Below are 72,089 nucleotides of genomic sequence, written 5' to 3'. Positions count from 1 at the left end.
TACACATGTACAATGTATAGGCCCCTAAGAAAATACTTTAAAGATATAGTGATGAGCATTATTTACTGCATGTCTAGGATAAGTGTGTAGATTAGTTAGCCAGAACCAGCCGCCTCTCTGGACCTGAGCCAACCTTCACCTCACAGGTACCAGCCCAGCTGAACCACGTGATGTCCAACCTGCCACCAGGTCTTCAGCCAATCTAGTGGAGCTTGCCCTTACAGCGCTATACTCGCACCCCGTCCCTAACCAATCAAAATAAAACTTGTAGACTGTATAGAAATCGTCACTGATGACTCTGTAACCCTTTAAAATGGATTGTTTCTGAATGAGGGGTAGTGTGCTCCATTCCAGGAGTATGCCCACTAAGAGCAATGCTAATGATCAGTACAATGACGAATGAAATAGCAGTAAGGGGAGTGCCCACCTATGTTAATATGTTCATTTATGTAATACAGGTACTAGCTAGAGTGGTGCCTGAGATAACACGAAAGAAATGGAGAGTACCATCCTATTTTCTTTTCCGCTCAGTGGTAAGCCCAGAAATTTTGTATGGCACAATCATCTCAATTGACCTGGAGGGGGTGCAAGTGTCAGCAAAACATATTGTGGCAATTGGACTGGACACGCATGGATGTGAGTGGAGAACAGTGTTGTGCATTGACCCAAACCTAGTGCTACATGATCTCACTCTTTAAGAACTGTTCACTGACAGTGACACTGATGGGTAAAAAATAATGGAAATGTGTGTACCCTGTGATATAATGATTCCGCATAGTGAAGTAACTAACCCCCTCATAACAATGTCAGTGTACCGCCTTCGATTTTTGACGAGGATATTAACCATGTACTACCAAACTTATGGACAACAGGGCCCCATGAAGTAGGGTTCTTACAAGAAGTAACGACCATAAAAATAAAACTGAAACCAGGTGCAGTACCAAACATAGTAAATCAGCACCCGCTATCCAGAGAGGCAGAAGAAGAAATAAAGGAAACAATAAATGCACTACTACAACAGGGCATAATTATACCATCAAATTCACCATGCAACACTGCGATTTATCCTATAAAAAAGGCAAAGGGTGGGGCTTGAGGATGATCCAGGATCTCCGCCCACTTAATGATGTCATACAGAAGGAGCTCCCCTTAGTGTCAAACCCCGCATCCATTTTGTGCATCGTCCCAAAAGAAGCCACATGCTTCACGGTTGTGGATCTGAAGAATGCCTTCTTCTCACTCAACCTCATTTGCCAATACCTAACTGAATTCACCCTGTGGAAAAAGGTATGAGCATTGCAGATTATCCCAAGACCTAGTCAAAATCGATGTAAAAAGCACCATAATTCAATATGTAGATGAACTTCTAATTTGCAGTGAAAGTAAAGAGCAGTGTAGAGCAGACTCAATAACAGTATTGAACGTATTAGCCACAAATGGGAACAAAGTGGATAAGGGAAAACTGCAATACTGCTCACCTGAAGTGCTGTATCTTGGGCAGCTAATATAAAAGGATGGTAAGAGAATTGTACCAGAAAGAGCAACAGCAATACAACACACTCCAATGCCCAAAACTATCAAAGACATGCATAAATTCGTCAGCATATGCAATTACTGCTGTGTATGGATACTAGACTATGCTGCATATACACAACCCCTTCTCCAGGAGCTAAAAGAAGCCCAAAGGATAGCACCCCCGTAAAATGGACACAGAAATGATTGCACAATTCCTTAAATTACAAGATCTCATCACAACAACACCCATCCTAGCGACACCAGATTATGATCGGGAGTTTTATTTATTCTCCCATTTCAATGTCACACTAATGACAGCAGTACAACAAAACATCATTAGGCCACAAGCCATTGGCCTATTACAGCAGCACATTGTACTCAGTAATGCAAGGGCACTTCGTGTGCAAACAAGCCCTCGTTTCAGCAGCCTTCACAATAGAGAAAAGCACCACCATAGAAATGGGATGTTCCATGACCTTATTTGTTGAACAATCTTTATTTGCCATACTTGAAAGGTCAAAATCTACCCTCACCACCCAGAGAGCAACTGCATACGAAATAATCATCTCAAGCCCAAACATACATGTTGTACGCTGCAAAACTGTAAACCCAGCCACGTTCATCACAGAACCCTGCACAGTAGACGACATGCATGCGCACGACTGTGCCACGTATGAGGGGGAAGGTGATGACAATCCCAGAGCCAGTGAAAATGCCCTAGAGGGAGGTGAGGTGTACATTGTAGATGGATCAGCGTCCATTAACTGCAAGACAGGAGAAAAACACGTAGCGGCAGCAGTGGGAAGAACAGAAGGGGAGGAATGGACACCTCCCTTCACACTTTTCTGCACAAGCAGCAGAACTCAGAGCCTTAATTGAAGCATTGCATACAGCCAAAGAATACACAGTGACAATTTACTCTGACTCAGCATACGTTATAATGTCGTTGCATTCTGGCTTGTCAAGATGGCGATGAAGAGGGTTCAGGAGAGCAGACGACTCTCCTTTACAACACGCACAACATGCACAATCGTTGAATCATCTCATTGAAGCAATAGCAGAACCATCAGTAGTGGCTTTAGTGAAGTGCCAGGCCCACACAAATAATACAGATGCTATCTCACTCGGCAGCGCAGCAGTGAACGCCGCTGCAAAAGAAGCTGCATACTTCGACGTTCCCCCAGCAGTCGATTGTGTAGTAAAGACAACCGCACAAGACGACAAGGAAGAAGGGTACAGTTCCACGCCTATAGTTAAAATAATAGAATTGCAGGAATGCGCACCAGCAGAAGAACAGGAAATGTTGACTAAGAGAGGGTGCAAACAGTTACCCACAGACCTCCTCTGGCGTCAGGAAATGACAGGAAAAGTGGTAATGTCGGTAGAACTATTACAAATTGCCTTCCAGCAGCTTCACCTCCGCACACATGTAACAAAACAACACATAGCAGCATATATAAAAGAAGACTGGTTTGTTCCTAACTTGCAGGAACACCTCGTAAAAAAATGATAATAGAATGAATAACATGCCAGACATACAGTTCAGACATGACCCTTAAGATGCTATGAGGTATACTGCGACGCCCCTCAGGACCATTCCGAGAATTACACATTTACTATGCCGATATGGGAGAAAAGTGCAACAGAGCCAGCTACCTCATTGTGGTGGTGTGTCCCATTTCACGCTGGGTAGAGGCAGGACCTTGTGCACACCCAGACCCAAAATACACAGCAAAATTCCTAGTGAGGGAAGTGTTCCCTAGGTGGGGGATTTTTGATGTGATCCGTTCAGATAACGTCACACACTTTGTAAATGACATCTTCAAAGAAGTAAGAAATTGCTGGCTGTGAAACACAGACTGTGCTCGATTTATCACCAGCAAGCAAACAGGATGGTAGAGAAGATAAACAGCCTCCTCAAGAGTAGACTGTCCAAATTGCGTCATTCCCTAAAAAAGAATTGTGTATATTGCTTGCTTCTAGCATTGTTCCAGCTGAGAACACAGCCAAGTAAGGACCATCATTTGTCCTTAACAAAATAGTGACAGGGAGGTGCATTCAAATGGCACTATCTCCAGTGAGAAGAGCATAAGATGCTCACATAGCTGCGACAGTGCTAGGGGATGAATTTAAGGAATATCTCACCAAACTGACATGAGCTGTGTGAATTATAGCAAAACAAATAGCACCCCCATTTGCACGAGAAAATGAAACTGTCACAAACACTCCAGCGGCATACAGCCCTGCATTTCAGTTAATGCCTGGTGAAAGCATATATATGTGCAGTTTCATGCAGAGATAGAACTCTCCACGTTTCCACATCCCCTATGAAGTAATTTATTGTAAACCCTCAGCCTTAAAAGTCAAGGGTACTGGATACATCTCACAGACGTAAGAAAAGCCCACGATAGCACAGCACCCGATGAGGAGCAGCCACAAGGGCAGGAAAGTGATGTGCCGTAAAAAATGGGTACTAGTATACTGTTGGATAAAGGAAATGAAAAATAGAAACTTGACTGTAGAAATTTCATAACAGTGTACAGTAGTAGTGAAAAATATGTTTATAAGTGCAACTTTCTATCTCTCTGTCTCAATCTCTGTATTGCTGTCTCTGTCTTATTCCTCAATGTCTGTTGTTCCCACTGTCTATTTCACTCTATTTCACTCTCAGGAACATCTCTCCATGTATGCTCTATTTTTGAGGGGATTACTCTCTCACTGTCATGTTTTTGAAATACAAATAGACAAAACTGCCTATTGAAGTGTAAGAAGATAATGTTTGATTTACTTGTGTGTACTTAACCCATTTGTATCACCACTTCAAGTGGAAATGTAGCGGAAAGGAGGGCCCTCACTAACACACCACAAATGTAGATAGCAGTAGGGAAGAAATTAGTGCTACTAGAGCTTATAATTATGACTGTGGTTGTATTTTGTAGCGATTGTTTTTTTTACAATATTATTTTGCCTGGAGCTGTACTGAAGTATAACGTTTATATTGTGGTATGGGGTCCACTTAATACAAGAAGTGTCAAGGGTCTGTTATGCCCCCCAGACCATTATGCAGCTTTTTCCCTTTTTGGTATCGTACAGGAAAACACTCGGTCCATGTTTCATTATTTTGTTCATTACCACTCTGCCAAGACTGTGAGACTGGATGCGTTTGTGTGGTTGGGGCTTAGGGCTTAAAGTGCATATTATCGCCATCTGAGGTAGGTTCTTCGGATGTCTATGTATATACATATGGCGAGTCGTCAACATCAAACACAGGAGAGTCAACATTATATTCGTGGGATACATTATCAACATCATAACCCATAACAGCATATGTAGAAATAGTGGTTTTAACAGTTTTGCTTTTGTGCAGAGTGGTATCGTTAACATTTACAGAGGCATTCTGGGCCCATATTACTTTGAATCCTTTCCAAATGAGGCTGAAGCCATTTCTTCAATATTGGTTTCACATATTTCGCACATTTCACCAACGCTTTGGTGTAAAGTGCTATATAAATAAATAAATACAAATATATGGATGAATTATTTGTTGGAATGATGGTAGTGTGCTAACCATCGATTTAACTTTATCTGCAGTGTTCTTGTAATGCAGACTGTGTGGAGCAAATAACTGAATGGGAACTTTGTTCAGCATTGATCCGATCGAGGGCATGTTCAAAGATTCCATTGTCACAGTATCTGCGGGTAGGGTCTCCTCGCGTTGGAGAATCTGCATTATGAGTAATGTTTGGTGGTTAATTTTAGCATCTAATGTTTCAAATAAACTCAAATAACAGACTCAACTTTAACTCTAGGGGTCTCTGCGAATGATGTACCAGCAGTAGAAATAACCCAAGAATACTAAAGAGTCTTTCAAGATCTTTGATTCCAATTAGATTAGAAGTACGCCCCTCAAACAGCCATTAAACATTAAAAAAACTAAAAATATGAAACAAGAATGCCCACAATCTAGCTCTAGCTACAAACACTTCATGTGTTCCCTTCCCCTTCCCAACAAACAAAGCGGTATTTAAGAAATATGCAAAAATTACCAAAAATAAGAAACTGAATCAAGCACTGCAAGTGCCTCAAATCTAGTCTATGAAACGCTAGATGACCTTGTTTCGGCCTTTGCGGACCAACAGAAAATGGAACGTAATCCTAATAATCCTTGTCATTCTCTCGAGAATTCAGGTTCTAGCTCACAATCCTGTAAGCCTTTTCGAAGCCATAGATAAAGAGTTCCTTACATTAGAACAAAGGAGAGATGAAATTCAAAAATCTATGGATCTCTATTTTGCATCCAATCAAACAATTGGCAATAGTATAAATCCATCAAGTTGATGCCTACGAGAGGGCCTTATGGACCACACATTTTCTACTTCCACCTGTCCAAACTCGCAATCACAGACATATGTGAGCCCACAAGAAGGACAAAGCTTGTCGTCTTGTATTACTCAAGCAGCTATCAAAAATAAAGGGAACTCTCAGCTAAGCCATCAATTGAAACCCAGATAATCTTATCACTATAACTTAAAACTAAAATGTTGATCTGCCCTCTATGAGGTCTATGATCTTACCATATCTAGCATCCTCAACATATTTAATGACATCCCAAGCTTAGAGGATGTCACTTCCGCAGACATACAAGAGGTGGAGTTTTTTGACCAAAAAGATCTTTCTGGCCAAACTGTGGTTTCATTCAGGAGTCATTTTAAATGCAATCTGGAAAGCCAGAATGGATCCATATGCCTTAGGATATATAATTACGCAAGATTCAATTTAAGAGCCCTCAAATAATAATTTCAGAAAAAATGATAATCCATTAGGTCTCGCAAATCAAGTATCGTCCCTCAAAGTGACATACTCTTCTAAATCATGACAGATTACCCAATACACAAACCTAGATTTTGATAACCACAAGCAACAAAACAACTGGGCCCCAATGCACAACTAACAATGCAAAACCCAGGACTCACATGTCGTTCAGCTGGCTAGCTGAAATACCCAGGGGTTTACACACTTTATGGATGCTAGTAATTATCAATTGAATGACTATGATATAGTGGCCCTACAAGAAACATGTTTTACTGTCCCTCCAATGTGGGACGGCCAAGATGTCATCCTACATGCGGCCAAATCAACTTCTAAAGGAAGACCTATACATCTGGCCTTCTTATTGCAACTAAAATGACCTCGGGTTTCACAGTGCGGACATTGGCGACTCCCAACCAGTATATCCAATTAGCAAAGATCCTGTCAACTGGTAGAGATATCACACTAGTCAACATTTATTGGAATCACGCAAGCATTGACTCCACCAAATTCTTCCCAGACCTTGAAGGAATGTTAGACCTTATTGTTCAAGATCCTTCCATTGCCCATACCATCCTCCCGGGGGACTTAAAGCTCCACTGCTTCTCAAAGTCAATCATATATGAAGCGGCCTTGCGAAGAAGATGGTGCTCCCTAATGGAAGAGAGGCAGTTAATTATGACTAATGGAACACTTTCAGGTGACATCCCTCTGTTAAGCACGTGCAAAAGGTACCCCCAAGAAGCAATTATTGATTAAATCTATTTAGACAAAGATCTATTTGCTCAAGTGACACACTTTAAAATAAAATTGCAAAAGCACAGTGATTATGAAATGCTATTACTGAGATGGTCATGGCCACCTGTAGTGACTGAGATTGCTGACCTCAAATATGGAGGTCTTCTAACAATAACAAGCGGGAAAAACCATTTCTGATGGTCTGACCAATCTCTACAGAGAGGGATGAAGAGGAAGATGAGGGTGAGGTAGTGGAAGTCCCCACAAATGACGGCCAGCGAGAGTCTTGGGTGTGAAGGCTCTCTACCACCGTTGGAAGGGTACCCAATGCACATGCAGACAAGGTGCACTGCACTGAGTGTGAAATGGTGCTCAGTCATGACAAACCGTTTATGCTATGGGACCAATTCCATGCAGTGACACCTAAGGTCATTTCACAAGGAGGCAGATCGGAGGGTTGTCCCCTTTGAACAAAGTAGTTGGTTGAGTTCCTCTACAACATCTTCTGTATCTGCTCCTACCACTACAAGAGACACTCCTGTGGGGCAGTGCATTCCTGAACCAGCCCTGCAGGCCTTACAGGATGCAAATGATCCTTACCTTTCGAGGGTCACTGTATTGTGCATGCAATGCAAAGCAGTACTCTGCAGGGGGAACAATTTGTTACAACTGTCCACTTGAACTCTGCTACCTTTCTTCGCCGGGTTGCATTTCCCGATTTCCGGCTCAGGATCGGAACTCCCAACATGGAGGTACCCGAGACTGCGAGCAACGCACCAGTTGTTTGCGTTCACCGGACTTTACGGGTAGCCCCGCCCCCGACTTCCGGGATGGGATATCCGGCAGCTGGAGCTTCAGTCCTACGCGTTGCTTCTCTCCTTAGAGTCGCGCTGCGCATCGTGAGTTCGTCTTTTTTCCACCTTCTAGAATCAGCTATCATGTTAGCCTGAATATTAGTCTTATTTTCACTTACCTTTTCTTGTTCTGGCTCCAGAAATCTCCGTTGCTATTCTCATCCGGTAGACGATACCTTCCTGTTGTCACAGCCACGTCCACCGGTAGTTATTCGCCATTTCCTTTGGCCCGATTTTCCCGCAGAGATTTCTCTCTTTTAATCTGTTTCTTTGTATTTACGTCCCACAGGACGCGACCTCAGACCTTACATTTTGCTTCCAGTATCTGCTTGTCATAGCCTCATTATTCAGTTTTCACCCATATCACCTTGGGGCTTGTATCTGTGGGTAAGATTCTTTCCCTTTCTTACGAGTTCATTTCCGAGCTGAATTTGAAACTTTGTCTAACTGTCGTGCTTGACTATAGGCTCCAGGTCTGCATTTTCCTTCGGAGTTTAATACCGAAATCTAATTAAGATCAGGTCTGTTAGGGTAAGCCTTTCTCTTACTTTTCTCTTTCGATATTGGAGCTCAGGAACCATACTTATCTATCTCTATTCTTTTCATCCAGAATTCTACCAGACAAGACTTAAAAGAATACCTTTCTACAGGCGTGAACCTTCAACAGCCGTTGCAGGAATCCACGCTCTCCAGCAGCTCATCGCGGGGTTTTTTCCCTTCGGGGTTTCCCCTGGGGGCTCCACTTCACCCTACCCTCTTGGCCGGGGTTGAGAGGAGTTTCCAGGTGATTCCCTCTACCTTCTATCCCGAGAAGGCTGACTGAAGAGAAGGTAGGTGTCATTCACATTTGCCAAAGGATTATCTGCTTTTTAGAAGCATTATTTTAACAAAGTGCTTTCGAGGCTTCAGTCTGGGAGCATGAGAAAGAGGTCCACCTACCCAAGTGAGGCCCACTGAACATCTTCCCCCTACCCTCCTGTCCCTTCCTTTCCTTATGTGTCATGTCTAAACAACAACAAAAAAATACAAAATAACAAAAACAAACAAAAACAGCTATTTTCAGAGACCCTTTCACAGTTTAAAAATAGATGTGCCAATTAAATGGTGCTGCTCCCTGAGCATTCTGAGAAGTCCGCGGACAGTGCGCAGACTTTCCAAAAAAATGTGGGGGTGGCGCCATCAAACACATTGCAGTCTTTTCTTTTTGTTGTGTTTATTTTTGGAAAAGTTGAAGTGGCCAACACCTACTGGAAAAATGCTTGCTATACTTTCAAAAAGGACTGGAATGCATTTTAAATATTTTGCAGAAAAAGCTGATTGCCAGCATCAGTAAGATGGACTCAATTTCTGCGAAAAATGATAGTGCTATGAAATATAATATTTTCAATGTGGGAAGAGGACATGCCAAAATCTCTCAAAAAGGCAAAACAGCCTTATTGACATTGCCCCTCACTTTCTCCATTTGAAGACCAATTGAAGAACAGTGCTGCAATATTTGTCTCTGCGCAATATGAGAACAAATTACTCAGGATTTTGGAAACATGTCCTAGACTGTTCCCTCCACAATGAATAATAATAATGTCTGGATGACGGTGTGTCACCAAAGTGGCCCAAAGAGGAACCAAATCCAGCCACTTCATTCCGCGCCCTCCATACCAGTGCACATCCACATGATGGAAACCAAGATCTGCAGACACTCCATATTTCTGTGCATCCACCTCAAACCAATGTATCCAAGAGTCTCCCAAAATCCAGACACTCTGCCTCCTGAAAGACATAGCCATAGTCAGAGCCATCTGCTCTCCTCTCAGTAAACAGATCTTCTGTCACAATCTCTCCTTACACACCACACCCAGGAAACCTTATTGACCAATTGACCAATCCCCTGGTCTGCAGAGTACCATTTCCATGCCAGGCATGCTGAGAAGCCCCGGATGTGGCACGCCCTGTACGCAGCTACTGCAGTGTCGGCGGACCCGTAACACAGGGACAGACCTTTTTGCCTTTCCACTTTACTCTCTGCACCACTCCCTCATTGGCTATTGTTAAGCAATCCACCAATCACATTCAAGAACTGTACATCTAACTCTGTCATCACAGTTCACCACTTTAGATGTACTGTTGAACACTCTGAGTACAAGTCTCCTGTGATTAGAAACCACCTACAGCAAAAAGTACTGTACAAGTCTCAAAGTTTTCTACTCACAGATTCACCCAAATCTGCATGCATCAACATAAAGTACAGGTAAGAATATTTTGAGTACAGTTTATTTGCAACTCTTTTATAAATGCATTTGAACAGGGTACCTGCCATTTGCCCGGTATAACCTGCAGAAAAAGCATACTGTCATTTGTCCCATCTGCTATGAACAAGGGTCACTTACAATGCTGTATGCTTTCCAAGTTTGCATTCATCCATATCACTCATTGTAATATGCAAACTGTTATTTTCTTTTTTTCCTTCTGTCATTTTTACAACCACTTCCCCCAAAACACACCTGTTATGAAATTCCTAAAACACAGAACAGGAAACCAGCATATATTTTACCAACGCATTGCAAGTACATACATTACATACATTTGAACATGGTTCCTGCCACTTACTTTCCATACTATAGTAAATAATCATAATGTCATTTGTCCCATCTCCTAACATCAAATTGCACTTACTTACAAAGATGTGTACTTGCACACTTTTCTTTTAATGCCCACTTGTATAATTGTTTCAAACATCATATTTCCAATTCATAACCACTCTCTCTGATGTATTTGGACATGGAAAAAGAAAACCATATTGGAATCATTTCTAAAGCAATTTTAAGTGGCAGGTTCTATGTAAAATGCCCAGAATGCACACATGAAAGTGGCCCCTAGGGGACCCTGACGTCTATGGAAACAAGGCGAGTCACCACACACGATAGAGACGGCAGACACAAGGTTGTATTCCCAAAGCTAGGGTTTTATTGCAAAGCAAATGTCTCAGTTGGCTAACTCGGTCTCACGCCCCGCTACGTGTATCTCTAGACCTTGAGGGACGCAAGAGAGTGAATTATGTACATCAGTTACATATATACAAAATGCATATCAAATAATCAGCTATGACATGTTTAACACCCCCCTTTATTGGGTTTCTTTGAACTTGGTGTGATGATGGACATCTCCGACCACTATGACACCTTCAAACATCTATTCTAGTAACAATTTGAAATTTGTGAGTGCGAAGGCATCTTTCGGTTATTGAATAGAACACAGCGCTTCTGTTCTTGGAAGCGAACTACATACGGGGGGGAGTTGCATTCCGGACCTTGCTATCTATCAGGTGCTATTCGCGTGCTGGGAGCCGACATGCTCTAGCGGACTCAGCAAAAAGTGTGCCGTAAGAAAAGCATAATTCAAGTCTTTAGCGGTATTATTCTAACATATTCTACCATATAACGAGACTGGCTGGCAGCTGTGAAATGATTAAATGCCCTGCAGCTCTGCTTCAAGGCTACATTTGGGAGGGAGCCGGGCATTCTTCCTGGTCGCTGCCTATGTTTGTGTTTCAGTGAACTCTTTTTATCCTCAGGGCCCTGCGGCCTTGTCCTTTTCACATACAGACAACAATGTTTCACAGTCGAGCAGTGTAAGCGGAAAATATACTGCAAAACAATAGGAACAGAAAGCAATGAGCAATGGTTAGAAAACAAAATGGCGATTCTTGTTACATCCAAATGGCCGTTCATTGGCAACCTCGAAAACCTATATTTTGTCATATCGTGCATGAGACGGTTGGCCCACGGCCACCAAAATGCGTTTGCAATCTCAAAGTAAAGGTATCCGTATTTCTAGACTGCCAAACCCTCCTTTGGTCGTATGCCAAACATCTCATCTATTTATTGAAACCTCCTCTAGTGATGATGAATATGTGCTAATGTCTGAGTCTTGCATGCTATTGTGGACATCATTGTCTTCATCAATATTTATTGCCATCAACTCTTTTACTGCTCTCATCTCATTTGGGTCTGGGCTAGTTCGATCATGAGGTTGTTTTTTCTTTTTTATCATATGCATGCATGCCTTCCGTACATCCCTCAGTTACCTCTGCGCAAACTATGGGTAAACAATGTATACAACAACAGCACGTTAGGAATAGTCCGAACACCACTACTAATATTGAGATCAACTTCCATCCCCAAGACCGTAGTATTCCCCAAAACCAAGATCCTATTCCCCAGCTCACTTCTCCCTTCTCCAGTGGGGAATTCAGAACTTAGAACGTGCATTTTCTTTATTGCTTCAAAGATCGTGGGGTAATAGTCATCGACATAAACGCAACATGCTGATCCCACTATTTTGCAAATTCCCCCACGATCAACCAGGATCACATCGAGAGCCATTCTATTTTGCAGCGTCATTAACCTGATTCCTCTTTCTTCCAACGTCATGTTAAATAATATATCTGTTGTTTTGTTTATTGTATTCTTTAGGATTCTGGACAGTTGCCTTATATTATAGGAGTTCACTATCTGTCCTAAGAATGGAATGAATGATTTCGCTACATCAGTTGCTATTAAAACACCATTGTCAGTCTTTTTGACTCTAGTTTTGGATAATCTGACCATGGCTGCTGTTTCTAAGAGCAATACTCCTGGGAACAGTAGCCCTAGGTAACATGCACCTCCCCAGTTTCTGGGCAACCAAGGGTATGCTTTCTCTCCACATATAAAGTAAACTGGATCACCTACGTATACTGGTTCTATTTCCCATTTTAGTACCACTGTGTTCATACAACCAGTATATGTTCCGACTGAAAAAGAACCTTTCTTTTTTAGACAAAAAGGGACAGTTCTTGGGCTATAATTCACCGTGTAATATGGGGGAATTGCATCTTTGTCCCCTTCTGTTCTTACACGAAACTTCATTAGAGATGTTTTTTCTGGCGGGGACAATCTGTCTCGTCTATTTTGTCGTGTCATCTTCCGTGTACTTTTCCTCGTGGGCTCTGGGGCTATTACTTGTGCTTCATGGAAAATGGAACAACCCACAGGCTTCATTATTATCTCCTCAAACTCATTCATGTTGGTTCTGTCTAATTGACCCGTATTACTCTCATTCCATTTCCCATAGAACATTGCACCTAAAGATGCACTACATGCAGAACTTAATGGTAATGGCTGCACATACCACCCTATTCCTTTCCCGGCATGCTGTGGTAAAAGGGGGCATACCATGCAGTTTGTTTTCTTCAGTTTGTTTCTTTCCAAAACCTTCCCTGTGTTTTTCTTCCATTGGGGGTAGGGTATAAGTGATCGCCATAACCGGGCTTTCAGTAGTGGATATATTAATTATTGGTAAAAACATTTCTAGTGGGTGTATTGTTTCTACCCACCATAATATTAGGGCTGTCGATATTGGTGCTACCACGCTCATAAAGCACATTATTATCGTTAGTATCAGCATACAATTTGTTTTACCATGCTTTTTCTTAAACTTATAGTCATTATAACTGACTCATTCTCAGCGGTGGTGGTGCAGGAGGAGGCTGGAACCGGTCCTGGCATGTTTCTCGTCATCCTTCTTCTTCCTTATCACAGTTCGTTGTGGATATCTCTCTTCGTCGCGCTTGCTCTGATGTTTATAAGTTCAATGGAATTCTTTGTCACAGTTCAGTTCTGCCTGTCCTTTTTAGCCTGGATTCGATTATTCGTTTTTAGGTGAGATCACTTGTCCCTTCTTATACTGCTCAGAGGACCTTTGATCAGTTATCTTATCGCCTTAGTATCATGTTCGCCATGCTTGTCAGCTCTAGTTCCAGACACATGTACTGTTAATCAGTTATCTCACTTGCCATAGTACCATGTGCGCCCAGCTTGTCCGCTCTGGTTCCGGACACATGTACTTTTTATGATCGCTCTGAGGAGTTGCGAGTCTTGAATTGTCCGATTTGCACAAATCTCACGCTTCTCTCCTCTACACCTCTGGTTCCTTCTCCGTCCATGAGCTGAACCAGAGGTTGACATAAACACCAAAAAGAACTGCGGATCACTTTGTCTTCCGAGGCCGCAGGTTGTATCGTCTTGCTCCTGGTATCGTATGATCCGTGAACAGTGCCGGTGCACTTCCAGATTCAGGCTCGAAGTCAGCCTGTGGCGCTACTGTAGGTGCTGGTGTGCACCGCGCCAATGATGCAGATCTGTTTTTTTGGCGTGTTGGCAAGTGCTGGGCAACGTTGGGGCACTCTTTGCCCTTCCCCCTCTTTGGCAATCGTCTCAAGCTTTGTTTCGAGTTTCACTTCTCGTTTTGGCAGATTAGGTGGCTACTTACTGGCAACAGTTTCTTTCGTTTCTGGGACCACTGTCTCTTTCCGGTCATCAGTGTCAGACAAGTCTTTCAGTGCAGTTGGAATCTTCTTGGCATGGGTGGCATGGATCCACTACTTCCTTCCATCCACTCGTATTGCCGTCTGCGTCGCCAAAAGTACTTGATGGGGCCCGCGCCACCTGGGTGCTAATGATGACTTTCTTTCAAAGTTTTTTAGCAGCACCCAGTCTCCTGGCTCCAGCGCGTGCCCCGACCGGTGTATCTCAATGCAATTTCTGCATTAAAAGGCCACAATAAGTACTAAGCACAGGATGTTCTATTTCACTAAGTCGTTTTGGCTTAGGTGCGCACCAAGCATTTGCCGGCCTCCCCATTACGATTTCGTACGGGGAGAGCCCAGTTTTAGCCTGTACAGACGTACACATGCATAATAGTGCTATTGGTAATGCATCCACCCAACTCAACTTGCTTCCCGCACAAATCTTACTAATCTTTGATTTAAGAATCCCGTTGTGCCTCTCCACAAGACTGGCAGAACTCAGATGCCTTGAACTATGGAATCTCTTATCAATCTGGAGACCAGCACATATCTGTAATACCACTGCATCCACAAAATGCGGTCCATTATCAGACCATAGGACCCGGGTAAGCCAAATCTGGAAAAGTACTCCTTCAACATTACTTTTGCCGTACTCATTGCTGTGCAATCTTTCAAAGGATATGCCTCCCCCCACTTACTGAATGCACAGATCACCACCACGACGTATTTTAAGTTTTGGCACCGCTCCATCTCTTTGAAATCAAAATGAACTACCTCAAACGGCATGGAGGGCGGGCCAAAACCGCCTGTTGGAGTCACTGTTCCCTTTCCTACATTGTGCTGTAAGCACGTGATACAGTTCTGCACCAACCTCTCTGCATTCTTTTTTATGTTTACATTCTGCCATACTGTAGAAAGGTGCTGTATCATTTTCTTGGCACAGATGTGCGTAGGGCTGTGGGCCATTGTGACCATTGCAGTCACATACGAATTTGAAAACATCCACTTTCTAGTTCCCTTGTCCACCCAACAACCCTCCAGATCCAACTCAGCAGATCCCTCTGCCCATCCCTCTATTTCATCAGCCGTAGCCCCGGCCTGCATTTCTTTGACAGTCGCAACTCCATCTTCTATCATACAGGGCACTTCATCTGTCTGAACCGTCATCATCTTGGTATTCAAATCAGTGGCAGTTTGTTTCGCAATTCTGTCTGCAAACGCGTTTCCCTCTCCTACTTTGCATGTTATTTTTTTATGTGCCTCGCATTTCACTATTGCAAGGCGCTTTGGAAACGTGAGTGCAGACAGAATTCGTACAATCAAAGGGCCATGTTGAATTCTGGTACCATGTGATGACAGAAACCCTCTCTCAGCCCAGAGTCGACCAAAATTATGAACCACTCCAAAAGCATACAGACTATCAGTATATATATTCACATTCAAATTTTCAGAAATCTCGCAGGCTCTGGTCAATGCTATTATTTCCGCGGCTTGTGCTGAATTATAGGCGATTCTTTTACTTTCTACAACGCTCTCTAGGGTAGTGATAGCGTATGCAGCAGTTGTTGTGCCATCTGGTAATTTAAAATATGAGCCATCACAAAATAACTCTCCATCCGGCTCTTTCCGTGGAATATCACTTACATCAACTCTTACCTTGGTTTCTTCCTCAGTAGCCATTAAGCAATCGTGGGGGGGTGATTCATTCTTCCCAATTTCTTTTAAGGTCAGTGGCATTAATTCTGCAGGATTCAAAGCGCTACACCTCATAATTTGGATATGGGGCGCGAACAAGATAATCTCATATCTTGTCAATCTAGCAGAGGTGAGGTGTTGCATCTGTGTCCTATTTAATAGAACGTCTATGGCATGTGGCACCATCAGAATTAAAGAGTGCCCCAATACCATCCCTTCTGTTTGTTTCACTGACGCAGCAGCCGCCGCGACAGATCGCAAACATTGTGGTAGTGCGCGCGCTACAGGGTCCAGCGCAGAAGAAAAATAGCCGCCCGGCCTATTTCTTCCACCTTGTCCCTGTGTCAAAACCGCCAATGCACATCCTTCACTTTCACACACAAATAGTCTAAAAATGTTCTCATAGTTCGGCGTACCCAAAACTGGAGCCGAGCGTAATGCAGTTTTCAATCCATCAAATGCTCTCTGACATTCCTCATCCCACTGCAAAGGCATAACCGCATCCTTTCTAGTTAAATTCACTAATGGTTTCACGATTAACGCAAAATTACCAATCCATTGTCGGCAATATGAAGCCATGCCTATTATGGCTCTGACTCCTTTTTGTGTCTTTGGAATAGGCATACAAGAAATACTTTCTATGTATTCTGGCGTTAGTCTTATCCCTCCTTTCGAAAGTAGGTAGCCCAAATAAGCCAACTCCTTTCGATTATACTGAAATTTCTTCAAACTAGATTTATGGCCATGTGCCGCTAGGTGTGACAGTAGTAATACAGTGCTTTCTTTACAAATCTCCTCTGTGTCTGCAACTAGCAATAGATCGTCTATGTATTGCAAAAGTACAGAACCCATGGGTAATTCCAGCATATCTAGATGTTCTTTTAATGCTCTACTGTAAATACTTGGACTTTCTGTGTAACCCTGCGGAATCCGCGTGAATGTAAATGATCATCCTCCTAATGTGAACGCGAACAAATATCTACTGTCCTTGTCCACTGGAATACTAAAGAATGCGTTTTTCAAATCTATTACACTAAATTATTCTGCTGAAACAGGTATCATTGTCAATATTGTAGTGACGTCTGACACTAGAGGAAATTGCAGATCTACTACCTAATTCAATGCGCGTAGATCAATTTTGAAACGGTATGGTACCTCATTACCTCCTTTTTTATAAACCGGAAGAATCGGGCTGTTACATGTACTGCCTGTGATTTCCTCGATTACCCCTAATTACACCAAATCAGTAACAATACTCTTCAATCCTTTCTCACCTTCAACTGAAATTTTGTATTGGGGTATTTGTGTTAGGGTAACACCTTCTTTCAAAATAATCTTTACTGGCTTTATCTTTAAACATCCCACATCGTTGTCATGCATTGCCCATATACAGGTTGGTACTTTACTTAGCTCCCCTGGTAACACTTCAGACATGAATTCTGACACAGGGGCATTGTGTGGCCATATCGTTAGAAACACTCTGTCTGCCGTGCAATGTATAACAGAAAATAGTTTTTTCAACAAATTTAATCCCAACAAATTTTCTCCACAATCTTCTGTTAGAAGGAAAGGACAATGTTCAGTAAATGGTCCTATGGTAACTGGGACTGGTTTGGACACTGGGTTTATGACTGGTGTACCTGCGAACACTACGGGAATATTCTTTTGCCCTGACAGTGGTATATCCGGAACCAAGTGATGGTCTATTGAACACTTCTGTGCTCCTGTATCTACAAGAAAGCGGTGCTCCTCATTCCCGACTCTCATTTCTACGTAGTGTCCTCTCTGATTTACGGGAATAGACACTGGTTCCGACCCCTGTTCTGGGCTGTCCTATTGGGGAAATAACACATCGTCCGATGTGTAATCATTACTATTACTGTAATACGTGTTTGGATGTGTATCGAAAACATTTCTACTCTTCCCTCTATTCCCCCCACTCTGATTTCCATATTGTTGATTTTGCTGTCCCTGACTCTGGTTTGGGGCATTTTGGTTTTGGCCTTGGTTTTGATTACCTCCGTTATTATGATGCTGCAGCATACTATTCCTATTTGGTCCTGGGTGCCCTCTATGCTGTCTCCTCTGACCAGACCCATTTCTATTCTGTAGATGCGTGCATTGCGCTCGCCAATGTCCTTCCTCTTTACAATATGCACACTGATCCGGTCCCACTGTTCCCCCATGCATATTCAAATTACTCCTTCCTTGTGCGTTCTTCGCCCTCTATTATGTCCTACTACTTGCTGCATTAATACTCGTGTCTTTAGATTTACCCTATCCCTCTCTTCTTTTTCTTTTCCTGCAGTCACTCTGCGCTCATAATATTGGGCCATATGCAGTACTTCGCCCAACGTTTTTGCTTGCCATGTACTCTCTGATGTCATTATTAGATCCTGAATTGGAAGTTTTAACCCCCTCACATATTTGTCAACAAATAACCTCTTTCCTGCTTCTGAACCCACATCCTGCCCACTGAAGTCTGTGAATACTTCCTCTAATCTATTAAAATAATCTGTAGCCAACTCATCTTTGCCTTGTACACATGCAGTCAATTTGTCCCATTGGATTCTTTTCTCTGGGACAATTGTTTTTAACTTCTGTACTATACGTGCTGGTAACGCCGTCAGGTTCACTCCTGGTGTCCCTCCAACCGCTTTATTTCTATCTTCTATTATCAAGTCCGCCCATGTGGCGACAAAGGCCGTTGTGTCATCTACCTTCCTTATTTGTTTGCATATGTCTGCTGGCAGGATCACCGGGAATATTAGGTCTATATCACCCATGGTAAGCACGGATGATTGTAGGCAGGACTCTACTTCCTTGTAAAACCCTGCAGGATTCTTTCTTATATCAGGAATCGTCTGCTTTATGTTGTTCACCTCCTGTCTGGAAAAAGGGACATGCACATATTGGGCGGTGTAATGGGTTGGTGTTACCTGCGCCGCTGCACTGCCCACTGCGGGAACCTCTACTTTGGGCACAAAGGTAGGTGGGACCTCTCTCATAGGAAATGCCCCACTTACCGTCCCCCCTCCTTCTCTTAGATGTAACAACATTCCCAGATCCAACGATAGGGCTGTTTCTCCTGTCCCTCGCTCTAGTACTCTTCTATATACTGCCATTATTTTGGGTGGGCTGGTCGTATCGTTTTTATATCTTTGTCTAATAGATGTTCAACCATCAACTGTAGCGCTTTTATTTTCATGGGCATGGAATATTCATCAAATATCTTGTGTATCTCCATTGTGGGAATACTAGGATCTGACATCCATCTAAACGCTTCTCGCATACATACTTTTAACTTGTCGCCCCTTTGTACTTACGACATCGAATGTCGTCGTTGTATATATGGCTCTACAGTTTCCTTCCTATTTCTCCCGATATCTCTACTCCTGTACCCAGGTGCAGTAAACATTTCAGCATAATCATTATCTAATTCATCTTTAAGCTCAAAAAGTCTATACACATGTTCTCTCACTTCTTCATCCCTCTCCCTACAGTGTGCTAATGCATTCAAATCTAACAATCGCTGCGGTGGTAATTTTCCAATTAGCTGTTTCCATTTTTCCACCAAATATTCACCCATGCATTCGATCACTACCTGTCTTTCGTTGCTTCTACGGAAGTCATATATCGAAGCCAATGTTGCCGTCCCATCATTCCCGTCTATATATATCTCTGCCTGTTGCTGCAATTCCACCTTCCTTTCTTTGCTGATTGTGCTGCGAGTTACCCTGTGCACCCCCGTTGGTCAGTCCCGCCTCTTGCCCCCGCGGTTTCAACTTCAACCCCGGGAGGAACAGACAGTACTGAGTCTTTGTCTAAGGCGGGAGGTGCAGATGGGACAATGGGAACAGGGAGTGTCTGTTGTGGACCTGGATGGCTACTAGGAAGTGTTACGTCTGTGGTCTGTGGCTGTGGGAGGGCTTGAGCTACCGGAGGAGGAGCTTGAGCTACGGGCGGGGTCTGGGCAATAGCTACTGACGTTTCTGGTCTTACTTCTGATCTTGGGCCTTGTTTTGTATGGGTCAATATATTTTCTATCAATTCATCTGCTATGTGTAATTCTCGTTGTGGGTATATCTTTTCTATATTCAACTGGTCACGCCTGCCTGCCCTTCTTAGACTCTCAGTCCACTCCTCCTCTTCTTTTTCTTCCGCTACCTCACCTTTTGATTTATGCCTGCACACATGCTTTGCTCTGCTTTTAAATCGGAGCATTGCTTCCTTTCTCCAGTCTTTAATATTCTCAAATGCTGCAGGACGTGCTTTCTTTCCTATCAAAACCCTTTCCAAGTTATCTATCCTCGCCATCTCAAAACTACCATTAATCGGCCACTGATGGTCTTGCTGCTTTCTGGTTTGCCTATGCCAAGTCTCACAGAATATTATCGCAACCAATCCATACTTCACATACATCTCATACGCCGGCGTTCCCCCAGGTGGTACAATTTGGCCATCTTCCAAAGAATGTCTACCACAGCGGAAAAACCCTGCTAGGGTGGACAATACCCCAGGCATGTTTCAACCTTCCCCCTGGTTAATCAACCTTACCTAGGGCGTTTGATTTTGAAAAGTCAACTCTCAACCAATATCAGGATGCTTTGAATTGGGGAGTGACTCACCTGATAAATCAAGTTGTCTGTATACTGACGCACCAAAGGACGTTGTGTCTGCGTTTCTTGGCTTCCGCCTCGTTTGGGGACCCTCGCCTTCTTGTTCTCTAGCCAGGCACGTCGATCAGGGATCAGATGTGTGCAGATCTGCAAAGGAGTCTCTCATCACTTTTACAGGGCGCCCCAAACACCTCTTGATCCCGGCTCGATCGTCCCGTCCTCGCCGTTCTCTGCATTTCTCAATTACAACGTTACACGATGGAACAAGTGGGGGAGGGTCCCTATTCGGGCGCCATCTTGAAAGGGGCCCCCAGGGGACCCTGATGTCTATGGAAACAAGGCGAGTCACCACACACGATAGAGACGCCAGACACGAGGTTGTATTCCCAAAGCTAGGGTTTTATTGCAAAGCAAAAGTCTCAGTTGGCCAACTCGGTCACACGCCCCGCGACGTGTATCTCTAGACCTCGAGGGATGCAAGAGAGTGCATTACGTACATCAGTTACATATATACAAAATGCATATCAAATAATCAGCTATGACATGTTTAACACCACCCTTTATTGGGTTTCTTTGAACTTGGTGTGATGATGGACATCGCCGACCACTATGACACCTACAAACATCTATTCTAGAAACAATTTGAAATTTGTGAGTGTGAAGGCATCATTCGGTTATTGAATAGAACACAGCGCTTCTGTTCTTGTGTTCTTGGAAGCGAACTACATACGGGGGGGAGTTGCATTCTAGCGGGCTCAGCAAAAGGGGGGCTGTAAGAAAAGCATAATTCAAGCCTTTAGCGGTATTATTCTAACATATTCTACCATATAACGAGTCTGGCTGGCAGCTGTGAAATGATTAAATGCTCTGCAGCTCTGCTTCAAGGCTACATTCGGGAGGGAGCCGGGCATTCTTCCTGGCGCTGCCTACGTTTGTGTTTCACTGAACTCTTGTTATCCTCACGGCCATGCGGCCTTGTCTTTTTCACATACAGGCAACAATGTTCCACAGTCGAGCAGTGTAAGCAGAAAATATACTGCAAAGCAATAGGAACAGAAAGCAATGAGCAATGGTTAGAAAACAAAATGGGATTCTTGTTACATAAAAATGGCCGTTCATTGGCAAACTCGAAAACCTATATTTTGTCATAACGTGCATGAGACGGTTGTCCCACGGCCACCAAAATGCGTTTGCGTTCTCAAAGTAGAGGTATCCATATTTCTAGACTGACACACAGAGAAAGGAAACTGCATGTATGTTGGCAAACCATGACAAGTACATCCATCGCACAATTAACAGAACACACTATTGCTGCAAAAACAAATGCATATGTACATTGAGAACAGTTCCATTTGAAATGTGCATCAATACATACACAAACTGAAAGACTTCCTCCACTCATGTAGCAAGCATCTATGCGCAGAAAAAATAATGGAATTCCACACACATAAACATTCTCCTTTCCAATCTGTGCATCTTTGTAAGCCTTTTTCTCACCCTACTAAAACTTCCACTAATCCATTTCCACACTAAATAGTGCAATGGCTACACATATACTTCCAAAAGTGCACCTCATAAAACATGCTTATAAATACAACACTAACCCCCGTAGCAATGATGCTGATGATCCCAAGTCCCCATTCATATACAGAGATGTGAAATTTAACACATATAGTACCTCTTCCTGGCAAGGAATCCTTCTACAAATTGAACTGATCTGTTCTTCAAGTGCAATTACTGTGGCATTAACACACATATGTCCTAACATCCTTCTTTCAGAATTGCAGTGAGGACCACACTCCTCAAAGCCAGTGGCGTCTGAAGTGCAAAACAGAATATAGAAGAAACCCACATCCAACAAAGTGCAACACTGTTGCAGTTTTCTGTGTGTTACTCAGACAGTGTAGTGTTCTTCTATTGTATACTACACAATTGTTTCAACCCTACAGGATAACCCAACAGGATAGCATCTCAGCAGGTGCACACTTTGTATTGTCATCTCAACATCACTATATTAACACACACATATATGAGTACAGCCTTCACAACCTGAAGTAACAGCCCATTCCACAATGTCTACTCCCCTACTCAGACACTCATGCACAGTGCACAAATAAACATTGCACAACCCCCAACCCACACTTGTTTTTCCCCATCAGACACCAAAAATGCCAACCAAAAAGAATTAAGCAACACCGAAATAGAGCAGATCAATCTAAAAGCATACAAACCAGACGTCCACCTCTAGCAGAATAAAAAAAAAACAAACAAAACAGCTCATACAGTCACTAAGCCAAACTGAAGCAGCTAACAGGAACGAAACTGTGACTCTTCTTTCCAAATGTAAAAATAAAAAGAACATTTTTAAGAAGCTTTCAACAACCACTAGTGCTAACACTGGACATGCCAATGTGTATGCAGCCACAAGGAAGCATTCCAAAAAAATAATTTTACAAAAAATGTTCCACAACAGAGTCCTTCAGAACCTTTTAAAAAAAGGCGAGAAGTCACACTCAACCCTTAAAACTTACCACAGAAAATGAATCCTGGTAGCTCTTGTACACAGTGCAATGCTCCTCAAAAGGAAAATCTTTATATTAACTTTAAACAGAAAAAAAACACTAACAAAATGAATTAGGAAACTACAACAATGACTTTGCAACAAACGCAATATCAGCAGAAATACCTTTGGAAACATCTTTGCAGGTTAGTCGAGTCACACCACCAGCACGGAAACATACTTCAATGAAGAAGCATACAAACAAAATCAAACAAACCAAATTGCCATACATATCAGTGGGCGAGGGTATGAAAAGGTAGACAATATCATTATGGAAGAAGAAACACTGTTTTCAAGAATAACCCCAACAAACTTAGAATAAACCTACCAATCCACCAAACCAATATGCCCCATATAAAAATGGCTGTGCAAATCAATGTGTAAAGTGCACAAACAAACTTTCAAATCTTTACAGCAGTTCCTCAATCAATACGTAAAGCCAAAGACAAAATAAAAATGAAAATATTGCAAACTATGGACTCCTGTCCAGTGAGCAAATACAAAGGACTACGAGGACATTCATTAGCCTGCATTTCTGGGCCTGCTTTCAAAAGCACCTTCCACCATATCAAATTGTCAGCAACGCACCATTCTGCTGTAAGAAATCTCGTTCACAGACTGTACTATGCAAAAAGTCCTGCTGTAGCACTGGACCATTTAAAAACATTCTCCTACAGGGTACAGCCAAAGAACGGCTCAAAGAAATAAACCACACCCAAAGCAGATATTTTGGAGCTGAATTGCCTTTCAAAAATCCAGTAACTTTAGAAAAGAATAGCAACACATTGCCAATTTCAACCTTCTATTACACACATCCCAAAAACAAATAGCAAAGCTTAACCGCGCATCTGCTGAAGTACCAAACCAAGTATATGAGGTTTGCCACATAACTTTTTATAAAAAGTGCACCAACACTGTAGATATAATAACCAAGAAGGTAGGGCTTGGCCACACCCACCGCAACATAATGCAGCCATGCATGCAAACACTGTGATACTGGTATATGGATTCCATAAATATCGAAGATAGAGGCCCTACAGTAGCGCTTCTCTGTTTCAAAAAAGACAAAGAAAGTATTATTGGTTTAAAGTGATGTAGAAGTTTAATTCTTGGAAAGTTGTGATAGGAACAGATGGAGGCAGATTTAAACACAAAATGTAGTTAATGCACTAGGCAAGAAAAAGAGAAACAGAGGTGGTACAACCTCATCTGATTGTTTCTCAATGTTCCGATGTTTGTGATTTCAAATAAAACAAAAGTTGTTTGAGTCACAATTTGTAGTTGACTTGGTTCCAAATGTTCAAAAGTTATTGATTCTGTTTATAACCTAAATGTCACCTCAACACCTGGGTCACCCCTCACCTGAAAAGTTTAAGGTTAGACACATGAGTAAATGTGAAACTGCATGGAGACTTCTCCCATCTGCAGAAAACAAAACAAACCTAATTAATATTTCAACCCAATTCAAGAAAGACATCCTTTTGGCAAAACAGGAAACTTACAATAACAGAATCCTGGAAGCCAACTCTAGTGTGAAAGAGCTATTCACAATACTAAAGGAATTAGAAACTCCCATCCTACCACAAGACAACTGTCAAAGACAAAACATGGTGTGCTGATGTTCAGCACACTTTAGTCGACAAAGTCAACAAAGTTTCTAATCTTCAGATCACAATTCAGATCAAGACAGCTCAAAAGAAAGCCTCACTAAGCCTCACTAATACCCTTGAACTCTTCCTATACAATACTTCTGCCACCTATCAAACAGTCAATCCGCTTTAGCTTTTCTAAAGTCTCTACTATTGAGGTTGAGATGATCATACTCACACTCAAACCCTCAAACTGCAAGGGCGACCAATGTCCAGCACACTTATCAAGGACACAGTCAGAGATCTAGCACTTTTTATTTCAAAATGAATTAACACTTCGTTTGCATCAGGCACCATCCAAAATTCTAGATAAGGTGGCATACATCCAAATTCAGAACTTCTTGGAACTTAACCAACTTCTAGGAGCCCGTCAATCCAGTTTCCAGCCACAACATGGCACAGAAACAGCATTAATTGATCTCAGGGCCCAAATAGACGAACTCAGAGACAATGGGAAACTAGCACTACTCCTCCTCCTTGATGTCTCCACTGCATTTCACTTGGTGGACCACAAGTTCTTATGCAGCTACCTGGACTCAGAAGCCCATTTCTCTAAGGAGGCTATAGTAAGGATACAGTCCTTCTTCAGTAAGAGGACTATGTGAGTCTTCTCTCCACCTGCAGCAGCGGACACTATCCCCATTACTTGTGGGGTGCCCCAGGGATCATGTGTCTCTCCGACCTTGTACAATATATTCACCAAGCACCTTTTTTGATTACCTGGACCATCTGGGTATCATCTACACTAACTATGCAGATGATACTCAGATCCTCTTACCACTTACTGGGGATTATCATAAGGATTTGTCCTTGGTGAATGGAATCTACAGCATCGTTCAGGCATGGATGGCCACTCATGGACTCTGCCTGAACAATGACAAAACACAGCTCATCATCCCTGGCACTACCGCCCACCTCACTAGACTAAGGCTTGATTATTCATCCTTCACCATCAATGGGAATTCCATTAAAGTTGCCAAAGAAGTAAAAACTCTAGGTTTTTACTTAGATTCCACTCTAAAGTTCACCAAACAGGAAAATACTCTGGTTTCATCTACTGCATACACATGCAAATTAATCAGAGCTGGCAAACAATTCCTTTCTCCTAACAGTTGCATAGTCCTAGCCAGAGCTCTCATTCTGTCAAATTGGACTACTGTAACTCCTTTTACATTGGTGCCAATAAATACATTATTAAAAGTATACAGATACTCCAGAACAATGCCCTGAGAGCTGCACTAAGCATAACAAGGAAAGAACATATTTCTGACACTAGGAGGCATCACAAGTAGTTATCCACACACAATACAATTCGACTTAAAAACAGCTTCACTTATCCATACATGTTTAAATAATAAGGCACCTTGTTATTTGTCAGAAAGAATCATCAGAAAAACCTCAAGCAGACCCATCAGATCAGTCAACTCCAACTGCCTCCTCGTGCCATAATATAAACTCTCGACTATCAGGAGCACTAGCTTCCCAGTCAAATCTGCACAACTGTGTAACTCCCTGTCACCTTCACTGAGGGTGGACCAAACATTCACCAAATTCAGACAGAATCTTACCAATTGGTTCAAAGAGAACGATAAGTAACTTCTCTAGCCTAGCTTCATGATTGTAAATAATGCTATCTGCCTTGTAAATTGTAAATTGTAAATTATATCAACTGGTACTCTAAATTTTTCTCTATCGTCCTCGGCCTGTACATTCTTATCTTATGTCTGTATATTCTGTTCTGTACTGATACCATATGTAACCAAGCTGAATGCCTTCTTACCTTTTGCGCCCTGATACCGCCGGGTCCGGTGCTCACTACAAATAAATAAACAAATGAACAAACTAAATTTTTGGACTTACATTTAGCCTGTTTTAAAGAAAACTACTGGACAGATTTACACCAAACTTACCAAAGCACGCTTTTGAGACAAAGTACTTTTTTTTAAAACAGCTAAAATATATACCTCAAAAAAATAGTGACATCTGTACTGCGGGCTCATTTCCCTGTTTGCTCCGCGGTCAAAAGTCAGATTGGCCTGGAGTGTGGTGTGATGTCAGAGAACATTGGACATGCCTGGTGGTTGGCTGAAGGGAATCGTAATGTGTGTCAAATTTTGGGTAATGCTGCCATGTTGTATCAGAGGATAGTGAGGCGCCGAAAGTGGCTGGAAAACAAGCTTTGCAGCATCTGGTGGTGGGAAGAGGGGATGGAAAGGGTGGGGGTGTGAAAAGTGGTTCACATGATATATTTGTTTAGGGGGCAATTTGCAGGTAGCTCATCAGGCGACTAGCTTCTGTGGTGACTGCAGGGAGGCTGAATTGGGGATGGGGAGTGCATTGCAGATGAAATCAGGATATTTCCATTGCGCAGTATACTGTATTGAGTGTGGTTAGCACCTAGCGCCTTGGGTACATGGCCAGAGGCCTTGCACTGAAGAGTATGACCATTGGTTACAAGTATGTTTTACATTGTCTACTTGTTTGTGTCATTTGTGAGCAGTGTACACATTGCTGGTTGCATGGCTGTGGTGATTGTTAGCACATCCTACCATTTTAGGTCCATGCCTGGAGGTGATTGAGTCAATAGTCCTGAAGTGTGTCCACTGGGTGTAGTGTTGCAATTCCGTGTGTATAGAAGTGGGTAGGGTTCCAGTGGATGGATTATATGTTTGGGTTGTGTCCATTGGCCAGATGACTGAGTACTTTACTGTATTGTGATATATTGGTTACCAGTACTTAATACAGTCTGGGGTGCAGGGGCAATGATCAAAAGATTTTGTGGTTTGGTTGGAAGTAGAATAATAGTGTGTGATGATAAGTGGGTAGGGGTGCTAGATGTTTTTCTATGTTAGTGGGTTCTGGTAAGTGGCTACATGTTTGCATAAATGGCTTTGTTATGTTGCAGGGTTGAGTAGGCGTGCCGGTGGCTGTGTTAAATTTGAGGGTTGTGGTAAGTGACCACATGTTCCCATGCATGGCTGCATTGCATTGCGGTGGTTGTGGCCAAGGCCCAGCCTCTTGGGTACATGGCCTTAGACTGTCGGCCTCTGCATGCCCCCAAGAAGCTAGGCCTTGGCCACAACCACTGCAAAGCAATGCAGCCATGCATGCAAACAGTGTGATACTGGTATATGGGTTTCAGAAATATGAAAACAGAGTGCATTTTCTTTTCACTCGCTCATTTGGGTAAGTTGTTATAACCATACATTGCTCCATTGTACACACTTTTAAATATGCATCTCTCCTAGGGTAGTCACCTTTACAGGATGGTTGTGGAGGACATTTTAGACTTGGTAGAGCACCAGAGGTGAGCTGAAATGTGTTCACTTCCATATGCTTTACTTCATTGCACTTGTCCATTATGGAGTGACATGCCACCATTTGCGTTTCCAATGGTTTGTGCTGATCACACACTTTCCATAGCAAGTGCAGTAAGTTATTGCGACATGAAAGAATTTCCTTAGCATCACACATTCACAATATGGACAATGTATGCAGCTACCCACATATAATTGATTCTCGGGTAGCTCCACAGGTGACTAGCTTCTGTGGTGAGTGCTGGCAGACTGCATTCGGGATGGGGAGTGGGTTGCAGATGATATGAGGATAGTTGCATTGGGTGTAATATGCTGTGTTGTCTGTTCCAAGCCCCTAGTGCCTTGGGTGCATGGCTGGAGGCCTTGCACCGAAGATTCTTCCCACTGGTTGCAAGTAGGTTTCACACTGTTGCTTTGTGTGTGTGGTTTGTGCGCAGTGTACACATTGTTGGTTGCATGGATGTGGTGATTGTTAGCACATCCACCAGTTTTCGATCTATGCCTGGAGGCAATAGTCCTGCAATGTGTACACTGGGTGAAGTGTTGAAATACTTTGTGTATAGCAGTGGCTAGGGTTCCAGTGGATGGTTTATGTGTTTGGGTTGTGCCCGTTGACCAGATGATTGAGTACTTTACTGTATTGTGATGTATTGGTTGTCAGTATTAATACATGCTTGGGTGCAGTGGCAATGCTCTGAAGATTCTATGCTTTGGTAGGAAGAAGTACAATAGTATGTGAACATAAGTTAGGGATGCTGGTGGCTGTGTTATGTTTGTGGGTTCTGGTTACTGGCTAGATGTTTGTATGCATGTGTGTATTATGTTGCAGAGGTTTGGTTGTGGTGCCGGTGGCTGTGTTATGTTTGTGGGTCGTGGCCAGATGTTCGCATTCATGGCTGCATTACATTGTGCTGGCTGTGGCCAAGGCCTAGCCTCTTGGCTGATTGGCCGGAAGCCTTAGGCCTCTGCATGCACTCAAGAGGCTAGGCCTTGGCCACACCCACCACAATATAATGCAGCCATGCATGCAAACACTGTGATACTGGTTTATGGATTCCACAAATATGTTTATGGAGTGCATTTAATTTTTCCTTTTCTCGTTTGGGTAAGTTGTTATAACCATACGTTGCCCCATCGTACACACTTTAAAATATGTATCTCTCCTATGGGAGGTCACCATTAGAGAATGGTTGTGGAGGACATTTTAGACTTGGTAGAGCACTAGAGGTGACTTGAAATGCGCGGACTTGCATATGATGTACTTCATTAATCTTGTTGGCCTTTACGGAGTGACATGCCACCATTTGCGTTTTTTATGGTTTGCCCCTGATCAGACCCTTTGCTTTGGGAGTGAAGTGAGATATTGCGACATGAAACAACTTCCTTAGCATCACATATTTAAAATATGGATAATATTTGTTTGTTTGTTTGTTTATTTATTTATTGTGCGCGCCGGACCTTGAGGTAGCAGGGCGCATGTGGCAAGAGTAGGCAGCTACCCACATATAATTTAAGGTCTACTTCACATACGTATGTATGACATGTTTTCCTTTGAAATGCTTCGGAAAGAAAACATATCCCATTACAAGAAAAGGAGCATTCACAATGACATAAGCTTGCGCTATATAATTGGTCACTTAACTATGTTCAGCAAAATCAGTATGCTGTTATTCTTTTCTCTCCCTTGCAGCATGGAAGGTACAGCAGTGCTAGTTACACTACTGTGGGAGAAAGAATTTGCACTTCACTCTGAAAATTAAAGTCGTACTTGCCAGACAACATGCTGCACTACCGCTTGTAATCACTCTGAGTGCACATTTCTTAAGGAAGACCAGTCCTTGCTAATGTCCCCCTCTGGCCCCTATTGATGTTTATATGCTGCCATTGCAGAGCTCTGTTCACACAGAGCAACATCTTCAAATGCTGCACATTCTGGGGAGCGCCCTACCCCCTTTCTGCCTTGGCATTTAATTATCACACAGAAGTTTGAGCTCAGGGCACAAAACGGTTTTACTCAGGCAGGGGGTTAAGGCACACTCGCTATGTTCAGAGGTCCGCAGAGAATGCCAGCAAATCACTGGACAAAACGATCACTGCAGGTAAGTCCCGCACAAAACAGGACGGTTGGCCATCTCACTATTAGCTTTGTTTTGTGTACTTTTTGAGATGGGCAAAGACCGCGGTGAGTGTTGCCATTCTCTGCTATTGTTATGTGTGCATCGGTTGCACTAACTTTACCTGAGGGTGCTGCACAGCATCACACCACTCGCTTCCATAGCTGACATTATTTGTTGTTAGGCAGAATCCTGTGCAGTGCCCTTAGGGAGCACTACACACAATTAAGACTACACGTGGTAATACAAGTTCACCTTTGGTACAAGCCTGTACTACACTGTTAAAGTGGTAACAGTAGCGGAGCAGCCAGACTTATCTCGAGAGCAAATAAGCAGTAGTAGAGATTACACTTCTCGGTGCCCACCTGACTCCAGCGAGTGATTTCATTGGCCAGCCCTTGGCTATCTAGGCCAATCACACGCCGGCAGGCGAGCCGGCTCCCCCACCTAAGGATCCTCACACAAGGATCCATACCTGCCTGGAGCCTGCCCTGCAGTAAGCACAGGTCCCTGGAGGTGCAGGAGCACCCACCACTGCTGGAGCAGTGGAGCAGCAGTCCTGATGTCTTCACCCTGACAGAGGTAGGCACTCTGCCTCACCTCCCACGACCTGAAAGTTTTTTCTGCCGAATTTCGGAGTGTGCTTGATTGCACTCCATAATTACTGATCTGCAAGGACAAATTCCTCCCAGGCTCCAAATCGAGCCCTAAAGCCTCTTTGCAGCCACTATCTCGGCCTCCATTGGAACCCACGAGGGGCTCCCTATCCAAAATGGACGCCGGCACCTTCTCGGTGCCAACCTGACTCCAGCGAGCGATTTCATTGGCCAGCCCTTGGCTATCTAGGCCAATCACACGCCGGCAGGCGAGCCGGCTCCCCCACCTAAGGATCCTCACACAAGGATCCATACCTGCCTGGAGCCTGCCCGGAGCACACCGGAGCCCGAGCCACAAACCCTGTGCCTTGCTGCTAAGACTTCCTTGACACTGTAAGCACCTGTTCCTGATAAAGACTGCACACTCCCCTTGTGTTACCAGACACAGTGACTCACTTCGATCATATAAGATTGTTAGTAGCATAGCTACCTCATGTAAACTAACTTCTGATTAAGATCGCCTTGATTGTAATGCCCTTTCTGTGCCCACACATATGACACGCAGATACTTACCACTAATTCTCTGCTCTACCCTCCAGTCACAGCTCACCCAGCACTATTGTACTGCCATTGCTGCCACTACTGTGATAACTGTGCATATTTATCTGTCACTTTACCACGTATAGTACTAAACAGCTTATGTTGACGCTGCCCTGACAATATTTGGCTTGCCTAAGCATCTTGTACTCTGGGCTTACTCTGACGCTCAACTATAAATCCAATCTTCCCACTATGTGCTGTGATAAGAGCGCCTGTGTACTTACATACTGTGTTTTAGTCATTCCCTGCTAAAATCAAATCTGCCTACTGTGCACCACTGGGCTATTGTGTTGTGCCTTATGGTCGCTTAGAGACCACTGTGATATTGTGGTGTGCCTTTTGGTCGCTTAAAGACTACTGTGCAATTGTGTTGTGCCTAATGGTCGCTTAGAGACCACTGTGATATTGTGCCTTATGGTCGCTTAGAGACCACTGTGATATTGTGCCCTATGGTCGCTTTGAGACCACTGTGATATTGTGCCTTATGGTCGCTTAGAGACCACTGTGATATTGTGCCTTATGGTCGCTTAGAGACCACTGTGATATTGTGCCTTATGGTCGCTTTGAGACCACTGTGATATTGTGCCTTATGGTCGCTTAGAGACCACTGTGATATTGTGCCTTATGGTTGCTTAGAGACCACTGTGATATTGTGCCTTATGGTCACTTAGAGACCACTGTGATATTGTGTCGTGCCTTATGGTCGCTCAGAGACCACTGTTATATTGTGCCTTATGGTCGCTTAGAGACCACTATGATATTGTGCCTTATGGTCGCTTAGAGACCACTGTGATATTGTGGTGTGCCTTTTGGTCGCTTAAAGACTACTATGCAATTGTGTTGTGCCTAATGGTCGCTTAGAGACCACTGTGATATTGTGCCTTATGGTCGCTTAGAGACCACTGTGATATTGTGGTGTGCCTTTTGGTCGCTTAAAGACTACTATGCAATTGTGTTGTGCCTAATGGTCGCTTAGAGACCACTGTGATATTGTGTCTTATGGTCGCTTAGAGACCACTGTGATATTGTGCCCTATGGTCGCTTTGAGACCACTGTGATATTGTGCCTTATGGTCGCTTAGAGACCACTGTGATATTGTGCCTTATGGTCGCTTAGAGACCACTGTGATATTGTGGTGTGCCTTTTGGTCACTTAAAGACTACTATGCAATTGTGTTGTGCCTAATGGTCGCTTAGAGACCACTGTGATATTGTGCCTTATGGTCGCTTAGAGACCACTGTGATATTGTGCCTTATGGTCGCTTTGAGACCACTGTGATATTGTGCCTTATGGTCGCTTAGAGACCACTGTGATATTGTGCCTTATGGTCGCTTTGAGACCACTGTGATATTGTGCCTTATGGTCGCTCAGAGACCACTGTTATATTGTGCCTTATGGTCGCTTAGAGACCACTATGATATTGTGCCTTATGGTCGCTTAGAGACCACTGTGATATTGTGGTGTGCCTTTTGGTCGCTTAAAGACTACTATGCAATTGTGTTGTGCCTAATGGTCGCTTAGAGACCACTGTGCTATTGTTTCGTGCCTTATGGTCGCTCAGAGACACCCTTGTACTGACACTACCTGACCTCTAGGTAGCCCTCCCACTTTACCTAGCTCGCAACAGATTTCTCGGTGAGCTACACCGTCAGGCACCTGCCTCACCTAACACATTAGCATCCCAGCTCTCGCTGTGCTATCTCAACATGCACACCACCCACACACTGCACATCCTCATAGGTTTAGTTTACATCTTACTTACTAGTAGTTTTGTCTACCTCGTGCCCAAAGGGCAACCCAACAGCCATATCATGGAATTAAGGCACACCACCACACTCACTACTCCCCCCAAAATGCCCGAGATCATACTCAGGCAGCACAGACTCAGAACACGCACACTCCCTTTAGCATTCTTCTCCACACCCATGCAGGTAACACTTAGGAACTCACGCCTAGGTTCACGCACTCACGCTAAGACTTGCCGCCCGCCACACACTATTACCTACATGCGCCAAAAAAGGGCTCTGACGCTCGCTCCTCCCAGAGATCACATGACCAATAAGCCTACTCACAATACCAAAAAGATCATCCCAATTACCGACCTCAAGCCACCTCGAATAAAAAAGCTCCAACACCTCAAATGTGCTCTATTAAATGTTCGCTCACTCAACGCCCACGCTTTAGAAGTCAATGATATCATTACCAGCCAAGACCTAGACATGTTAGCCATAACAGAAACATGGTTGCATTCTGCCTCTGGCCCTACCATCAGCCTAGCTGTACCGTCAGGTTACTCGGCCTTAAAACAGGACAGATTAGCTAAAACGGGAGGTGGGGTCGCACTCATTTTTAAAGACACCCTAGCCTTAAGACAGACTCCCACCACCGGAGAAGACACCACTGACATCCTCTCAGCCAAACTTACCCTCTCCCCTAAAGACACAGTAAACATTCATGTCATATATAGACCTCCAGGCCCTGTCAATAATTTCACAGGCATAGTCAACCACCTCCTTGGAAAAAAAACATCAAACTAACTTCCAAAACACTGCTTCTAGGAGACCTAAACCTTGGATACAATGACAAATTTGACAAAGCAGCTACCACTCTCGCCAGAAACCTCACAGATCTAGGATTCACACAGATAGTTAGTGCCCCGACCCATAATAAAGGCTGTATCTTAGATTGGGTGGCAGATCACAACTGTGGCTCCACCTTCAACTCTAACACAGCCCTTCCATGGTCTGATCACAACTGCCTTCAATTCTGCATCCCCATATCCTTATACTCCAAACCACTAATACCCGCACCGGCCAAGCTAGCCAGAAGTGCCAAAAAACTTACAGCAGACAATATACGTCCCTTTCTCAACAACCCCTGCTTAGCACCTACCTTCTCCTCTGACCCCAACATTCTAGCAGAGATCTTCAAAGACACCCTCACCCATGCCATCAACGCCGCAGCTCCTCTTGAAAACAAAAAAGAAAAAAAATCGTTTCACTCCAACTCATGGTTCACGGAGGACCTATTAAAGCTACGCCAATGCAAGCGGCAAGCCTTCAAAATATGGCAGGCCAATCCCTGTGATGCCACCAAAGTAGACTATCTCTGTATTTCTAAAAAATACAAAAGTGCCATATTTAAGGCGAAGTCAGAAACCTACAATAAACGTATCATGGAAGCCAACTCCCACTCAAAAGAGCTTTTTACCATCTTTAAAGAGCTCACCGTCCCCCCAATCTGCACAGATGAGATTGTTAAGGATGAAGCCAGGTGCAATAGCATCCAAACAGCGATATTACATAAAATAGACCTTCTTCAAAACAAGATAGCAGAACACTTCAAGGCTCTGCACCCCCAAAAGACCCTCTCCGTCAATACCTCTAAAGACAAGCACACCTCCAAATTTAATTTCTCTCCAATCACCGAATCAGATGCTCTCCACATCCTCAAACAGCTCAAACCATCTCAATGCAAAGGCGATATCTGCCCCCCCAACATCATTAAAGAGTGTGCGGCACCCCTCACACCGATCATCACAGCATTCATTAACGCCTCTTTCAAGACGGGCAAAGTCCCTGACAACCTTAATGAGGCGTGGGTGCGCCCGCTCTTAAAGAAACCAACCCTGGACCCTGCCCAACCTAACAACTACCGGCCCATTACAACGGTTCCTTTTCTTCTAAAAATCTTAGATAAAGCTGCACACATGCAGATACAGTCCTACCTGGAAAACAACTCTATCTTAGGTAAAAGGCAGTCCGGATTCCGCAAAGGTCATGGCACTGAAACTGCATTACTAGATCTGAAGAACCAAATTACCCTAATTCTAGATAAAGGCAAGCCGGCCCTTCTGCTGCTCCTAGACCTCTCGGCGGCATTTGATTTAGTCGATCATGCCATCCTCACGAACCATCTCACTCAGGCCGCACATTTTTCCGAACAAGCCACAAACTGGATCACCTCCTTCCTCGAAGGAAGAGCAATGAAAGTGTTTTCCAATATAGCTAACGCAGAGCCTACCACCATCAGATATGGAGTCCCTCAGGGCTCATGTACGGCTCCTACACTCTATAATCTCTTTACCAAACCTCTCTTCGATAAACTGGACGCACTTGGGATCACATACACCAACTACGCTGACGATACCCAAGTGCTCCTCCCGCTCACAGGACTCTACCATCAAGACGCAGCCACCCTCCAGAATATATACGCCACCATCCAAGCATGGATGGCCACGAACGGCCTATGTCTTAACGGAGATAAGACCGAAATTCTCATCCTTGGTCAAAAATCCACTCTCACGAACCTCGACCCACTCTACACCAACTTCTGCATAGACAATTGTGTCATCCCAGTTCTACCATCTGTTAAAACACTAGGAGTCCACATTGACACCTCACTCTCCATGGACAAGCAAGTCAACTCCATTGTCTCTGCCTCCGCCCTGAGCACTAAGCTCATTAATGCCATCAAACCTTTCCTAACCAAAGATAACTGCTTTTCTATTGCCAGAGCCACCATTGGAGCCAAACTAGATTATTGTAATGCGCTATTGGCTGGCACCTCCAACTCCAATCTCAACAAACTCCAAACAACACAGAATAATGCACTAAGAGCAGCTCTCAATATACCAAAAAGGGACCACATCATGCAGGCCAGAAAGGCAGCACACTGGCTACCTGTCAAAGAGCGCATTACATTCAAAATACTTACCACCGCACACAAATGTATCAACCTGTCTGCACCCTCATACCTGTCTGATACGCTAGCCAGATCTCACTCCACCAGACCAACAAGGCAATGCCACACCAACCAACTTAGGGTCCCACGCATCAAACGAGCTAGAGCAGGTGGAATAAGTTTCTCCTACATTGCCCCTAAGCTATGGAACGCACTACCTAGCACGCTCAGAGCAGAAACCTCTCTCACTGCCTTTCGAAAAAAATTGAAAACCACCTTGTTTAACTAATTCCTCTTCCTTTGTGTCGTTTACTCTTTTCCCCTCCTCTCCTCTAGCTACTACTCTTCTCTTGCAACTAAGTAATGACGTCACTGTATGTACAACACGTCATTTTCATATCTGTAACAAGCGCCACGATGCCCTCCGGGCTGCCTGTGCGCTCAACAAATGCGAATTAATAAATAAATAAATAAATAAATAAATACACAAAGGACTACAATTGCTGTGACTCAAGCAAACACTGACTCAGGTTTTTGGTTAAAAAGTAAAAGTACATTTATTTTAAACCAGCTGTTCACAAACACTTCACTTCTATTAAATTCAAACCACACTTCAAATACACTGCACACAATCAATTACCGTTGTGCAGGACATCTCGAGGTAAGTAACTTAGGATTTGACAGACCGCTGTTATGAAACAAAGACATTACCGGGAATACATATGCGATCACTTTTTGACAGTAATGACAGTTCGGTCTTACTAAAGATACGCGTACCTGCAGAAGAAATGTTACCGGAGTTAAAACACACTTAGCACCTGAGTTAACAAAAGAGAGTTGGGGACAAAAATCAAAGGCAATACTTTTGTCAAGGCACACAGAATCAGAGAACACTTTCTAACAAGAAAAATAGTCAATAGGCCTGCGCCAATGTGTCAAGTGGAACAGAGTTCCTGTCGTCAAGGATCACACAGTCAGACAGTTCACGATTCAAGGTTGCCAGGAGTACTTAGATATTGTCAGAAGAGGAGGCAAACGTTATAAGAGGGAAGGAAGAAAAGGACAAGCCTTTAGTGAGAAAGAAAAGGGGTTCACACTAGTTCCTCGAAGTCGGACACAGTACCTTACTCTTTGGAGAAGCTGATGCCACAGCAGTTGTTCCTGGTAGTTTCCTACAGACTCACGGTTCGTGGAGCTTCAGTCGTGGAGACAAGAAGGAGGATGTCTGACGGGATCTGCACTACCCAGGGATGAGGCCAGCAGCAGCGATGGTGAATAAAAGGTGTGCTCCTTTAAAACGGGAGAGGCTCTTCAGATGGCTATCTGGACCACTATAGCAATGTGCAGCGATTTTGACCCTGAAGAGGATCCTCTGGCTGTGGAAGATGAGCTGGTTTAGCCCGCCAGGCTCAAGGGAAGAAAACTCCAGACTGGATCTTCTCTGGTCATTGAAGGGTAGATAGCTCAGGACTGCAGCAGGGCTTAAGCGGGATTCAGGGTTGCAGCAGCCGTCTTCTTCTCTGCTTCTCTTAGGTTCATTACAGTTCCAGTGGTGACTCTGACTTCCCCCCCAGAGTCCTGCCTTTTATGAGAAAATCCCCCATCCACACAACCTGCCTGTCAATCACTCAGCAGGGGGGTTGTCCGGCCTGAACAACCACCTCAGCAAATCATCACAAATTGTGACTTGGGTCTCCAAGGAGACCCTGTGCAGGCTGTGACTACACCCCTCCCTCACATTCAGCCCACCTAGACACCCAGGCGCCAAGAGGAGGGCTTCTTTGTAGAAGCCCGCCAAAAGACAGTGAACAAAGAAGGCAAACCTGGTTTGCCACGCAAAGTAAAACACAAGAAGGACTTTAACAAAAAGAAATGGTGACTAAACCCGACCGGAGCCTAAATAAAAAGTATTTGGGCAAACGGGTTTAAGTTCGAGGCTACCTCAATAGCCTGGAACAATACCACATTTATGTAGTATAATCGTGGTGGAAAAGTAAGGGTAGACACCACTGCCACCAGCCCAGTCTAAATGTTAAAAGAGAAAAACAAAGCTCAGAGAGGCACAGACAAAAAGGGTCTGTAGTTTTAAAGTGACTATATAAAGTAAATGGCAACTTTACATGTTTCTGGGGGACAGCAGTCAGCCCCAGAAAATTGGAGTCAGTGGGAAGTCTAAAAGACAACCCCGTGTCACTGCACTGAAGGTGCTGTGTAACACACACAAAACGTGGGAACCATGGAGTGGTGTGCTCCAGAGCCCAAGATCAAACAAACAGTAGAAATACACATGGCAAAACACATATAAGAGTGGGAAAAAACTCACACTCTTACCAAGTGGTAAAAATAAACTCCAGAAATCCAGAAAAGCTGCTGGGGGACTCACTAGGTGAGTGGAATTAGCCATAGAATGAGAATTCTCCCTAACACTCGCCCCCCCAGACTAAGGGACATTAGGATTTAATCCACTCCTGGATGGATCTCATACTTCTAGTCGGTTATAAACATCCTAGAGAGACCATCAGCATTTTGGTAGTGACTTCCTGCTCTGTGCTCAATTGTCCAATCAAAGGTTTTCCTTTGTAAGCTATATGACCTGCACACCATTTGAGAGACATTTTTCTGTTTGAATCTATAGGGAATCTGGTTGACCAGTCCCTCAGAAGTTGGTACAACCCCCGAACCTGTGATAGGCTTTTTCAAGGGGTCTTTATAAAGGATTCCCTTAGATCTAGTGGGGCCTCCAGGGTCCCTCACCACCTCTCTTTTGGGAGCAGGTTGGGTCTCAGGTATCTTGGTTGGAGGGGCTGGGGACAAGCAAGGTACATGCTTCCCCTTCCTCTTAGATCTAACCTTACCTACTTTATGAGTTTTTCTCCTAATATTAGGCTTTGTGTTGGAGTCTTCTGTAGAAGGTCCAACAGTCTTAATGTTTTTGGCCTTAGACTTTTCTTTTCTGGTTTTCCACCAGCACAGAGAATTACCAGTTCTCTTAGGCCTAGAGAGGGGTCCAGTTGGTCTATCCACCTCTTCCTCAGAAGCAGGGGGAGTCAGAGACTTTAAATCTGGGGGAACAATGATGGAGCTTGGTCTGGGCTCCCATTTCCCTATCATACTAGCCTGAAATGTGCCTGGTTTAGAGGTCAACTTACTAACACCAGGGTTTGTAGTGGGGTTCTCTGTAGAGGTTCCCACAGGCTCAGAGGGGTCCCTTAACGTGGCCTCTCTAGACACTTTGGTTTGGTTCTGCTTCTCCATACTGGGAGGCCTGGGGGTACTGGATACTACTCCTACAGTTTTTAGATCATTCCCCAACAGGGCTCTCCCAGGCACCTCACTCTGAATACTGATAGGGATCCTTACTGAAATGTTGTTATACTGATGAGAGCTGGTAGAATAGGAACCATTTGGACAGGTCCTTCAGCAAGTTTGGGGGGCCTTTGGGTGCCTTAGCAACATCCTCAGGCCGGAAAAAGCTTTTGTCCACAACTGTTCTGCTGGCCCCAGTGTCTCTCATGGCAGGGGTGTCCTGGCCATTGACATGAACACTGTCCACATAATACTCCCTAGAGTTTTCAGGAATGGAGTCATCCATATTACTATGTGGTTTCTTACCCAGACCCTTGGACTTTAAGGATACAGTTGCTTGAAGAGCCAAAGGTTCTTTAGCAAACAAGTGAAAGAGGACACTAGCCATCTGTACTTCTCCCTCTGGGAAGAAGGCTATGAGGTAGTGCTGACCCCTGCAGGTTTACCCTTACATCTGGGATCTCCTCTCATATGGACAGTTGACCCACAAATAAAGCATTTACCAAATGCTCTCTGGAATGGGGGTCTGCCCTGACCTACCTCTGGTTTGGCACCAGGAGGTGCACTAGCCCTATTTGGTTTCCCTTGTGGCTTACCCTGGTTATGTTAGGGGACCTCTTCTGGGTGGGGGGTATTGGAATTCTCCTTGTCATCTTTCTCTGTCTGCTTTCCCTACTCCTTCTTCTGAGTTGCCCCAGAGTCCTTGTAAGTAGCCCTGTTGGCAACCCACAAGTCAGCAGCCCTAGCTAACTTCAGAGGATCTATCTCCTTTGAATCAACCAAGTGCTATCTAAGCTCAGGAGAGCAGGCATCATAAATAGACTACAACATAACACAATTCCTCAAACCTTCATAAGTGTTCACTTTTTAACCCTTAACCCAACCATCTAAGTTTTTCAAACATTCACACACCCAGGTAGCCCAAGGGGTACCATCATGCTTTATGAGGGTCCTAAACCTCTTAAGGTACTGGGAAGGGGTCTTCCCAAATCTAGCTATTAAAGCTAGCATCACACACTCATACTCCTGCTTGTCCTGCGTATCCTCCTCCTCCAACTCCATTACAGCATCACTTGCAACAGGGGTAAGCCTAGAGAAAAGCCAAGGAATCAACTGATTCCCTGTGATACCCTGAATCCCATGATTATACTTAAACATTGCTAGTTTAGTCTCATACATACCAATCATTTCCTTTGGCATACAGGATCTCTTAGGGCGGGAAGACCTAGTAGATTCTGTGAGAGAAGCATTTTCCAAAGACAATGCATTCATCTCTAAAGCATGAACCATCTCCATTTCCCTGAGCCTTAACTCTTGATGTTTCATGGCAGTTTGTGCCTCAATACGTTTCACTTCCAATTCAAGTCTCATTTTCTCAAGGGCAATAAATTCAGGAGTGAGTGTAGGACCTGTGGGGGTCCCTGTGGACAGAGGTTGTGATTTCTGAGCAAGTAGGGGAGTTGTAGGGTTTCCTAACAAGGACTCATCTACTTCTTCTAATCCAACACTAGGAATTAACCCTTTCCAATACTCCATGCCAGATGGGGTGTACAGGGTCTGTAATTTTAAAGTGACTATATAAAGTTAATGGCAACTTAACATGTTTCTGGGGGACAGTAGTCAGCCCCAGAAAAATTCAGTCAATGGGAAGTCTAAATGACAACCCTGTGTCACTGCCCTGAAGGTGCTGTGTAACACACACAACAAGTGGGACCCATGGAGTGGTCTACTCCAGAGCCCAGGATCTTACAAACAGTAGAAATACACATGCCAAAACACATGTAAGAGTGGGAAAAAACTCACACTCTTACCAAGTGGAACAAATAAACTCCAAAAATCCAGCAAAGCTGCTGGGGGACACACTAGGTAAGGGAAATTAGCCATAGAATGAGAATTCTCCCTAACAGTTGTTGACAGTAGTTGCTCAAACAGTGCAATCCAAGTATTTTCATAACGTGCATCCCCAGCGTAGCCCAGAATGTCATGTGAGGCGCTAGGTCCAAAAAACAGCAACATAAACAGAAGCTAAAGCAGACATGCACACACAGAACTTATGGTTGCGGTCTTGTTGTACACAGTAGTTGCTGAGAGAAATTGTGAATAATTTACGACCAACAATGTGTACTGTTCCAAGTGGTATTATTTTTCATACAATGTTCAAAAGAACGTGTAAACTGTCCGAAACCACTGCTTTCTTCATTTTGTGGTTACATTCCTGCATTGAATGCCTTCTGTGCTTTTATGTACTTCTTTTAATGTCTGGCAAAGTAGCAACCATAAAGTAATCATGTTGCTACTTTGCGGTCCTTGGTGGTTTGTGTGGGAGAACACTTTTTCTTTGAAAGTTAGGAAATGTGACAGCTGTTGTCTCTTTGATGCCTTAAATCATTAAAGTTTGCATGTTGCTTCTTATTGCCGGAAACACAAATGGACAAGGTTTGCCATAGCGGTCGTCCCAGATAACAATGAGCAAAAAACACACACCGCTTATGGTAATCTTGTAATGATTCCTCCATCACCCGTCTGTTGAGATGTGGAAGTAGTGACACAGGCAGTAAGGTGCAAAGTATCTGCGAACATAGAGGAGTAAGAATACATTTAAGTAGCGTCATCAGTGGCAGCGTAAAGGCCAATGATCTGCGGGAAGGGTGTCGTAAATGGGCCGTAGGTGGCCAGGACATGGACCTTTGGGTGAGATACTCTGTGTTTTTGAGTAGCGTCATATGTTCACCCACTGCCTTGCTCTCTATTTTGTAGGTGCCAATCTCCTTCTATGGCTACATACATGCAAATTGTCTTACAAACGTTGTCAACACACCCTCCTTTCATGTTTGCTTTTCACAAAAGATATCAGTGCCAGTGAGTGTTGTCAGACCCACGGCACATTCTCTGTGTGTGTGCCCAAACAAACATACAAAAAAAAAATCCTCATGGGTGTACCCTCCGATTGCAGGACAATGCAAGAGCTGTTTTGCTAAAACATGCAATACTATAATATTACCTGTCAATATTTGTGTGCCGGACGAGTGCTATATGGGCCTCTGAATGAAGAATGAATGTGCGTACAACTCTTAAGTGTTTGAAAGGTCATTGGAAGGACAATACAGGCAATCTAGAAGATTGAGCTTACGGTCTGCTGTTTCAGTAAAAAAGGTGTGTTCTCTTTCAGTGTTGTGCTTTATGTATAGGTTTGCATGGGCTGGAGAGGCATGTCAACAAAACCAACAGCAATCATAACTGTCATTTAAGCTGAATGGTGGAGACATGACACAATACATAAATCTACATTTACAGCCCCTATGTACTATTTATATGTGCAGTGTCTTACGAAGCAACAATGCACGTTGGCCGACTGTGTATGCGATGGCTCCGCATACGTGGGTGGCAGGGCCATTTTACACAGTTTGGTGTCTTTCAGCACAGAGATATTTGGGGCTCTTATTCATCAAACGAAAGGAATTACTTAACACTTTCTTCAAACATTGTAAGGGGGGTATGGTTTTCAAATTGTGTCTCCATTACACATTAAAAAAGAGAAGCAGAAGGTTGACATTTTAAGGAGTACTGCAGGCTTTCAAATATGGTTGCTGAGTTGTGTACCATGTGCTCCACTGTATTGTGTGCGCTATACCTTACAATGAAATGATGTACATAACAACAAAGATGAACTAATGCCCTAAACAGTGACATTGGCATGCACAGAGTCAAATCTTACAGAACAAAGGACAGTTACGTAAGACAAATGGTTGCATTTTTGTGTTTGGGTTGTTGTGATTGTGCAGATTATTCGGTAGGTTACTGTACTATAGTGCATTGAATGTGTTCACTTATTACAGGCTTGTGCAAAGAGGCTATTCAGCAAAGAGGTTGTCCATTGTGTGGATGTGCTGTAATACAATGTGAACTGAAGTGGCTAAGGGGTAGGTGGCTGCGTTATTTGTCGGGTTTGTGGTAAATCGATAGATGTTTCTATGCATGGTTGTACTGTGCTGTGGTAGTTGTGGCCAGGGTCTACAATATTGAGTGCATGGCTGAAGCCCCTACACTGTACGGTGTGTAGTGGTGTGTGTAAGCCATGGGCACAATAGCTGTACATTGAACATTGTGCCATTGGTATGAGGATTGCAGAAATATGTGGACACATTACACTTTACAGATTATAAAGAAGTATGACACCAATAATTTCCTACTTACTGCTTCTATTATGGAGGCCTGTGCAGTTTTTGTATATAGGATGTGAAATCTTGTAGTAATTGTTGCTTCATTATCTGTGGGAAAAGAGAACATAGCATGTTTGAGTATGTATTTTGTTATTTTGCAGTTCATTACATTGCAGATATTGTTTCACTTTGTGGACCCTCACAATGAGTACTTCATAAGTACTATGCTTTAAACAAGTGTACTGTGCAATGTATGCAGTTAATGTGTTTCTTTGCATAATCTTTGGGCCAGTGGGAAAAGAAAAAAATAAACCATGCTGGATAAAAAAAAGAACTTCCACATGTTCTTGCTGTTACGTTGTACAGTGCATTACAGTAACCTTTGCACTGATTATAGCAAGGTTTAAGGCGCACTGTTGCAGAAGGAGGAATTGCAAGTGTGTATGATTTCTGTTTTGTACGTGTTGGTAGTATGGTTGTAGTTATATAGCAGCTGGTGTATTCTAACTGTGTACCTTTTTAATTTTTTTAGCACTGTTTCTTTAAGCGTTTGGATGCTGATGATGTTTTTCAAGTATTGTGCCCTTGCACTGTACTACTTCAGAATTCTGAGGGCAGTTATGCACCTGTTGGCGTACTCTAACTGTTCATAGTTTGGAAGTGTTTGAGGATATGTTTGTAGCACAGTGGTTGCTGAAAGTTGAGTTGGCCAGTTTCAACACTGCAAGTAATATTGAGGTATTCTGGTTGTAGTTAGATACCAGTTTGGCATATTCTAAACCTTTACAGTTTCTCATTTTTAGAGGGTACGTTTAGGAGCTAGTAAATTAGATATCTGGGAAGGTGACTCGCACTCAGACTCTGATCTTAGTGAAACTAAGTTATGTTGTGAGTAATTACAACTATTTACTGTATTTTGTGTGGTAAACAGCCGACACATGTTTCGACCACCTGTTTGTTCTCAAGGCTGTGAGTGGTTGTAACCAACATATTGAATCATGGAAAATAACAACCATGTAATTAAATAATTAGATAACAGTTCACAACAATCATAAAACAGAACAAAACAAGTATTACATTCAAGATTATAAACAAATCAAAATATATGACATACCAGATGTGCCACATTTCAGGTCAGAGATTCGGGCGTTGGAATCAATTGATTGAATTTGAAAGAAAATACTGAAAGAAAGTGCAAAATAATAAAATTGAACAGTCAATATATTGAATATATTCAATTGTTCCTACACATCTAATTTATTATTAATATGAGATATTAGTCCATCAACCAAACTTGGAAAATGATTGATAATAGACATTTGATGTGAGGCCACCTGACTTGCCCTTCGTTAGTAGCTATGGTGACGACCCAGATACAATATTTAGCTATATTTGAAAAGATCAAAAGGTTACTGAAAGTAGATCACCCATGCATGTGAGCAATATTATTGTATGTCGGTGTACTATTGAGGTTATGGATAAAGTGGAGATTCGAATTGGAGTAGACATAAGAAGTGCAGTTTAATTGGTCAAATGTGAACTAATGAAGAGCATACCTGGCAAGATTGTGTGGTCATAAGAAAAAACAATAAATATCAAATTGTTAAACACGTCCCAAGGATCCAATAATGCCTCATCTGCAATACAACCATTGGCTGTGATCAGAACCAAGTACATTTGACATATATATTATCATTAGATCTGAAGAGATGTGGAGAATCATATCCTGTTGGGGTAGATGAAGACCATATAAATGGAAAGCATACTTGGCAAAATTGGGTATTTGTGAGTAAATGAGATTGGTCTCGAGCAATCAAAATCAAATTTCTAATGCATCCCAAAGTTCAGATAATATCTCATTTGCAATACTACAAGATGTGTGTTCTTATAATCGAATATGGTTAATAAATGATGAATAAGGCCTGGCCTAATGTAATCTACTATGTAAAAAACCCTACCTGAGGTTTGATTCCGCTCACGCACTCACAGTAGGCAAAACTGTTGAAAACAGATTTGGAGCCTTTCAAGAAATATCCCGATAGTCAAATGCAAAGAGCTAACCCTCCAATAGTGGTGCAAGTCAAATGGATGATCATCGGCATTCTCTTAAATTCAGAGCCCGCTAAAACACGGACAGGTATCGTGAAAATAAAGTTAAATATCACTCATGTAATGCAGAAATAAGACACTCTCTCAGTTCCACAATGTTCTAACATGTAATAGGTGATGCGTCCTGAATGGGATCAGTCCCTGAATAATGATGGCGTGGCAATGCGATGAAAAGGTCCCATAAGAAAATCATCATATCCTGCGCGCATACAGGCCCGCAATGACGTATGCATGTAATGACGTCAGGCATACAATAACACATGACGTCATATGTAGACAAAGCCCTGCAATACCTGTTGTTGATGTGATTGCATCCGACAAAAGAATGGTAATAAGTTCCTTTTACAGATCATAATGAATTACCAGCAATAAGTTATTTGGTCAACAGGACACCTATGCAGCAGTAACGACTTAACAAGAAACTAGTACACTACATTTATTTTATATATTTATAAACTTTCTGTATTAGGTGCACTAAAACTAATATTTTTTTTTTTGTACACAGAAATGCCTAGTACTTTGGTATGGCTGGAAGAAAATTTTCCTCGGGATGAAATGAGTGAAAACAGTGATACTAATTGTAGACACTACACTTCTCTATATAAACCAATTAATAACCATTACTTTATGTGTTCTTAACAAATTCTTTTTTTTTTAACAGACAGACTGTCAGGCTCTATTTTTAACAGACATTAAAAATAATATACCAAAAGAGACCTTAGAAAATCCTCTGCAGCGAATGTTGCTAAAAATGGATCTCTTCATGAAAAATGTCATTCTTATAAAAAACTTTGTGGCGGACCATATAAAAGAAAAAAATATATATCACTGTCCCACATGTACCTGTACCCCCTCTCCATGTCCCAACCAACTATCCCCAAAAACTCCGCAGCAAGAAAAACGTTATGATGAGACTTCAAACCCTTCCTCCATTAGCACCCATCATGTCCAAACCCCTAATTCCCCTGTTTTTGTATCAGTTTTTGCTTCCCCTTCTCTTTCATAATTTTTATACTTGTATACAATAATAAAATATCTACAGGGTAATTTATGGAATCAAGTGCAGAAGTGGCGCATGCGGCTGGTGCACAGAGGGAGCGTGCGCCAGCTTGCGCCAGCCGCGTGTGCGGTAACCCATTTCCACACATCGCGTATTCATGGATTTCCCCATCCATATCGAGCCGTGGTGCAGCGCGGCTCAGCGGCCATCCAGCAGCGCCAGTTATGCCCCAAACCCTGCCCCTTGTGACAAAAACAGCCGCACAAATCCACTACATGACACAACGGCCAGTGGACCAGCATACAGACCCCCAACAATGAAATTGCACTAAAAACGCCACTCACCCTGCTCGCGCCAGCCCAATCATGTGTAAAACTCCCTGTGTACCCCTCGGAATACGGGAACCCTGTTTGCACCAGCCCATTTGCTTGTAAAACTCCCTGCGCACCCCCTGGAATACGCATACCCCGCATGTGCCAGCTCAATCGTGTGTAAAACTCCCTGTGCACCCTTCGGAATACGCGTAACCCGCTAGCACCAGCCCAATCGCGTGTAAAACTGCTTGCGCACCCTCGGAATATGCAAAGCCCACTCACACCAGCCCAATTGCATATAAAACTGCCTCTGCAGCCCTCGGAATACGCATACCCCTCTCTCTCTATCCCAATCATGTGTAAAACCTCTCGTGCACCCCCGAGAATACGCATACCACTGGGCTGGGCTGGCTGCGGGGCATGGTCAGGGTGGATGGGCTGCCTGCGGGTCATGGTCGGGGGTGTAGGGCCATGCCCTATGGTGGGGGCTGCCTGCGGGGCATGGTCAGGGTGGATGGGCTGCCTGCAGGGCATGGCCAAGGTGGATGGGCTGCCTGCAGGGCATGGTCAGGGGTTGTAGGAATGTTGCCTGTGGTGTGGGCTGCCTGCGATGCATGGTCAGGGGTGATGGGCTGGCTGCGGGCATGGTCAGGGGTGTAGGTCCATCCCCTATGATGTGGGCTGCCTGCGGGGCATGGTCAGGGTGGATGGGCTGCCTGCGGGGCATGGCCAAGGTGGATGGGCTGCCTGCAGGGCATGGTCAGGGGTTGTAGGAATGTCCCCTGTGGTGCGGGCTGCCTGCGATGCATGGTCAGGGGTGATGAGCTTGCTGCGGGGCATGGTTATTGTGGAGGGGCTGCTTGCGGAGCATGGTCAGGGTGGAGGGGCTGCCTGCGGGGCATGGCTAGTGTGGATGGGCTGCCTGCGGGGCATTGTCAGGCATTGTAGGGGTGTCTCCTGTGCTGTAGGCTACCTGCAGGGCATGGTCAGGGGTGATGGGCTAGCTTCAGGGCATGGTTAGGTGTGTAGGGTCATCCCCTGTGGTGTGGGCTGCCTGCGGGGCATGGTCAGGATGGAGGGGCTGCCTGCGGGGCATGGTCAGGGGTGTATGGCCATCCCTTATGGTGTGGGCTGCCTGCGGGGCATGGTCAGGGTAGATGGGCTGCCTTCAGGGCATGGCCAGGGTGGATGGGCTGCCTGCGGGGCATGGTCACGGGTTTTAGGGATGTCCCCTGTGGTGTGGGCTGCCTGTGGGGCATGGTCAGGGGTGATGGGCTGGCTGTGGGGCATGGTCAGGGGTGTAGGGCCGTCCCATGTGGTGTGGGTTGTCTGCGGGGCATGGTCAGGGGTGATGGGCTTTTTGCGGGGCATGGTCAGGGGTGATGGACTGGCTTCAGGGCATGGTCAGGTGTGTAGGGCTGTCCCCTGTGGTGTGGGCTGCCTGCGGGGCATGACCAGGGTGGAGGGGCTGCCTGCAGGGCATGGTCAGGGTGGAGGGGCTGCCTGCGGGGCATGGTCAGGGGTTGTAGGGGTGTCCTCCATCCCACTGCCTGTGGCACCTCCATCCCACTACAGATCCAACATCACCCGGGTCCGGACCACACCACACCCGCTTCCCCCTCGTCAATGGGCCTGTTGGCCCCAACACCTGCAGGGGTTGCCGTTGTGTATGATAGGCCCCTGACGCATCGCAGCTAACACCAAACCCTTCTCCCGTTGTCGGTCCTCTGGGCGGTGGGGTGTCGCAGGGGTCCCCGGCCCACCCACATCCTGCTGTTTGGGGCCCGGACCTCATCTCTTAAGAGAGCGGCCGTGGGGAGGTGCGAACCCGAGTCACAGCAGCCAGAGCCTGTCGGCCTCAGCGATACCAGTGGGGCTGCCACCAGACCCGATTGGCCCCTCCACTATACAGCCAGCAGCAGGAGGAAAGTTGCATCTGGAGGGGTGAAGCCCCGGGATGCCGTGGTGGCCCCAGCACCTGGCCCCTCATCCTACTGCATCCTACTGTAGGCCTAACAAGTCTCAGGTCCAGGCCACGCCACGCCCTGATTCCCTCTCGACAACTCCTGCCAGGGTTCCCCGACCACAGTCACAGCCGCATGGGTCCCCCCTTTCTCACGGCCCTGCAGAACATTGAATCAGCTGGAGGTTCCCTCCTCCCCTCCTCACGCCAGCAGGTCCAGAAGAACCCGGAGCTGGGCATTAGCTTCAACCGGTGGACCCCAGGATTCTGAGGTGCTGTGGAGGGCCCCCAACCTGCCCCATACCACAGGCCCAACATTAGCCAGCACCGGCCCTCCGGCTGACCCACACTCTCCACAGGCGACACACCTGCTGCCCCCAACAGAAGCTGCCGGAGGCCTGAAACAACCCGCCCAGGGAACCCGTTCACCTGCAGTACGGCCTCCCCAGCCTCTTCAGCCTCAGACCCAGCTGAGCGCCTTGGAAACCCCCCCCCCTGACGCACCTCACCCGGAACCTGCAGCGGCTCAACATTGGCCCTAACTCACCACCCCGACCGGGGCCGGCTTACACCTGGAGTCAATCTAGATCTTGCTACATGCACAGCCACTTGATGGAGGGGCCCCTGACCCACGCAGCAGTCAACCCGAGAGGACAACAGACTCCCCACCAGTAAAACCGGTCGCCCCCCCGCCAACGTGGGGCCCTTCCCAGAGCACTTGGTTAAGACCTGTGGGCCCACACAGGGGGAGACAGGACACCCAGCCAGCACTTGTTGCCCATCGCTCTGTGAACGCCCTTCAGCAACAGCCTACGGACTACACCTATGAGCCCCGGCACCAAAATTTCCAAACACAAAGTCCCAATATCTGCGGACATAGCAAACCTAATGCAACTTAAGGAGAAACCCAAACAGCAGGACCCCCCTCAACCCAACCCTCCCCGTCCTCTAGATCTCAGGGACAATGGGCCACAAAAGACAATATCCAATCCCTACTAGCTGACATGAAGGTGGAATTCCACAATTGTATGGCCGAGGTCACGACAAAGATGGAGGGCCTGGACAACTGCGTGGAGGATGTAGAACAGAGGGTTGGAAACACAGAAGACCTAGTGCTGGAACATTCGACTCAGATTGCGAAGCTGCAATGGAAACTCCAGTCTCTGGAGGATAATTCTGAAAGCATGCATCACAAGCAGGAAGATCTTGAAAACAGGGCCCGGAGGAACAATATCTGTATCACAGGGTTCCCCGCCTCGATACCGGATCGAGCCCTTCCTACTTACGTCAGGGATATCTTCCAAACCCTCCTCCCGGACTGTGATAAATCATTGCTCCTACTGGACCACACCCATAGAATACAAGATTTCAGAAATACCCCAATATCCGCCACCCCTGAGGTGATCACTAGAGTCCACTTTTACACCACAAAACAAGAAATCATGGTGGCAAGCCACACACAAGGTGACCTTGCGTACCAGGGAGCCACAATTCTGATTTTCCAAGACCTGGCCGCCTCCACAGTCCAACGGCGGAATCCCTCCGACCACTAACAACTTTCTGGCAAGACTGAAAACTCAAATATCGGTGGCTCTACCCGGCCTCGCTCTAGTTTGCATTTGAGGGTCAAACAAGGGTGATCCACACCCTCGAAGAAGCTGGTGGCATCATGGGGGCCGAGCTCTCTACCCCTGAGGAGGACTCCTCCACCTCCCCGTCGGACCACATGCAGAGCTCAACACCGAAGCCTCAGCACAGCCGCTGGATGAAAGTCCCAAAAGGAGGGAAACCCCCCACCGCACATGAAATATAACCGACCGTCGTCTCTTCATGCCGGGACCCGCACTCTCTGCATCCAGGTGTCCCACATAATGCCCCAGCCGAGTGGATGGACAATCACACTGGCCCGAGGCTTCTCAGCCCCCAACTGATTAATTTTTGGTTTTATCCCATTTCTTGGACTGGGACGCCCCCAACCCTCCTGGTTGTTGGCCCACCTTTTCCGGCTCTTTAAGTTACCAGGCCAAGTTTGGTCTTGGTTGGTTTACTGTTAAATCTTGGTTACAGCGGACCGGCAACCACAGCCCTCCTCTGGAAGTCTCCTGCCAGTGACCGATTAACCCCCTCCACTGCATGCCTGACAACTGAAAACAATCAGCACTCCTCTCTCCCACCACATACTAAGCTACGCTACATCTCCCTGAATGTCTGGGGCCTGAACTCCCCCTTAAAACGAAAATCCATCCTAGGCCACCTATAGGACCTCCAAGCTTCGGTAGCCTCCCTCCAGGAAACACACCTCCTAGCGGAAGACTTCCCTATGCTACGATCCTGGGCATTACCAACTCAATACCTGGCTTCAGGACCCAAAAAAAAAGGAGGCACAGTGATTCTCCTAGCAAGGGGCACTCCCTTTAAAGAGAAAAGAATCCTGCGGAGCACAGACAGCAGATTCATAGTGATCAAAGGGGACCTCTATGGCCAGCTTCACACACTGATCGTGGTCTATGTGCCAAACGATGGTCAGGAGAACTTCTTTGCAGAGCTGGAATCTCTTCTCCCCTTCCTCGAGGGCCAGGTGGTCCTAGGTGGGGACTTCAACATGGTCCCCAACCCCCTGATGGACTTAAACGGCACCCCATCACCCAGGGATTTCAAGATTGCCCTGGGCCTTTGTCATCTGTTCAGAACTCTGGGCTTGGTGGACACCTGGAGGGTCCTTCATCCGGACACTAAAGAATACTCTTTGTTCTCTCATGTCCACCGCTCCTCATCCCGAATTGACTTGATCCTAGCAAGCCCACAACTCCTACAGTTCACAGATGAAGTGGTAATTGGCACAAGGGCTCTGTCTGAGCACTCCCAATCCTCCTTACTGCAAGGGTCTTTGACCTGGTCCCCCCTGAAAGGCGCTGATGGACCCTATACGAGCTGATTTTACATGACATGGAGGTCCGTGATGCTATATCCAAAGCAATCACATGCTATTTCAAATAGAACCCCCCTGACCTCACCTCTACAGCTACGAGATGGGAAGCCATGAAAGCCGTAATCACAGGAGAATAAATAGCTCAGGCAGCCGCATAGAGAAAGAGGCAGGCCGCGAAGAGGGACCAGCTAGAAAAGGAGATGGCGGAGGCAGACTCGATCCTGAAAAGAACATGGTTACCCAAAGAGGTCAAACTGGCAAGGCTAGCCTGCACAAAGCTGGAGGCTCATTATGACAAGGACATGGCACAGTCCCTGATAAGGATAAAACGGTTACCAGTCAAATGGTCGAAAACATTTGGTCGACAGACAATTTGGTCGACACCATTTGGTCGAATGCCAAATGGTCGAATTTTTTTTTTTTTTTTTTTTACCCATTTTTTGGTTTTTTTTGGGGGGGTCCCCCCCCAACCCCCTTTTTTTCTTTTTTATTTTTTTCCCCACACAAAAACCCACAAAACACATATATATAAAAAAAAAAAAAAAATTCGACCATTTGGCATTCGACCAAATGGTGTCGACCAAATTGCAGTCGACCAAATTGCAGTCGACCAGTTGACTGGACACCGGATAAAACAGTCCTATTACATGAACAGCAATAAAGCCAACAGGTACCTAGTGTGCAAAGTAGCCAGAACCCGCTGACGAAACCACATCATCTCCCTGAAAGACCCAAAGGGCAGAGTCCGATATGGAGAAGAATCTAAACTCCATATAGAAGTGGCCCACCTGGCCAACACTCTGTCCTCCGCCCCCCACACACAGGCTCTCCAGGAACAATTCATAGCAGACGCCAGACTGCCACAGCTCTCAGAAACAGTCAGATCCACCCTTGAGGCCCCAATCACGACCGAGGATGTAGAAGAAACCCTCAAATCACTAAGCCCCAGGGCCCCAGAGCCAGACGGATGCCTGCCTAAATTCTACAAACTCTTTCGCTCCTTGCTTCTGAACCCACTGACAGAGTTTTTCAACTCCTTCCATGACACAGGTTCCATAGCCCCATCCATGCAATAATCCACCAGAATCATGTTCCTGAAACCAGGCAAAGACCCAACGGAATGCTCATCGTACAGGCCGATATCGCTTCTCAATGTGGACGCAAACGCATATTCTAAGGTAATGGCGAACAGGCTGGCCCAGGTCCAAACATCTATCATTGACCAAGACCAGGCTGGATTCATCAGAGGCAGGAGCCCTGCAGACAACATCCGCCGAGCACTTAATCTCATCAAAGTGGTGATCCAAGACAAACAGGGTTTGGCGGTCCTGACCCTGGATGCCACCAAAGCCTTCGACAGGGTGGACTGGAACTTTATGCAGCTCACATTGGAGGCATTTCGATTTGGTCCCATATTACAAAGAATGCTGTTAGCGAACTACAAAGCCCTGAAAACATAATTACGGCTTAATCAAAAAACCTCCACCCTGATCCCGCTCTCCTGTGGAACAAGACAGGGCTGCCCGCTTTCCCCATTGATATTTGCCCTGGTCATGGAACCTTTCGCCCAAAGGATACGAGCCAATGACAAAATCTCTGGGCTGAACATAAACGAGGAGCAGTTCAAAATATCGCTATATGCCGTTCTTACCAAACTGGAGACATTCAAACAAGTAGCGGGATTCCAGGTGAACTACTCCAAATCGGAAGCACTGCGCATCAACCTGGATGACCCACTCATAACCACCCTTCAAACGCTCTGCCCACTGAGATGGAACTCTGATTCTTCGAACTACCTAGGAATTTGCCTCACAGCAGACCCCAAAAAGCTATATGCGGCCACTTTCCCCCCTCTATTCAAGGAGCTGGAGAATGACCTGAAACGCTGGGACAGCCAGGAAATCTCTGTATTGGGGCGGGTCACAGCATGCAAAATGAACTTACTCCCCAGACTGCTGTACCTGTGTTCCACGTTCCCAGTTCCCCCTCCGAAACAGGCCCTGGAGCAATTACAGAGAAGTTCACAAAATTTGTCTGGAAAGGATGTAAAGCCAGAATACCAATGAAAGTCATAACAGGGGCAGCTAAATGGAGCGGCCTAGACCTACCCAACCTCACAAATTATTTTCTGGCAGCTCAACTGGACAGCACACCCGCCCTAGCGGAACAGGAGTCCCCCCCGAGATGAGCCTAGATCGAACAAGCTAAATCTCAGCCATGGCTACACTCCCTACTGCACATCCCAGGGGCCCTCCGGAACCAGGGACCACAGATGCTCCTAATCACCAGGGCGACCCTAGAGGTGTGGTCGTGGGCCAGGCGAAGGAAAAAGCTACCCAAAGGCTTGGGGCCACTCTCTCCAATCATCTGGAATCCTGACTTTTCCCCAGGTATGGAGGCGATGAACTTCTGCGGATTTGCCCGCAGGATGCCTTCGATCCCTCTCGCAACTCTACGAGGTCAGCTCTCCAATCAGCTTCGAAGAATGCAAAGTCTCCTGCAGATATCGGAGAAGGGAAGGTTCATGTATGCTCGACTACGCCACTGGATCTCGCAACCAACAGTTCACCAAGGGGCGACCCGAGACCTGCACCCCCTTGAACACGCATTGGAGGAAAGCCCACAAGGACGGATCAATAAACCTCCTCCAAGACGATATATTACAGGTCAGACTCCCATACATGGGCGGATGGGAGACAGACCTGGGACACCCCATCGAAGACCAGACATAGGTGGAGATATGGACCAGGATCAACTCGGCCTCCAGATGTGTCACAAACAAAGAATGCGCCCTTAAGCTCCTCCACCGCTGGTACCTCTCCCTGACCCGCTTACACCATTGCAACCCATCCATAGATCCGAGCTGCTGGAGACACTGTGGCGAACGGGGATACTTTTTCGATATGTGGTGGATTTGCCCAATGGTGCAGTCCTTCTGGAGGGAGATTGTACAAGCCATTGAGGACATCACCCTATGCAAGCTGCCGATGGATCCGAAGGTGATCCTCCTAGGTGTTGCAGACCCGGACTCCTACCCCAAGACAGGACGCACTGCTATACTGCTGACACAGCTACTATTGGCAGCCAAGATCACAGTAGCATATAAATGGAAAACGTAAGAGGCCCCATACTGCCACTCTGGTGGATAAAAGTCTGGGAAATACTAGTGGCTGAGAAAGTCACAGCAGCAAAAGAGGGGTCCCTCCACCGATTCACCGACTGTTAGGCTCCAGTGTTGGAGTATCATAGCAGATTCCCAGCATTGACTTTCCAACCACGCCTGGTATCACACTTTTTGGGACACCAGAACCCTAATAGATCACCAGACCATTAGAGCACCATAGACATGGGTGGGGGGGCATGATGGGAGCCACAGAGGAAGGGGATCGAACATATTTCATGCACATTGCTAATGACGGGAGTTGTCCCATTATGAATATCATGATTGTTATGCTGTAACCAACATAAAAAAATGTTAAAAAAAAGGCAAAGACATCCTTGTTCACATAGCGCCTTGCTTTCTCCATTTGTGGACCAAATGAAGAAGAACGCAGCCACATTTGTCTCTGTGCAATACGGGAAAAAATTACTCTGGAGTTTGGATACATGTGCATGACTTTCCCAAGTCCTTCTTTCATTGCAAATTGCAAAGAGATTACAGAAACATGTCCTAAACTGTTCCCTCCACAATGAATAATAATAATGTCTGGATGACACTGTGGGCCTCATTCCGTGTTTTGCGGTAAGTATGGGTTTTTACCGCCATTGCGGAAAGACTGAGTCCGGTCTGGTACGACGCCGCAATTTACAGGCCATTCCGACTTCGCGGGCACGAGCTTTCCGCCATGCCGGTAAATCCCCTAGCGGCATACCGCTAAAGGGCCTGTAAAACCCCTTAGCGGCATGAAGCGAGACGGTCATTACAACACTGCCACCGAAGCTTCTCTGTCCGTTATTAGCAGTGACCGTAATTCACGGTATCCGTAAATTACGGTCACCGCTAATCAACGGATACGGAAATTACGTCATCGCACAGGAACGGGAAGGAGCGCGGCGGCCATCTTTAAAAACACAATCCACTGCCATCCTCTTAATACAGTACCCGGAGGTATATTTCGACCCCCAAAAAAGCCATCAGTGACCAGTATCATGCCGAAAGCACTGAAGAAAGGTGCCGCCCGCATCAGGAAGGAGCGTTTCACGCAGGACGAGCTCCAGGTCCTGGTGGACACCCTGCACGCAAATGCTGAGACAGTATTCAGCAGTGACATGCGTAGGCCGACCATTGCCAGGAAGAAGGAGATCTGGGACTTGGTGGCACAGAGGGTGAGCGCCGTAGGGAACACCCCCCGTATGACGAGGGACTGCAGGAAACGGTGGGTCTGTCTCAGGGTGAGGGCCATCCTATCGGCCAACCGAACACAGGCCCTGGAGAAAGGAGGAGGCCCAGCTTCTCCAATCAAGATGATGCCCTGGGAGAAAACGTGTGCGGACATGATGGGCACTGAAGCCATAGAGGGGGTCGGCGCGATGGAGTGCGGTGCCCCGTCATCCGCAGATGGAGGTGAGTGTCATGAGTGAAGATAGTAAATGCATTCCCAATGTAAGGCACCGCCAAGGGCTGGGCAAGCAGTCACATCAAGTATGGGAACCCCCCCCATCAAATCATGCCGTCACAAGTAAGACCCAGGCTGATGCCAGGTGCAAGGCTCCAACCCATATTGGCCAGAGCACACAAAGAGGCAGTCAATGTGAGTCAGCACAGTACTCCACCAACATGAGTGACCCAGACACCTGCATGCATTTACCGTCCAAGCCCAGATCACTGTCCCACTCCCAACCCAAATGTCAACAAAACGCTGCAATCCCATTGACATCCCATAGGCTTGAAGAAATGCTGACCCCCAAATCATAGCTCATGCCATCTCTCTCTTCCCCCCCACAGGCAGCGGCCATGAAAGTGAGGGCCAGGAAGCCACACAGCCCTGTACCTCCAGGGGCACAGTCAGGGGACAGCGTAAACCTGCAGGAAGGAAGAAGGCACAGGCAACACCACCTGCACCAGCAACCCCCATGGAGGCTGCACAACCCACACCCACACCCCTACCCATGCCTGCACTGCCGACGGAGACATGCCCCACGGTGCACTCAGAGGAGTCCAGTGTGGCAGGGGAGAGTGCTGCCATGTGCCTCATCGAGGAGCCAGATAGCCCGACATCTGTTCCCGTATCCGACGTGGAGGAGCCCCATGACATCGTGCACAACCCAGACACGCCATCCTACAGTCAAGTTGCACACAGCGACTCCGGGGAGAGTGACACCCCAGGCCTCACAGGCCAAGGAGCACCACCTGCCAGTCCTGGATCCACCTCCCCTGCAGAAAGCCCCGAAAGGGCTGCAGGCTCAACACCACGGCTGCCTAGCACATCTGCCACACCGGCCATGGATGGATTGCACTCCCAGCGCCTCACGGGCCTGATTGAGGACTTCATCCGGGACAACCGTGAATCCAGGTCGGGGTGGCACAATGATCTGCAGGCCCTGGGCGAAGTAATCACTGCCAACACAAACCGGCTCTGTGAGGTGCTGGGCCGGATCGCTGATGCCCTGGAGGCAGCACCCCCAAGACCACAGCCCCAGTGGGAGTGCCCACCCTCACAGTGCTCCTCCACGCAGACCAGCCCTGTCCGTCGGTCAATGTGCACACTCCGCCGCCAGAACATGGATACCCCTGGCTCTGGAAGCAAACAATGACCATACTGCCACACACAAGTGGCCTATGTTGCACTGATGGGACTATTGTGGGGTTGTTGTGGGGGGAGGGGGAGGGGGTGAGGGTGTGTGTGGGAGTTGGGGGGGAGGGGGAGGGGGGTGAGGGTGTGTGTTGGAGTTGGGGGGAGGGGGAGGAGGGTGAGGGTGTGTGTGGGAGTTGGGGGGGAGGGGGGGAGGGTGTGTGTGGGAGTTGGGTGGGAGGGGGAGGGGGGTGAGGGTGTGTGTGGGAGTTGGGGGGGAGGGGGAGGGGGGTGAGGGTGGTGGTTTTGTTGTACACGTTCCTACATAAATGTTGAATACACTGGTTGTTCATTCCCAAAAAACAGAGTGGACATTGCTCATTTTGCTTGTGTCTTTTGATCTCGCACATTGCATGGTGTACATGTATCCCCACACCCAGTGCCCAATTTCCTCTCACCCACACACCCTCAGCTGACTTGTGAGTCAGAAATATTGTCCAATCAATGATTGACGCACTGAACGCCCCTCCTGTGCATCGGCACTGTGCTGCTGTCCTGCCATTCCTTCCTCCTCCCCCTCATCATCATCTGATGGTAGCAGTTCCACGTCAGGGGGCAGTGGCACATTCCAACGGATGCACATGTTGTGTAGCATTACACATGCCATGGTGATCTTGGACACCTTCTCGTGGCTGTAGATGAGTGCCCCACCAGACCGGCTGAGGCAACGAAATCGTGCCTTCAACAGGCCGAAGGTCTGCTCTATCACCACCCGTGTACGGGTATGGGATCTATTGTGGTCCTCCTCGTGCCTGTTCTGTGGGTTGCGGACCGGGGTCATGAGCCATGGCTTTAGAGGGTATCCAGCATCACCTGCATGGAAGTGGAAAGGAGGTAATTGTGTGTGCATTCATGGTGGAGAATTGTACTAGTCTTACATGGCCGCAGATGATTACTGGGATGAGTGTGCATCCCCCCCCCCTTTCCCACCCAGGTGGGGTATGCATCCCCCCCACTTTCCCACCCAGGTGGGGTATGCATCCCCCCCTTTCCCACCCAGGTGGAGTATGCAGGCGACCTACTCACAGCCCCAATGCACTGCCATGGCCCATTCAGGTTACTCACCAAGCAGCCAGGCACGTCGTCCGGCATGTCGCTCCATGTAGCGTCGTAGTGTTGAGTTCCGCAGGGCCAAGGAGTCATGAGTTGATCCAGGGTATCGGGGATTGCAATGTGTGATGGCTTTACTGGCATTACACACCATCTGGACGTTGATGGAGTGGTATTGCTTGCGATTGCGATACGGCACCTCCATGGCATGCGGGACCACTAATTCCACGTGGGTGCAGTCGATGGCACCTATGCAATTTGGCATGCCTGCCAGTGCATGGAAGGCAGCTTTGGTGTCATATATCTCCTGGGGAGTACGGGGTAGGGATATGTATTCCCTTGTGTGGGTGAGGAGGGCATCCAGCACTTGTTTGAGTATCCGTGAAAATATGGGCTGTGAAATGCCATGCATGTGCCCCACTGTATGCTGGTAGCTCCCTGTGGCGAGGAAGTGGAGCACAGACACTACCTTCAGTAGAGGGGCGATGGCAGTGCGGATTTCTATGCGGCTCACTGTATCATCATGTATCATGTCCACTATGCTGGTAATGGTGTCCCAGTCAAGCCGGTACAGGGTGTGGATCTGCTCTGGTGTGAGGTTGAAGGGGGTGGCTCTGATGCGGGCGATTGGGGGCTGCCGGCGTGGTAATGGTGGCTGCACCGGTACGGCATGCTAGGCCTGTCTCACCCTCCTTCTCCTCCTGTGTATCCTCTGTGGTGGGGGTTGTGGTTGTTGTAGTTGTTGTTGTTGTAGTTGCTGCCTTGCAAGCAGGGCCTCCAGCTCCAGGAATGCTGCTACAATTGGTATCATCTTGGTGTGGGAGGGGGTGTGGTGTGTCGGTGTGCTCCTTTTGTGCTGTGCCAGACTCCATTGCCTCCATCTGTGCTGATTGAGTGCACCTGTTCCTCTTGGAAACACTGCTCAGGGTCCTTAACACCTTCTCAGCGATGCCGGTATTTACTCCATGGCGTTAAGGTACTTTGCGGTCTTGTGGAGGCCGTTTTTTCCATGTCCGCTTTACTTGGGATCAGCTCCGGTTTACGCCATGCCGCTAATTACGGCATGGCGTGTCGGGCACGCGCCACTAAACCGCTATTTACGGAATCGTACTTTACGACGCCGTAAATAACGGTCTGGTGGGTCAGAATGGGCCGTAACGGGAAACGATGCCGGTATTCCTTTACCGGCATCAGTTTTCCCTTACCACCCAACTCGGAATGAGGCCCTGTGTCACCAAAGAAGCACAAGGAGGTAACAAATCCAGCCACTTCATTCCACACACTCCGTGCCAGTTCACTTCCATATGAGGGAATCCAAGATGTACAGCCACTCCGCAGCAATCTGCATGCACCTCCAACCAATTTATCCACAAATCTCCCAAAATCCAGACAATCTGCTTTCTGAAACACACAGCCATAGCTATCTCCTCTCCTCTCAGGAAAAAGACTTTCTAACAAACTCTCTGCTCACACATCACACCCAGTAAACCCTATTGATCAATCCCGTGCTGTGCTACGTCTCATTTGTATCCCTCTTAACCTCAAAAATTCTGTATGTAATACGCACTGTCTGCGGACAACAGCGGTATCCGTGGACACATCGAAAAATCTGAGCATGGGGAATTAAAATGGAAATAGTGTGCCCCATTTCCCCTTTGAGGTTGGCTCTGAAAATAACCTTTTTTTGGGTTTTCTTTGCAGATGGTTCTGAAACACATTTTATTATGGATTTTTTTGATTTTTTTCCTTATGTTACTCCAAAAATCTTCACATTAGCTTCTTCAAAGCAACCCTTATGTTCCAAAACAGAATGGCATTTCCCATAAAAGTTAAAGACATGCCATCTTCTTTAAATTAATCAACATTACCGGGGTCAATGTTGTCATTGTTTCAAAAGAACATGCCAGCTCCAAGCATAAAAGCAACCATGCCTCATTTGATTAAACTCATACCAATATTTTGCTGAGGACAAAAAAAACAGATCTATTGTCCCATATTGCCCTAGGTACCACACCAGAAAAAATTATCTTGGCATTTGGAAGTAGTTTCATTACTGCCTGTACCAAGTTTTCTAGATCTTTTAACAAGGTAGGTGCACTGACATAGCCCAAATGCAAAGCACCACAGTGCAGGACAACCTCAGGTGGACTGTTAACCCTAGCCATATCTTGGCAAACTACTACCATTGCCTGCAAATTGAAACCAAGCACAGTGCTCCACGCCAACTCCACTCCTTTTACATCAAAATTGTTTCCCACATTCCTACATTTTGCATACTGCTCCAAACCATTCACAAACATATCTGCAAGCACCACCACCCTGACTTTCTCCACCTCTGCCATCTTCACTACACAGAGCCTCTCTGAACACGAAGCAGTACCTCAAAACCTGATTTGCTGCGCTGTCCGCGGAACACATAGGTAACACGGGGGCAGCCCTTGTACCCTTTCCACTTCACTCTCTGCACCATTCCCTCATTTGCTACTGTTAAGCAGTCACACAATCATCCACCAATCACAGCAAGATCTCTACATCTAACGCCATCATCACAATTCAGCACTTTAGATGTACTGTTGATCACTCCGAGTTCAGTTGCGCTGTAACTGCAATGCACCTACAGCAACTACTAGTAAACTCTCAAACATTTCTACTTGCAGATGCATGCACATCGACATGCATGAACACAAAGTACAGGTATGAATATTTTTTGCACAGTACATCATACATGCCAACATTCCGACCCACCTGGAAGGGACATTTCCTCTGAAAAATCAGGAGACTACACTTGTGTCATAAGAATGCATTGGGCAAAGATGTATTTTCGGCGGGAGAATGTGAAAAAAATAACAATGTTTTTCACGGAAAAATCGTGAGTCTCCCACCAAAATCGGGAGGATTGCAATGTATGGTACATGTACATCTCTTCTATAAATGCATATAAACAGAGTAAATGCCACTTACCCTGCGCAACACGTGAAACAATCTTACTGTCATTTTTCCCATTTGCTATGATCAAGTGTCACTTGCAAGGTTGTCTGCTATCCAGATTTTTATTAACCCATGTTAACCCATATTATTTACTGCAATGTGCAAACTGTTATTTTCTTCATTCATTCTATAATTTCTGTAACCACTGCCACGTATTTAACCACATTCCAACCATTTGATGCATTATTGTGCATAAGATGTACATAAAATGTCCTATCTATACATTCTGCATATATTTCACATACATTCTATCATTTCAACTTCCTTTACAAATTACTATATTAGTAATCAGATACAACACACACAGCTATCTAACAAAGTGTCATTTCATGTTAAAAGATGGGAGAAATAACAGTATAATTAGGGAAAAAGGCTTTCTAGTGTGCTATAAAATTACATGCAGCCAGGATGAGTACATGCATCTTTATTTATGCATACAGATAGCCAATATAGGGGCCGATTCACGGAACAAAAGTGCGCCAAAATCCCAGCGCAAGCTGGCGCAAGGTGGCGGAAGCGCGAGAAAGCAAATGCACACGCATGCTTGCGATTCAAGGAAGGTGCTGCGCGTGTTTTCCACCGGTTGTGCGCCAAATCCGCGTGTGGTGCACACAGACGCAAACATCATTGCAAGAACCCGAATGCCGTGCACGACGCGCACAGGGACAGCGCACAACGTCCGCGCACACACCAAAAAGGGGGTGGGACATGGGGCGTAACACACGGAATGGCGAACAACGCGTGAAAAAGAAGGCATAACTGGGGAAGTATTACAGGCAAATACACAGAACGCCCACACACACGCAAACAACTCATATTCATGGATTTGAATACGGGAAACAAGCGCACGCTAAAAGCCGCGCACAGGCGTCAACACGTCTGCCACAGGAAGGCAGGCGTAAGCGTCAAAGCGCACAGTATAAAAGCGCGCAAAAACAACAAACACGTACATACCGTACGATGAATGCCCCATTTGTCGCAGCACTAAACGTGGGACACAGCAGGAGGAGAATAGCATTTTTGGGATGCCTGATGACCAGGTCTACGGCAGGTATAGGTTTCCACCTCATAACATCCTAGATCTGGCCAGGGAGTGGGAAGATGACCTTACATCCCCCACCCTCTGCTCCCAAGCATTGAACCCCTTGGAGAAGGTGCTCAATGTCCTGCATTTTTTGGTCACTAGGTCATTTCAGCGGACTACTGCCATAGTGGGGGGAATCTCACAGGCCACGCAGTCATGCTGCCTACACCACGTGTTGGCAATCATGACTGTGTGCCCCTCAGTCCGCAGTCACATATACATGCCCAGAACACCCGCAGAAAGGCAGGCCGTTGTCCACAACTTTTACAGGGTGGCATACTTCCCCAAAGTTCTTGGTGCCATAGATTGCACCCATGTGGCCCTACGTCCACCTAGGGCCACTGAGCACATCTACCGAAACCGCAAGCACGGCATTCTATCAATGTGCAGGTGGTATGCGATGCCAAGGGAATCATCACCTCTGTCTATGCAAACTACCCTGGCTCCACCCATGACAGTTTCATATACAGAATGTCTGCCCTGAGCCGGGCCCTGGAATCTGGGCAGCATGGCGACACATGGTTCCTAGGTGAGTACAAATGCCCGTGCACATGCATGCATGTCACACATGGACAAATGCACAAACCCCAATAATCACAACCATTATCACCTCTCCAGGGGACAGTGCCTACCCTCTGAGCAACCACATGATGACGCCAATCCGGAACCCCACCACACCACCCCAGGTAAGATACAACGCTGCCCATATTGCAACCAGGGCCATAGTGGTTCGCACATTCGGAGTGCTCAAGTCACTCTTCCGCTCCCTTGACCGCTCTGGCGGGATGCTACTCTATGCACCCCCAGTAGTGTGAAGGATCATTGTGGCAGCATGTGTCCGGCACAATGTTGCAAAATGGCAGAGCGTACCGGTGGACATGGTGGTGCCCCCACATCCCCAATCACAGGCACAGGCGCTGCCCATGGGAGGGAATAGGGCACGTGGCGAGGCAGCCCGGACCAAGCTTGTGGCCACATTTTTCACCTAAACTCCCACCTCTGCCGAGTGCACACAGGCCTGGCACATACCAGGTGACAATCGATGATGATAAAGAGACAGTCAACTGTCACAACCTTACCACCCTGAGAATGTTGCCATGTGTGCATCCCTAGCTACTCAAACCTAAACAATACTGTGTGACCAAAAGGTACACATGCAAGGTATGTATCACACAGACCTGCAAAACAGGCCATGACAATCACTGGTATGTCACACAAAGCCACCAAAACCACAACATGACATGGCAAGCAATAGCAAAACACCAACACAGTAACAATAATGTACACATTGACATGTGAAAAATGCAAAGTGGCGTCAGACAATGATGCCTGACATGGAATCAGATAAAATGACTGACCAACAACCTCCAACACAAAGCAAGACATACCCAAATGCATAACAACAGTTGTAGCTTGAACATAACAATGAATGCCTGTACCCATGCACATTGTGCATGGTAAAATCAACACTGCATAATACGTGTGCTGTGTCCATCTCCTGCAACACACTGCTCAGCACACAGCATAGTGACCAGCCATTGTGTGTGACGCACACCCTGAGCATCACATGAAAATGACAAACTAAATAAAAAACAAATCATGCATGTACAGGATCCACAAATGGTCATAGATCATGTGCTGCAGGGACACAGTGGGCCCCAGAAGGCAAACTGAGTGCACATGTGGACATGGGAGAGTGGTTGAACATGTTGTGGATCATAGTGTGAGTGTGTGTGTCAGTAGGGACATGCACTCAATACATGCATGTGCAATCAAGTGACCATCAGTGTCCTCATCACATGTGAACATTGCCCATGTGTACACCCCAGCATGTCAAACCACAACTATACCTTCACACCTGAAAGGTAAACACAACACATGAACAGTCATTGATCATCAGAGTACATCATGTACATAGGATACTACAATTACAATGTCAGGGTTCCCATCACACTGTGGGGCAAGGCAACTGTCCAACGACAAAATACCCCCCATCCCTCACATATCACCATGACCCACTGAACAACTGCACATGGGGTATGTAGCCTTCATCCTTGAAGTTCACCTGGCCACAGGATCACCCTTCCCCTTTGTCTCCATCTTCCACCTTGCGTGTAAAAAGTGTACAGCACCCTCAGAGGCTACCTTGACTTGCAAAAACACCAAATCAAAGGGAACTCAAAGCAGGCAAACACAGAAGCCAAGCAAAAAGCCTGCAGGCAGCAAAACAAACCAGAAGAGCCTCCAGTAGATGACTTGAAGTAGCAGTAAGTCACAAAACCCAAGTACTAGCACAATGATGGAACAACCAAGGTAGCACCGTAAACAATGTCACAACAGGATGTGTGCCATGTGTGGTACATAATATAGAATGATGCACCACAAACTGATGTGTATTGTCACAGCTCCCGTGTACAGGTGCAGGAGTGGCACGAACCAACCACCCCCACCGTGGTCTGGGGGCCTGCAAGGTAAAACTCACACAGGCCTCTGAGACCCTGGTGGGGAAGGTGGGTCAGGGATATGCAGTCGGGACAGGCATTGGTATACTGGATAACCGGAATGAGGGGCAGGAGAGGGGAGTAGGATTGACAAGGGAAAGTAGGGAATGTACAAACACATAAGAATCACATTAACACATACACAATCAGACCAAACGTGTACATCATGCACATAGTACCAAATTACTCAAATTGAAATCAAAGAGAAACTTATCTCTGGTGTGAGTGCTGGCCTCCTGCCTGCGCACTCTCAGGTCCGGTAACATGAGCAGTTCAATGCTGCAAAGCGAGTCAGAGTCACTAATCTATGCGTGCCCATAACACACACACACACCACCATGCATGCCCCAAAGTAACAAAATACTGTACAAACAAACTATCTGATGTGGTGCTTCGTACCCATACGTAAGATTCCCCCCGTGATGGTTCATACACAGTCAATGCAGTAAGTCATGCGCCGGTGGGTTGTGGCAAATGGAAGACCAATCTGTCATGATTCACACAACATCCAATGTTCCCTGGGTAAGCAGCCAGATGCATTTAGCAAGGTACGACATCAGTACAAGTTGTGTTCCAGCATAACCTAAATAAAATAGGTAGTGCATGTGTCAATTTCAACCTGAAAATGAAATGCACTGCACACAAGTCTGTCCCTCGCTGTCTGTCCCTGTGAGCTGCTTCTTTCCCTGTCTTGGAACGCTACATGGCTAATAAAACTGCCTCAATCGACCATGGTGGACCGGAGGATATGTGCCACTGCCCCTGCATGTGCCCCTGACAACTTTCCCATCAACTAGCCATCTTAGCTGTACTGTGCTCTTCAACACCAATATCTGTCCAAGCTCACCGTCAGTGGTGCTACTTAGCATGCATGTGCAACTGGCCTGGTGGATGGTTGGCTGCGGTGTGGTCCCCTTGTGCTGCTCACCTTGCCTGGAGTTCCTTGAAACACGCAGCTTCTGTAGGATGTATGAGCGCAATCCCTGTGGCTTTGCCTGCGCACACATGTGCATGTCTGCACCACCGAACGTGGCCAGCTTCCAATGGGCCATGTCTGCTGGGAAAGGTGTAGGCTCATCCCCCTGCAGAAAGGGCAGAAAACACATGATTAATGCATGAAATTTCCCTGAGTGTGTCTCCTCAGGCATTTCATGACTGGACCATGTCAGGGACGTACACCTGAAATCACTCCATTAGTGCGACTTTCACAGGCAAAGTGTGTTAGCCACTGTCTACAGCATGAATTGCATCAAACACATGTACAGCAAAGATACAAAACATACTACACAATGTATAGCAATTAATGCACACATGAATCATGAAACCACCCATATAGCAAAGGAAGAATTGTGATCAATATCACCCCTATCATCCCCACTAGGTGTGTCAAAACAAGTAATACAGCAGCATACATGCCACAAATATGACAGTTCAAAGCTCTTGTGTAATAGGCTGTAACACCAAACCATCCTTGCGAGCCCATGGATAAGGGAAGCAGGAGTGGCATATGTGAGTCAGGACCCCAAGCTGCAAACACATAAACGAGACAAGATTGAAGGGTTCAGCTGGAACAGACAGTGGATGCTTTCAAAAGCCACAAAGCACCACACCGTCACATGAAAGCACAATAGACAAGCAATTTTAAACTATATTAACTAATTAGACTAACTTTGAAAAACCTACATTACCTAATTAAACTAACTATCAAATTGAAAGTTAACTAACTAAACTAAAAGAAAAATCAAAAAATGGCCACATACGACCCGGGGCGGAGGCATGCAGGAGGGGGGTGGTACAGGGTGCTGCTCAACACCCACATGCAATGATGTTGAGGAAGAAAAAAAAACTTCCATGGGCTCAATGCCTGCACAGGCCAACCTATGTGGGAGATACCTCATCATCCGAGTCTGGCTCTTCCTGGAAAGGAGGATGTGGCACAGGAGCCTGACCATGCCTAGCCGCAGCTTGCCCCTCATCGGCAGCAAGTCTGCCGGATGGATGAGCCTGGTTCTGTTTGGCGATGACACGTAGGTCTGCATGCAGAACCTCCCGTGATACGCCTGCTTCCTTTTGCAAGGTAACATGTGTGACACAGAGTTCTTCCTGCAAGGCCTGGCTGGACAACTGATGCACCTCCCGGCATGCACGTAGCTCAGCCGAGATGGTACGCTCAAGCTGCTCAAACCTCTCCTCTGACCGCGCCTTCTGGGATATCAAGAGGACACCCAGAGTGGATCTGAGTGACTCATACTCAGCCCTCAGGGCCTCCATGTGTGCCTCTGCGTGAGCAGCAATTGCTTCACGCAGAGACAACATTTCAGCCTGGCGTGCCCTGTCTGAGGCCGCCATGCCCAGCCTGAGCGAGCGGGCCATGGACCGTGATGCCCGCTGCTGGAGAAGCACCTGCCTAGAAGGGGGGAGCACGGATTGGGCCACACGCTCCATTCTCACAGCGATTTCTCCAGTGCTGCCCCCTGGCGTTCAGAATTGGCAGTCATGTCTTGCTCCCACTCAGTATACCGTGGTTGCGCGTGGCCACCGCGTTGCTGGGCTTGACACCTGTGGGACCCAAGGACTGGGTGTCCTCGTTGTTTTGGCACCGCCCACGGCTGTACGACTACATGCCCCCATCGATGTGATGGCCCAGGCACATCAGTGACTGGTGTGGAGGGTGACCCTGAATCCCATTCCACCACAGGCAGAGGAGAGGTTGCAACACTGTCTGACCCCCTCAGTGCGGTGTCGAGGACAGAGGAGTGCCCAGATCAGAATCACTCACCCCTGACATATGGACCTGATGCACATCCAACTCGACATGGACATCAGAGTGGTCATCAGGGCTGGACTCATTGCCAGCCAAAGACAAGATGGTCTGTAGCACATGTGGGTTTTGGTGGCCTACCACCCCATGACCCCCACTTGTGCGGGGTTGCTGTAGTGAGAACAACCCTGTGCCTGGCATGACAACACCATCCTCTGGCCCCATTGCGTCACCATCTGAAGAGTAGAGAGAAAAAAGGTCACTACACATGTTAGAAGCACACAACACACACACACATACACATCACACAGACATCAAACACATCAAGCAGATATGTCACACACAAAAGAGAACCTGCCATGCATGCTGGGTCAACTTGACATTGCTTCTGTGATTAGGCATGTAGAAGGGTGTTATATCGCTCAGAAGTGGGTCGATGCAGTGCAGCAAATTGGTACGTTACTCACTATCTACATGTACAAGTATTTTATGATGTGTATCAGAAAATGTGAAGGCAGTGCAGGGTCAACTTCAGGCATCACGTGCAATGTGCATGCAATGGGTAGCATGGCTACAAGCAAACCACCCCTCCCCCCAAGTGCAAATGTAGGGACGCCTTGCATGGTATCAAAATGATGACCATAGACAAGTGTATTGACAGACAGTGTTGACTAGCATCAATTGCATCATGTGAGTCAAGTGACAACACAGCAGATGATGATGGGACAGTAAGCAGGACACATGATGAAACCTCCGGAGTACACCCACAGGTGAAGAAGACACTACACCAGTTGGACAGAGTCATTGGGCATGAAACAGGCTGAGGCCTGTGACCCACACAGGCTGTCACACCCTAAACATGTGTGCGACGCAGGGCTGAGCCACAGTGGCCATGGGAAGGCTGATAAAATGCCATGTAATGTAGGTCACCCTGGACACGTACTACAATGATCATCCAGTCAAGGACACATAGGGGCATGCATGGAATGCACATGGAGCATGAATGGCCACTCATGTCCCTGCGGAGCATCTGACATCTGCACAGTCCAAGTGAGACACCCTGCATCAAGTACAAAGGATATACCACACAGCATATGTCTGGCAGGTTGGCTGGTGGAAGTTAGCATGTAGACAGGACGCATGAACAGGCAAGTACTTAACGGCAAAATTGATGCAGACCAGTGCAAAGGTGAAATTGGGGTGCAGAGGGGGGTGGAGGGGCAAGAGAGCATGCCTACATGGAGTATCCGCCTGCAGGAAGAGGACACATGCACGTCAGTCATGCTATGACATAGTCCCAGGGCTGAGAGGAAGGTCACCCCAGGCTACATGCACAAGGGCCAGTGAGCTGGAACATGGAACGGAGGGGCATCCTGGTGACCAGCATGTGAGTAGGGTGCAATAGTGGTAATGCGGACAGTCCTTGTTTGCTCCACATGTCCACCATCCTGCAGAGCAGCCATGCATCGGTGAAGCATTGCATTACTTGCACATCAGAACCATGTGCACATGACATGTAGTGGCAGTAATCCACAACACATCACAAAAGTAAAACACACATTTCCTCAACAAACACGCAGCAACACTCACTGGACTGGGCATCAAAGTCTGGCATCTCTCCCACTCCTTCGACCGATTCAGGTGGTATGAAATCCTCAACGAGTGACTTGTGCGGAGTGAGGTCTTCCTCCACAGGTGCAGGCCCACTGCCAGTCACCAGAGTAAAGTTGTAATTTGAGGAACGCTTAGCCTTACTGCTGCGTTTGAGGTCATTCCAACGCTTTTTGCACTCTTGCGCCGTGCGCACCTCATGGCCGAATGCACTCACATGTTCCGCAACTTGCTTCCAGTGGGTATCACGGTGGGCAGCCATAGTCTGACAATTAGGCCCCACTAGCATGTCACGGATGTGGTCCCGCACGTAGTCCACGAGGAAGTCCAGTTCCTGGTTGCAGAAAGACTTCTTCCTCGACATGAAGGAGTTTGTGGCTGTGTGTGGGGTCCCAGCCTGTGCTGCAGGTGCAACCTTCCTCCTCTTGGATTGTGGTGCAGACCCTGGTGGCAAATGCCGCCCTGATCAGTATGCCCAGTGGCACCGGTGGATTGAGCCAAGGGAGTGGCAGGTGGAGGGACGACCAAAGGCCTGACTTGCGTCAGTGGCAGCTGGGTGCCCTCTAATTGACCCTGCACAGCAACATCCATTGTGGCAGGGTCATTGACCGCGACTGTCCTGGTTGGTAGACTCACAACCATGGGTGTTGTTGGCTGAATCTGCCCGTGCACTTGCAAACACCCAGCTGGTCTGGGCAGCTGATGACATTACTGCCTCAGGTACATGTGTCTTGGTCAGGGCAGCCCTGCGTGTACCTACGGTTTGCCTCCTGCCCTGTTGGAAATCTTCCAAGGACTCTTTAAGTGCCAACACAGCCTGCGCTGGCAGACAATGAGCCTGGGTGGTGGTGTCCACAGCTGCACCTGCAGCTACCACTACCCTTGGGCCCGTGGCAGTCGATGAAATGGACTTCCGGGTCACATGGGCACCAGTGCCAGATGCAGAAGCTGCATCTCCCAGAACCACAGGGGGTGGTGGCATGACTGCACCAACACATGGCACAACATTGTGCACCAATGACGCACCCCTGCCTCTTCTCCCTCTGCGGCCACCCTCGACACCCTGGAGTCCCCCTACTCCCTGGTCACCCCGGCCATGTCCCTGACCACACCTGCCACGAGGAGTATGCCCAGTTGAGGCGCTCCTCACCTTTGGTGGCCTCCCAACCATGGCACAGATGGAGTAGTGCCGGCACAGATGGAGGAGTGCCAATGGGAGGTGTACACCACAATTGTCCTGGCCAATTGGGGTGAAGGGGGTGGGATGCAAGATGTTAACAGCACCCCTGCACCTGTAAGGCTGTATGTGACCCCAGTGATGTATTGACAGGTCACGCAATGCTCAGGTCAAGCAGCTCAGCCAAAACTGCTGTAAAACCATGCACACAACCCCTGCAGCCTATGTGCGTGGAATTAACCTCCCGCAGTACGTGGTGGCACCCAGGAACACGAAAAACACGTATGTGTGGGACACGCAGGCTACTATGACCTCGAAAACGGGTACGCGATACACAGGGGCACCCGCAGTGGGAAAAATAGCGTGCGCGACTCACTGTCAGGCTAGCACGATGATGAAAAACCTGCATAGCCAATACCCCCACCAAAAGAAGAGATACGTCCTTGATCCGCTGTGTAGTTGTGATGGCGCGCAAAACAACACGAAGTAGCAACACACACATCTGTCTCCTCGAAAGGCACATACCGCTAACTGCTGGCCCTGCTCATCTTTAACCCGTGCTGAGGGAAACGCCTGCGCGTGTCGCATTACTTACGCGTGTAGTCCGTTTCCTCGGATTACACGCATTCACATGCAGACGTGCAGTTTTTTCACGTGCTGAATCACTATACAAACGTCACGAGGGAAACGCCCTTGCGCGTAACATCACAGACGCGATTTCGCGCTAAGGGCCTTTCCTCGGATTTCACGCTCATGTGCAATTTTTTCACGTACCAAATCACGCCGTATCAATCTGGCCACGCAACAACACACAGAAGACAACGCTCCTGCCCAGAAGGCCATTTTCCTGCCCCCCAGAGCCCTGAGCACGCTCCCACCTGCCATCTGCTGCTGCCTGCCTGCCTGCTGCTCACGTGCCCTGCTATTTGCTGCCTGCACGTCAGCCATCTGCAGGGGTGCAGTTGCTGTGACCACCCCTGCTGAAACAGAAGACTCCCGACTGGGATACCATCGCTCCACAGCCCAGCCCCAGGACCCAGTTGCCCACCACACCTGCCTCTGGGGTTGCCATGTCGGACACAACACCATCTGGCACCACTGGCAACCCCCAGCCAGAGAGGCAGAGGGCCACCAGCTTCAGTGCTAGGGAAGTTGGTGTCCTGGTGGAGCAAGTCCTGGGGCAGTATGATGCCCTCTTTGGAAGTTTGCGCGCTGACAATGAAGGACAGAAGAGTTTCTGGATGGACATCGT

The sequence above is a fragment of the Ambystoma mexicanum genome, chromosome 6q (genome assembly GCF_040938575.1).
Source record: "Ambystoma mexicanum isolate Mex_15411 chromosome 6q, UKY_AmexF1_1, whole genome shotgun sequence".
Lineage (NCBI taxonomy): Eukaryota > Metazoa > Chordata > Amphibia > Caudata > Ambystomatidae > Ambystoma > Ambystoma mexicanum.
This window is presented reverse-complemented; position numbering follows the sequence as displayed.